The 60,948-nt window shown below is 40.3% G+C and overlaps 2 protein-coding genes across 3 annotated transcripts; one reads left to right on the top strand and one right to left on the bottom strand.

The window, feature by feature from the left end:
* Positions 1-17,365: 17,365 nt before the first annotated feature.
* Positions 17,366-30,224, bottom strand: hdlbpa (high density lipoprotein binding protein a). Of its 2 annotated transcripts, none has more exons than XM_067512872.1 (28): positions 30,077-30,224; positions 28,362-28,433; positions 26,107-26,221; positions 25,857-26,026; positions 25,134-25,349; positions 24,841-25,047; positions 24,526-24,741; positions 24,213-24,419; positions 24,017-24,124; positions 23,822-23,926; positions 23,587-23,665; positions 23,343-23,482; positions 23,156-23,260; positions 22,941-23,054; positions 22,743-22,829; positions 22,510-22,641; positions 22,213-22,431; positions 21,791-22,012; positions 21,482-21,700; positions 21,256-21,394; positions 21,008-21,153; positions 20,811-20,915; positions 20,584-20,718; positions 20,101-20,244; positions 19,603-19,782; positions 19,096-19,212; positions 18,847-18,987; positions 17,366-18,764 (listed from the first exon to the last, which is right to left on the bottom strand). In XM_067512872.1, exons 3-28 carry the CDS (start codon positions 26,180-26,182, stop codon positions 18,675-18,677), a joined length of 3,819 nt encoding a protein of 1,272 aa, XP_067368973.1. In that variant the 5' UTR covers positions 26,183-26,221; positions 28,362-28,433; positions 30,077-30,224; the 3' UTR covers positions 17,366-18,674. The 2 variants fall into 2 exon arrangements, with proteins under 2 accessions (XP_067368973.1, XP_067368972.1); XM_067512871.1 differs by having other exon boundaries at positions 21,008-21,156.
* A 3,599-nt stretch (positions 30,225-33,823) lies between these two features.
* Positions 33,824-60,722, top strand: farp2 (FERM, RhoGEF and pleckstrin domain protein 2). Its single transcript, XM_067512422.1, has 27 exons — positions 33,824-33,980; positions 34,662-34,893; positions 40,782-40,886; positions 41,728-41,770; positions 41,855-41,933; positions 42,309-42,406; positions 43,354-43,468; positions 44,852-44,999; positions 45,103-45,198; positions 45,283-45,446; positions 45,580-45,648; positions 45,783-45,840; positions 45,993-46,257; positions 50,544-50,728; positions 50,863-50,952; positions 54,334-54,467; positions 54,548-54,629; positions 54,709-54,946; positions 55,170-55,300; positions 55,391-55,459; positions 55,567-55,656; positions 56,173-56,255; positions 56,478-56,596; positions 56,763-56,926; positions 58,168-58,275; positions 58,362-58,513; positions 59,164-60,722. The coding sequence occupies exons 2-27, from the start codon at positions 34,693-34,695 to the stop codon at positions 59,255-59,257; spliced, it is 3,180 nt and encodes a 1,059-aa protein (XP_067368523.1). The 5' UTR covers positions 33,824-33,980; positions 34,662-34,692; the 3' UTR covers positions 59,258-60,722.
* Positions 60,723-60,948: the final 226 nt, after the last annotated feature.

The raw sequence follows: 60,948 nt of genomic DNA on the forward strand, positions 1-60,948 counted from the left end.
TAAACATTAAAAGATAGTTTACAACAACCAATCATAATATTTAACCAATATTACAAACACTACAAATCTAACAATTCGAGAATCTTATTTGGTATTGAAAAATGAAGCAATTGAGAATCTGCCAAGTAACTAAAGCTTTCAGTGACTCCCTCTACATTTTAAGAGAGTAAAAGTAACTGGAAATGATCTATTTGATGTTTTCATTACTAGACTGACTAACTGCTGCCTTACTGTGGCAGAGCCAGACCATTTTTCCCAAAGATGGGCCGACATGGGCCAGTACCCAGTGTGGGAGGGGCACCTTCTGCCCCCCTAAGTAAAATAAAGAACCTAAATGTGGGAAGACTGATTTTTTTTACTTTTTATAAAACATTCTTCTTCATTAAAATGGCCACCTCTTGCCAGCCCCTACAACCATTCCTGCTGCCTTTTATTAATTTCTATCACTGATGTGAGTTCTACACATGTAGCACTTTTGCAGGTATTATTACATTCTAGCAGCAAAACCAAGAGTCAGCACGACGAAATCTGCAAAGGAAATAATATGCGTAAAATAAAAATGTACCAGCAGCCTTGATGGTGATAGATACATCCTGAACATAGCTACTAGTTTGATTTTGGAAACTGAGCATCTGTGAGCAAACGTGTAAACCCCAGGTTTATAGGTCTACAGTAAGATCATAACTTAATAATTTAACATAATAAAGGTACAGCTGCTGAATGTTAAAAGGACGCCACTGTTCTAAATTCGGAGAAACACGTGTCAATTCTCTTGCATTTTGACAGTCACAGCAACTTACTGAAGTCCCAGTTGTGTGAGTTCAACTGGATCCTTTCTGCTGAGAGAATGAAGTATTATTATTATGCTATTTAGTTTTACAATAAAATAAGTTTTCCTTTTTTTTAGCTTGAAATTGAACCCTTTGGACACTTTCGGTCATTGTCTCTGTCTCCTCTCTTTCTCCATTTTGCAACCTGCGCCATCAAACACACCGTTTGTGTGGCAGTAATAATCATCCATGCAGAACAGTGAACTACGCATTAAATTAAATAGATTTAATAAAGTTTGCTGCAAAGACTCGGGCTTTGGTGATTTGGGGAAACTGAATTACTGGGAAACATTTTCCAGTTCCCATTCGGAAAGTTCACCTGGAACGCCCCATGAAGTCCAACCGCAAAAATCCAACACGACGGCTCTGTTTATCAGCAGAGCTGTAATCCAGTGTTATCAGCACTTAACTCTTACTTGTATTTCATTAAAACAGTCAAATGCACAGTGCTGTTCAACTTCTTTCTGTGTATATGTTGCTACGGGGTTTTTAATGCACAAAATACTGCGGGGTGCTTTGTTCTAAACTGGTTTTCTTAACCTGAGCAGAACTGGTATTGTACCAAATCCTGTACCAACTGTACCACTCCACCAAAAACAAGGCACAGTGTCACTATTGGCACAGTCACTAACATGCTTCATATCTGCTGCTCTTACCAGCTGCTAAGTCCTGGTGACCGACATCAACAGCTCCAAGCATTCAGGCTGATGCCCATTTGTAGCCAATCACATCTGTCACAGTCACAACATTCTCCCGGGTCAGATCAAGGCCCACTGATATTTCATGTGGCCTATTTCTACAGAGAATATTGCAAATTGCTCCAAATTCGCACCACAAATGCAGTCTGTGGCAGAATTAAAATGGTCATACTTCTTCAATTTTTCATCTCTAATATCGAAATATATTGCACAGCGGTTGCTACGTGCATTCTAAGATGCAGCTCCATACAGAAAATAATGTAGCAGGCAGGCAGTCCCAGAGTGACCCTAAATGTTCAGTTAACTATCCACACAATCCCAGTTCTGCAAAGTAGCCCTTCCTGGGTCAATTCTCACTGTTACGGCAGAAGTAAAAAAATATGGTAATATGCGTATTAACATTAGACTAAGCACCTCCTCAACAAGCTCCAACAATGATCTTAGCCTGACCCTAATGTTTATCGACTCAATTATCCTTCTATCTCCACATTTGGACCATACACTTGGACTACTTATTTGTCCTGTGTAAAAGATGAAAGCAGGTGAAAAGTGTAGTGAGAGAAAAATGACGGATGGGGAGAGAGTCAAAGAGTTTCATTTATAAGAGTAGGGAGGTATTATGAGCACATTTATCCGAAATTGGAAAATAATGAAGAAAGATTAAAGCTCTCCCAGTATTTTAGGTGTTCCAAATGGACAACCAGTCCTGTAGGTGACAATGGACCACAGCGAGCTCCAGACACCATTATGTGCCACAAATGAGAGTGACAATTTGAAAGCCTCTTTGCAAAAGAGAGAGGGACAGAAACTTGAATAAGGTCTACTTGTGAACATCTCTTTTCATACATTTTGTCTTGTGGTGACAAGACAAGAGATCATCGCTCAATGTCTTAAATGAAGTAAAAAGTGTAAAGAGGCTTTCACATCATCTATTTTCCCTGTGATTATACTCCACCTTGGCAAGTGCTGATACTTTACCAAGGCTCATTATGCCAACCCTTTATTCCTCCTTTCCCCCTGCACTATGTACAGCAAACACAAACAAATGCACACGGACCTGCTTGTTGCCCCTGATTTACTTCCAAAACCTGAAAAATATGCTTTATTAGTTCTATTTTCCATTGCAGGTCTTTGAATGAATCAGCTTCTGTGAACTGCAGGTGCAGTTTCGGTGCAGACGGGCTGAGAATTTTGTTCAGCGATGCCAGATGAGAACTACAGCCCCCATCACCTCGACCTAAGCTGAGGAAATACAGACAACCAGGTCACAGAAATTCTGTCACAAGTTATTGGGCACCTAACAGTGTGAGAAATCCTATGGTGCAATATTATTCTCTGTAAATCTCAAACTGTGAATAACACAAGCCAAGCAATTTAAGCAGGAAGGTCATAGCAAAGTAAAGCAGGAAAATTGCCAGGAAAAAAAAATTCAGGCTTTCTGAGAGAGTGAAATAGATGAGAGATGAAGGGAGATGAAAAGTTGACGGGCTACCCAGGCAGGTCTACAAAAAGTAATGAATATCCCTTGGTGTGGAGCGATTTTCAGGAACTGTCATTCTGAATGAAGTGAGATAAAAAATTATATTTTGCCCAGATAAAAAAAAAAACAGCCAATACAAAAGCAGAAAGGACATGTGTCTGCTTGATGCTGCCCTTAATCCAAGACAAGGCCTGACAGCCTGCACCATCAAATGTCAGAGCAACTGAAGCATCAAAACATTGTGATTATACTGCACATACAGCAAAAATATAACCAGTCAAACATTCAGCGGCAAAGTGGAATTTGTGGACACAATGTGAATTAAGTCTTCCAACTTTTGATTATGTTTTTGTTGCCTTTTAACGATAGTGATACAGATGATGAGAAATGGAGATTAAAATGAGCCAGTAGTCCCCCGCATGCAATTTATTATATTCTGTATTTATGAAAAAGGCTTAAAAATACAATACATTTCACATAAAGGTCATAACAAGCACATCTGAGTCGAAAAGTACATGCAAGGTTCTGTATCCTAGTGCCCCCAAATGGACCACGTAGCCGTCCGCTCTGACATTTCACCCTGGTACCCAGCCCGAACACGGGGCCCATCTATGAATCCAGACCAACTTTTTTCCCTCCCCTCTCTCCTTTTTTTATCAATTCTCTTTCTTTTGTGAGCACAGAATGAGTTGAGCAGCCATAGATTTTGCCTTGTGTTATAAAAAAAATAACGTGTCCTTCGCAAAAGAATACCGTCATGCTTCTCATTCCGAAGTGTTAATGCTTTTTTCTTGAATAAATCATCCACATCTATTGAATCCTTTTCATTTCGCAACACAAGCCCACCATTCAGTGTGAAAAGAAAGGAGCCTGAATTACTTCAATCTGGAGAGTTACCTTGCATAGAGAGGAATTAAGGACCATTTGCCAATATTGTGGATCAACTATGCTGAGAATAAAAGCAGCATTCTTGTGTTACCTGGCTGGGGAATATAGCCACAATGGACTTCAAACAAGGACCAGCGCACAATCCACAGATTGATTTTTATTTGAGGGACCTTGGACTTTTCACAACAAACATTTTGCAGCAAAGACAAGCATAAAGGGAAGCATTTGAATAGTTGTTGTATTACCCTTTTGCCCTTTGTCAGAAAGAATGTAGGCTGTTCATTGTACTTCAGCGGATGACCTCAATCTCATAATTTATCATTGTGGTTCTGAAAAGTAAAGAGCTGCCCACTGAAACTGTTGTTGTGCATTGTCCATAAGCTATTTTGTGTGGTTGTGGATAACTTGGGAAGTTTTCTCTCATATTTGTATATTTCACACTTTCACGTGCTCTTTTACTAATACAGAATCACCCAAAACAATGATGAGCAAGAAAATAAATAAGGCCTGTACTTTCTGTAGAGCTGAGAGAAAATTAAACTCAGGGCTTCTGAAACCATTTCCATCGTAAAGCCTCAGAGTCTGATTTGAAATAAATGCTCTAGAGTCAAAGTGAATATGCTGGTGTGAGGCTTCTTTGTCACTACCATAAGCTGGATGACTATCCCTCCTGCTCTTAAAGGTGCCCACACTCCCACCTGAGTGACACTCACTTGAGCTCTGCTCCAGTCTCTAGCCCCTCTAACAGCAAGATAAGACTCTTATCGCCTCCAAGAGTGAAGATTTGGCCTCAATCCAAGAGAACCAACGGAGCAGGAAAACCACTGTCTAGACACTTAAGGTGAACTAAAAGCAACAATGCTCTGTTTGACAGGAAATACTAAAGGGCTGTCGCTGAGGCACAGCACGCTGAGGAGGCTGTAGTTCAGACAATGTCATTGTGCAAAAGTGGCTCACCAAATCCCCTTTCCTGCAGTCATTTTTCATCATCATCTACCATGAACCTTCAGCAAGTCGAGTTCTGGGGCGCACCATCCCAGAACGCAATGAGCACGAATGCTGTTAATTGCTATGATACACATCAGGGTGCTGAGGTGATCTGATGTAGTACTACATCCAGTAAATTAGGATGGTTCCATTTTTTTAATATTTTCCACTGATTGTTTGCTAGTTGGTTTCTTTGCCTTGAGTGGTGCATGTGCTAACCAGGTTATGGTGAAAATGTGTATTTGGTCACAAGTTTGCATCACACAGACTGTACCAAGGAAACAGGGACACGGTGTGGACACAGTGTGTGCTCCGAAAGCACTTGTGGTCTAGAGCTTCACAGGCCACCTTTAATCTTAAAATGTGTAATTTTACCTGTGAGAATAACAAGTAATGTCAGCACTTAAGTAACTGGTTGTAATCTTATTGTGACGGAGATACAGTATAGGAAGGAAATAGGACCAAACTCAACTCTTGTAGTTGAGTGTAGTAATAGATAATGTGTTGGAGGAAAACCCCTAAAAAAGATTTTTGTTTTGTTCTTGTTCATTTCAAACAAGTAGCTGTGAAACACTTGGACATTCAGTTAAGGACAACACATTTGACCAATGGTACAGGATGATTATTGAGAACTATATGTTGATATTTTAATAATTTTAGCTATAGCTGAAAAGTGTATTTACTCTTGCCTTATACAGTAGCTACAATATAAAGTGCTGCCCCTAAACTTATAATAAAATATTTTTTACCTCTTCTCACATAATTATAGTCCCAATGTGATTTATTCTAGATAGATAAAGTGTATATCTTATCAAGACGTTATTGGCCAGTCTCTTCCAAACATATCACAGGGAAAATTAAAACACAATTAACCTTTGCAAAAAGAGGAATGTGTCTGAAAACTCACGAAGACACCGGCTCTCATCCATTTCAGTAACAACTAGACTAACTACTTACTAAAATAACCCAAAGTGTGTGTTGTGATGGTCGGTGAACAACACAAAAACCGAGAAGAAAAGAGGACTTAAACTGTTGGCACAGGTGCTCCTTTAAGTTTAATGGCAAAAGGCAAATGCAATCCAGATGCAACGTTGACGCCATTTCATGTTCATACAGATCGAACATGAGATGAGCGAACCTAATTCTGAGAAAGAAATAGTGGGAGAGAAGGAAGAAGTGTGTGTCTGTTGGCTAATGTGGGGGGTCCTGGGTCACACTGATCCGATTTATAATTTGTAAGGAACATATTGGCACAGACAGGTGTTGTTTTTTTCCATTGTTATTTGTTACATTAGTGGATACAAGAAATGGTGATATTACAGGAAACACTGCACTGTGCAAATTACACATATTTACATCTAATTATTGAACACATATTAAAATATTAAAAGCTTCAATTTAACAAATTGATGCTTGATTTTACTATTAAAAGACTTTGATTAACTAAACGCTATGCAAGAGATAGTATGTACAGAGTAGATGGCAGTAAAAAGAGTAAACTTGCAACAACAGTGCAACATCTGGGAAGATTTTGCAGATTGCAGATGAGCTGTGGTTTTGGCTGTTGTGGCACATGCAGACACTTTTGTAGTATTACTTTTATTAATACCTATTTGGCAAAGTTCCATTAGGAGTCTGACAGACCCCTTAGTGTGACAAGAAAAAGATCCTTGTTTTCATAGAAATATGGCTACACGGAAACTTTTTAAACACATCTATCATGTATCAACAAGGAATGGTGCCCGCATGCCCAATTTTAGTTTAGTGTGGTATTGGTACAGTACTTGATCATTTTCTACAGTTTGGAGTTTAATTTACAAATTGATTCCTTGTGTGTAAGTAATTCATACGTGTGGAAATGACAATAAACCTTAACCTAAACTGCAATGGTCCTTTAAGTCACTGGTGAATTCCATGGCCACACATGACCCCTACTGGTCACTGTAACAGTCCAACCTTTAAAGCCTTTCCTTTTCACACATCTCCCTCCCGTTCACCTCTCATCTTTTTAACTAGAGAAGTGCTGACACAGTCAAATAAATACTTGAGGGCGTGTGGACTGCCCATTCTGTCACTAAAATCTGGGGACACGGTGCTCATGTCCTGTCAACGGATTCAAGAATGCACTGAAATGTGGTTGCTGATTTTCTACTTGACCAAAGCCAAACCCCGATGCAGGACAATTCAGGAGGCAAATTGGATGCTTTTTTTTTCATGGAAGTCTTTAACTTGAGCAAAAATTTCATATACTGTAGTCAAGCCTTTTCTGGGCGGGTGTGTCAGGGACTATTGTATTCACGAGCGTGCGAATGTGTCGCCTCTCATCATTTGATTGAGCCCTGCCAGTCCCAAGCGTGGGGGATTCCACAGTCTGTCTGGGCCATTTACTCCCAGGGACCTAAAATCCAAATTGACCTAGACAGACACATAGATGGGGTCTCTTTGAGCAAATAAAATATGAAAATTTGAGTCTCAAGCCAGAAGACCCTTGTGCATATTTTTTTTGGGTCAAAACTGTGGCAAAAGTTGATTGTCACTGACATAATAGCTATCACCTCATCGATAAATCCGAGCACTAGTAAACTATAACACTCTTTACATCTGCATGATGCTGTTAGGTAATTCAACTACATACAATTTAAATACAACAGGAAAATAGATTATTGCTCTTATTCTGACGCGTCCGAATGTCTTAATGAGACACTCTCTGTTCAGTAAAAAAACTGTATTCTTTGTTGTTTTAACTGAAATATTTCAATGCGCATTTTAAATTAAGAAAAGGGGAAGCACAGAGATTAAAATGGCTACACCAAATAATGATTATAATGTGCAAAAGACTTCCCTCATTTAGCAACTGGCTAGTGGAACAATTGATTTCAGTAAAACACAAGGGCTCTGGATATTCTGGGTACATTTAATATATAAAAGATATATGAGATTTGTTCACACTGAGTAAGTGAGAGTGGAGGATGGTCCTCAAATTCAAGTCTATTGATGCCATCTAGTGGAGGGAGGAATTTTACTACATACTCTGCCACTTGACTTTCTATGGTTCTGAATTTGATTCTTTACAACAGAGCCTCACTGGCCACTTCATTAAGTAAACCTGAACAATCTAATGCAATTGAATACAGTAGGTCTGCCATGAGTTCTTTTTTTTACAAGCTTATAATTTCTCAGTTTCTAAGTTGGAACTTACAGAAAGGTGATAATTCTACTAGGTGTTTATTATTGAGGTGATAGTAGGTGGTAGAGTTGTACTGGAGTGGACATATTAAGAGGTGGATCTAATATTTTGGCCACCCTATTTAAAAATGAATTTGGGGGTCAAAACATTTAAAACACCTCTTAATCTAATCACCTCTCTAAGTGGCCAGTGAGTAGATACAGTTAGTAAAATGTAAATTTATTTTATTAATTACATTATTAATAACTTAAGTGAGTATTGGTAGAACTTAATATGGATTTGGATAGATGGCATTTGCGACACAGTTTCAGTTTATTGCACACTGTGTGCTACAGATTTCATTTAAATTTGACTTTTAGGAGGCAAGTTATTCAGTATACAACAACCAGTAATGAGAAAGCCAAAACATCTTTGTCCCAGAGACCCCTGCCCTGCTTGTTTTCAAACTATCCCTGCCCACTGCCGATTATCTGGATCACAGTTGCTCAGTCAATCGTAAGTTGGGCTACATGAAATATAAAAGTTAGAAATTATTCTGTAAACATTTCACAAGCGTTCCAGCGTTACTGAACAAGTAAGGGACGAGCTCAACAGTAATGTATTTATAAAATGGTTGTTAATCGGTCATAAGTTTTCATTTTATGACTCTCAAACTTTTACAGCACTCAAAGAAGCAACATTTGCCCATGATTTGAATTAATGCAGCATTCAAGACATCCAAGATTTAAATAAAACATTTAGTGTTGCCAAAATACAGTCTGTCCTCACAAAATCTCAAGTCGTGCCTTTTATTTTACTATAAGTCCTTTTCCACTGATTGTTTGCTAGATTGTTTCTTTGCCTTTACTGGTGCATGTGCTTCACATTACTGCCACCGACTCTTGTAAACCACAATAGTGTGGAAATAGCAGCAGACTTTTATTTTGTCACAAATTTGCATCACGTCGACAGTACCGACAAAACAGGGACACATCCATGACCATCACAAGTGCTCCAAAGCATTTGTCTGGGAGGAGAATAGACCTCTTTGTCCCCCTCCCCATGAGGAACACCCTCTCACTGAAGTGTCAGGCACAGCAACACAGCATCTAGCTGCCGCGGCAATGTGAGAGTCATATATTATTATGATTATTATTTATTTTAATTTGACTACAATGCTACAACCGACTACAACCGAAAGAACTGTGCCAACTGAGTGTGAGTTTGTTAGAGTGTTAGAGTGGGAAGCTGAACTGCAACAAAGCAGGGAGAGGGAGGGCTGGATGGTCTTTGTGGTGCTAATCATGTGGATGCAGAACCCTGGGGTCCACTACCTTTGTTTGCCAAGAACAAAACTTTATTTCCAACCCTTAACCCTAACCCAGCAAATCACATACAACACTATGGTCTCGTAGTCTCAGCCATGACCTCATCCAGTTTTTTTTTTTTTTTACTCCACTTGTGTTGCCCACTACCAAACAATACATACAAGTGCTACTAGCTGACATACTAGTTGACCACAAGAGTCTGCTTCCATGTCTGTTTTGCTCTGTTGATCAGACTATTCTCAGTCCCAGAGTTGCCAGTTTGAAACAGTTTAGTGTAAACCCCAAGTGTTTGTTCTTGGCTCTTGACTGAATTGTGTGTTGTGCGCATTTTTGAGGGCTGCGACATACCAAGCCAATGTTAAAAGACTAGCAACGACAAAGACCAACTGCTGCATAAACTCACATCATCTTTTGTCTGAACTGATAAGTAGAACTTAAACAAGATGCAAAGACAACAGCCAACGGGTATGTATCACGCACATGTGAGAGCAAAAGTAAGCAAACTGGTATAGCCTATATAAAAAGTGTGTTGCCAGATGCTTAGCGACATGTACAGGGCATATGCACACACTCCTATTCAGGTGTCTGTTGTGTTTTATTGTCGAACACGAAAAAGTGAAAGAAAAAGAACATGCGTAAGTGCTTCACATAAACAGTGTCAAGGACAATAAAGTAAACATTACATAGCTTCGATATATGAAACGAGTGGCTTGTTTATGTTTTTGGTGCAAGCGCAGTTGGTGTATTATACAAATGTTTGGCATCTATGCTGTTGCCACAGAGAGTCTGTGGCAAAGTCACCTTTAAAAGTTGTTACAGATGCTTCAGATTTTTTAAACCCAAAAAACCTCCAAACTTCAAACACATCTTCTCGCTTGGGCACAAGCTTTTCTGGTGCATATCTGGTTTAGGTAGGGCTCAGTTTACCGATACCACGACTATTCAAGAAGTAAGAAAAAATATTTTCCATAAGGTATGTTTCAATGTTTCACTCCACCAAGTGTTTAAATAAATATTTGTCTATTTTTATTTAGCTTACTCCCTGTTGCATGGCCTTTTCAGCAGCCATCTTGTTCAGGCCCCTGTGGCTCTGCAACACTCACAGTCACGGTCAGCTGGAAAATATAGCAATAATACGAACAATGCCAAATGCTTTATAAAATTATTCTAAAGGCCAAAGATACTAGGAAATCTGTTAATATTACTCCACGCAATTCAGTGCCAGGAGATACAGCCTCCAAAAATGACCAAAACATTCACTCTAGACTTGTTAGACAAACGCTGAATGCTACAAGCTTCATCAATTATTGATCAAGTATTGTAGCTGTTGAATGGGACAACTACTACTACTATTCTAGTTCTATGCTAAGGTAACTTTGTAAAGTAGAAATTGTGGAATTCCACATTTAAAAAGTGGAATTTTATTTTTCACAACACTGCACACTGCACACAAGGTAAAACTGGGAGACTCACACCAAAACTGGCGCAACAAATTTAATGTGAAGGGCTCCTATGAAAATACAATGCTACACACAGCGGCAATGTTCAAATCATCTTACATTTATTCGAGGAATATTAGCTCTGCTATACACTTACTCTGCATACACTTCCTGAGAAAGTCTAACTAGGCATGTTATCTGCTTAATGCTCTCTGGCTTATTTCCCCCTTTTTCACATACACAAAACCATTCACATAACAGCTTATTAACAGCTAGTTGACCCTTCATGAAAGTCATCAGCACTTTAAAAAGCCTATAGATAGATAATAGATTGCTTATACTACTCACCAATGCAAACCCTTAATCACTAATGCTGTTAATCGTTTATGGTTAACACTTGCAGCTCATACACGTCCCACTGTGGTATGCAAACTTAACTTTACATTTTTATCTGCAACCCAAACCACTTATAAATATGTTTAGTGAACATAATAGTACACTTTTATTAGCTTTGGCTACGCTATAAATCGAGAACTCTTTTACAAAATATATATTTCATAAAAATTATTATTCTGTCTCTCTGACTGTTCTACAAAGGCGCAAAAACAGCAGAAAATATTTTTCGTAGTGGGTTTGACTCATTTGTTCGTCTTGAGTCTGCAGCCAGGTCCTGCACCTTTTAATTTAATCAATTAGGTCATATTTGTTAATCTTGAACTGCACAGTAATTGCATTTACGTGTTTAAATATTTTTAAAATGTTGGCTAAATTATCTTCTATATTAATTTCTTTATGTGTGTTTAAAACCATTTGAAATCTGTTTCACAACCTTTTATTATTGAAATATGATGTCAGACCCAAAAAGATAACACTATGTCCAGATTTCTACCTCAACACATAACAGACATCATACACACACAGCATATGCCGAATATTGAGTGCGTCATTTGGATGGCAAGTAAAAGACAGTAACAGGAGACAGACGGAAAGTGAGACAGAGATAACAGACTACTTGGCTCTTTTGAGTCACAAGATGCTAAAGTAGATGGCAGCACAGGCAGGTAATAAGATGACAAATGCCTAGAGACACGAATCCACCACTCAAATGTTTCTTTCATTTTCAGAATCAAAACTGCATTAGCTTTCAGGCAACCTCAGTGGGCAAAGAGATACCTGAGGCCACCTGAATCCCACTCCAAAGAGTCAGCCAAGACAATTTCCCTCAAATCACCTGCTATCTTAATCTGACAGCCAGACTCGATTACAAGGCGTAAAAATTGCTTTTCTCGCCACCAGCAGTCATTGGGAAATTATCTTAATTGTGTCATGATTATGCCTCAAAGCACCAGTGAGAGGTTTACACTGCTTCTTTAGAACACACGGGAGCACTTCATGAGTGTCGAGACTGCTCTCAAGAGCAGGGATGAGACAGAATGAAAGTCATCTCTTCTCCGTCTGGATTTCACAAACATATAAATATCACCCACAAACGGATGAAGAACTCAAACATTTTGCTCAGTCCACAAAGAATTAGAAAGCAGCGCTTTTAATAAAAGTTAGAGTTGCTCTTTCTTTGGATAAAATATCAAAAGCTTAAGTGAACACATTATTGACAGAATAATGGATAAAATAAAAATAAATGAGTAAAGTTTTGACTACTAGATGAAGCAATGGTTGACTTCATGTCTTCTTCACAGTCTTTTACTCCACCGCATGTAACCACTGTAAGTCAGCATCAACGAGAACACGTCAGGGAATTAAATACATTACCCATTTTTCAGCAATGGCGGGATATTTAGGTTACGATTAATAATCAAGAATAATAAAAACAAAGACAGACAGACTCACATTGGATGTTGTTGGGGTCAATTCTGGTTTCTCTCTTGAGGATGAAGAATCCTTGTGATTTCAGGTCCCGCTGCACTCGGTTGACGCAACTTCCCACGTGCACGCTCCACGGATGCTAGCGCTAGCTACAGTTGCAACGCTACTAATCAATACTAACTCCGCAGTTGTCTCGGTGAAATTGTTAGCTAATTGTTTGTTTAAATGCTTTAAAAACTTATTTTTGCTTCATTTTATCCTTTTTGCTGCCGCAGTGACCCTGTCTGACAGTTAGAGTTACATACTTTAATGGTGTCTTTGACCAAACTGTGTCATCCCGTCAAACGATGCCATTGTTTACCACAGTTACCACTGGAAAAGAAAGGGAACAAGTCGGACAATAAATATATATGTTTCTATGCTGTGCTATTTGTCATTATTTCTGTTTTCCTGAATCTTAATCATAGATAATATGTAAAATAGTGCTCCAACAAATATCCACTCCCGAGATCAATGTATGATAACACACTGAACATTTATTGAATTCTATGTTCCACAATTGCACCGATAACAGAGTTTTTCCACAATAAAAGTTGAGATGATAACCAAGAAAATTCCACAAAGCACGGTAAGAAACCATGTACCTCCACAGCTACAAGATCAACTTTCCACCAGTATCTTATTAATCTACCGTTCGTTTGCTATAAAAACTGCCCAAACAAAACATAGTTTCTCATGGTCTTCTTTCTGCTTTCTTCCGGTCAATGCCTCCAAGTCGTTTGGATAATTTGGAAGGTGTAAGTATCGGCCAACTGTTTATGATGGCGTCAGCTTCACAGAGTAATGTCTGCAGACCTTCATCCAAACATAGATCTTTCAGTGTAGTACCAAGTATTTTCATGATGGAACAAATGAAACGTTCCCATGATGCGTTTAATTACACCCCTTCGTAGTGAGAGCCAGATGGTGTCTTTTGGAGCCTTAGCTCAGTTCCAACAAAGTTTGTTCCATTGGATTCTTTGGCCATTTCTAGACTGACTGTGAAGTCAGAAAAGTTAGGGTCCAAATATCACCCAAATTCTTAATGTCTTAATGTATTTTAGTACTGCTGTACTATCAGTCCAATAGTGGTATCAGTCTTCCAGTGGTAGCTTCAACTCCTTCCTTAGCATTCCCTCCACACGTACTCCCGAGGTTGCTGCAGTAAGCTCCAAGCAAGGGATGGGCATTGGCTTCAGGGGAGAAACTCTTGCCTTTCCCAACACAAAGGCACTGTGAACTTGATTATCTGCTGTTTCGGTGGACTAAGTATGTTACTGTCCCCTAGCCCTCCTCTCTAGCGTCTACAAAATGATGCAGTTGAGCGGACGCAGTCTGACCAAAGTTGTGTTGGACCTTTCTTTATTTCTTTCCCCTTCTCTTCTTCTGGAATGGTTGCAAACACCATTCAATTGTTAAAGATCCATTTATTTAACCTGAAGCCACCCATCTGCGGTACAGAGACTCTGCCTTTTTCACAGACTCAACTGATTTTAAGCAGTCATCAACATCAAAAGTATTTAGCCTGCAAGCATCGAACAGATGTGTGTTGATGCTGCAGATCTCCTGAGAGATTGGCTAAGTGATGAGGTTGCCCCAAATAGATGCCCCTCCATCCCGTATTCTACCAATTGGCTTACTGATGTCACCATCTGGCCACCACAAGAATCTGAGTAGGTCAGCATCATCTGGCAGGACCTTTACCTTTTGGAACATTGCTTCCACATCAGCCACTATTGCCACCAAAACCTAGTCAGAACATCAATCGTCATGCTGATAAGACTCGGTCCTTAAAGGAGCTGCTCATTTAATGAGGCACCGTAGTCGAATACCGCGCAAAGTTTATGCTTTTTAGCGCGATATACTCCATAATATATACTCCACCAAACCTTTCCACCACCGCGGCCAAGGTCCTTATCTGGAACTTTCACTGCATATCCCTTGGTAATCATATCATTCACAAAGGCAATATAATCCATTCTAAATGAAGGATTCCTAAGAAACATTCTCTTCAAGGTTGCAACATGTTGTTCTGCCATGACACGATTGTTTGGCAATGTTATGTCCATGTCCTTTAATTGTAAATTAAAACACTAGTTTCCGCTTACTGTTCTGGCAGATTTGTGACACTCTATCCAAAAGCAGATGATCTGCTTTAGACATCTCCTGCTCCTCCTCTTGACCTCCCTCTGGAAAGTCATATTTGTACTGCTGACTCTACAGATCCTCCAGCTTGTCTACAGATATATGATTTGACACAACCTGTGCTACTCCATTTGTGGTTTTTCTTGCAACCACCTTCTTTCAGTGGAACATTCACTGTCCATCCCAGCGTAGTTTTTACTGCATAAGGCCCGTTGTTGATGCCAGGGACGACCTCTTCTGGTTCCATTGTTTTCCCACATGCTTGTGAGGAGGTTAAGAAGGTTAAACTTTTTCCCCATGTAGATTCAGCTCATCGAGAGGTTTATCTGTGCAAAATCTGGCTTTGCTACCAGGATCCAAGAAGCAATTCCTCTGTTGCCTTTTTTTGCCTTTACTCAGACAGGAACTATGGAAAGAATGCTGCCTAGTATCCAAATGCTGATTACGTCTGGTTTTCACAAATCCACTGACTACCTTTCTTTAATAGTTGTGTTTTCCTTGAATTTGATGTGCAGCAATGTGAGGTGGGTCCTTGAGCCTTAATAAGAGAATTCTGGAGATTTTTACACTGTTTCGGACATGCACTGGAATTCAGACATTTTCCAGACTTTCTCTGGGGTGGGTACTGTTGCCCCTGACATTACTCGGATTTTACACAAGTTGGATTATCTCCAACCGAACCCATTAGTGAATAGTGGAGGTCACGCTCCGGAGAATTCACCATGAATGAGTGGGCGTGTTTTGGTGACGTCTATTTCCGGCGACTGCCGCGAAACCGGGCAAAGACAAACATCCGACGGTGAAGAACTCATTCATTCTTACGAACACAACAATTGGAAGGACAACGAAGCTGGCGAACGTCTGTCGGGTATGAGCAGACCTGGAGGTCGTCAAACAAACACAAGGAACAGCGTGAGAGCAGATTACAAAGCAAAACACTGTCACTTGTGCAGCTTTTTCCTTCATATTCTGCCCCCTGCTAGAAGTGCCCAAGCAGCACGCGTTGCCCAAATACACGGAGTATTTCTTCCCAAGTGAGAACGCATCACACACGGACTTTCTCCCGATGTCTGAAAGCGTGATCTTCCTGAAATTCTCGTTCATGTCTGAAACGGGCTTTAGGCGAGGCTTCGATTATACTGGAAGGGCCTTTCTTGCTGGAGTCGGCCACTACGTCCACAGACAGTAGTGAAACTCTTTTTGCTATAAACTGCTTTCCCTGGTTTGATACCTGAAGGAGACTTTATGTGTAACCATGCATCCATTAGGTCTTTAAAGGTAATCGTACCCCCGTTTTTCTCGTGAATCTCATACTTGTATGGAAGCTTAGAAACGATAGCCCACATGTTGGCCACACCATCGAGCTCTTCCACATATTCTAAATCTGCCATTGCATTTCCACAACTGGCCAGAAAGAGACCAAAGAGTTGAGCACTTCACTATCATCAGCTTTTACTGTTTGCCAACTTAAGGCCTTTTCCATGTAGGCTACAGAGATCCTATATTAATTTGCCAAAATGCTCGTTTAAAAGTCTCTTTGCCTTTTTGGAGCCTTGGTTCAGTTCCATGTGAAAACAACTTGGCTCTCTTGGTTGCCCACTTGTATACTGCTTAAACAACAGTCTCTAAGCTGGTTTAGATGTGTTCTAAAATGTGGTATCACTACTTTAAAAATGTAAACGAAAAAAAAAAAATCTAGTAATGGGTCCTTTTGCTTTCCTGCTTATAAATGATATACCTGAAAGTCCTAAGGAGGTTGGCTGGCAAATGTATGCATATGAAATAATCATTTATGTAAGAGCAGAAACTCATCCGGCAGCAGAGTCGTTAACCAGGCAGCTAGTCAGTGTTTCCCAGAGGTTGCATGATGCGTTTCACTTTAATGGAAAGCTGATTAATATTGTTTAAAGAGAAAAGTTCTCCAAACTCAGGGGTGATGCCCTTGTTAGGAAAATGTCAAAGACTAAAATTGTTTTCTTATTCCACCGTGTATTAAAACAGGTCTAATGTACATATTTGCTATAATTTTATCACAAATGTCTGGTGTGATGAACAGCCAGGTTTCTCAGTTATCAAGCCTCTAATGTTATTATACCCACAAACTTCAAAGGGGATAGCTCAAAAATCAAATGAAATGGCATCATTGTCAAATTCTTCAAAAGAAGTTCGCCAAATTTTGATAACTTAAAAGTTCTCATGGCCTTGCCTGGATGTAGTCTCTCAGTTGTTGCAAAAATTTGAAAGTGAAGGTCTTTTATTGTGCACACTTGAGTGTATATTTGTCTGTGTGGAGCTGCATATGCACAACATGTTGCCATGACGGGGGCTGACAGTGTTGACACTATTGTGTGCAATAAACACACAACAGAAATATATCTGTATATGTATTTAAACTTGTTTTATATAGATTTCATTTGCCATCTTTTCATCTACGACCCGGCCAAGGGGGTGTTAGGCAAATGTGGCCCTTTCCTTTGGAAATGATGTATCATAAATAAACGAAGTCCTTTGCTGTTTACAAAAGCCACATTGAGATGCTCAAATATTTTCAATTTTTATTGACTTTTTGGACAATTTCCTTTTCCAGTGTCATCCGTAATCGTTCAACTTCAATGGTTTTGCATAATCTTTCATTCAATGCTAGGAGGATATAAACCAAGGTAGGCTGATGCTAGATGTTGATTCAGCAGCTAGCAAGCTAACTCTACACTCCAAGCAAGACTGAAACTACTTACAGTAACTGGGGTGGGAGTGTTCCAAGCGCTTTCAAAAGGAACACACATACCTTCCAGTTGTCAATTAAAAACACACCTTGACATCATCTCTACCTGGTTTGTATCTTTCTAGTTGTAAGGCTGATAAAAAAGGGCCATTGCTATTTAACAGAACAATCTGCATAGCAACTGGAAGACAAAGGGACTGGACACTGACCCACACGCACAGGATGAACACGGGACATCACTAGACATAATGTTGGCACGAGATGGTCTGCTGTTTAGCTCAAACATGTTTCTTTTGTAGAGTGATTCACTTTTGAATTTAAAAAATAAAATAAGATTCTTTCAACAGTTAGTGTGAACTTTGATAAATTGGAGCTCAAGCCCAGTGTTGTAAGACCATTAGTTCTGGCATGATCTCCAAGCATCTGGCAGTTAGAGTACACGCCAAACTGCAGTGGCTGAAAACCTCCACCAACCTTAAAAGTTTACCCATTCATAAGGCTACAGAGGTACGTAACCATAATCACAGAAGCACAATTAACAAGCAAATGGAAAGATGTGACAGAACAACCACTACATTGTGCTTAAGGGCTAATTGACAAGTTTTACTCAGCTACATGAGTAAAGCAGGACAGTGGTGGGATACTGAAATTGCTGGCTCCAATGCAACATGTCCCAACATGTTACCAGCAGTAATTCAATACCTTTACCCCACCCTGCGAAGGCAACTAAGAAGGGCAGCTCAAAAAAAAAATAAAAATAAATAAAAGAAAAAAATAAAAGGGATGTCTGGCCACCACTGAATTTGGTATAACAGTTCAAACCACGATGAAATATCAGTTTTAATCAACACTAAAAGGTCCGTCTTTTGCAGACTTACCTGCAACATGTTACGTTTTTTTTTTGTTTGTTTGTTTTTATTAAAGCGCAAGCCGTTATTATTTAATGCAGATAGCTTAGAAGTCAATTACAGTATCTGAAAGCACTTTTAGACCAATGAATGCAAGAAACTGGGAAAGGTAGACAAGAGAAGGATGACACTCAAAACTTTTAGGGTCAGCGGTCAGTCCAGGTCAAGAGGGGGACAATGACAAGATTGTGAGGCTTAGGCCCATTGGTAGCAGCACAGCTTAAAAGCGCTTAGGGCCCCAGGGTGAGGTCTTGGTTGCAACTGGTGCTCCAAAGCTGGGGAAATCTTCAGAGCTGGACATATCAGGGGCCTAAATGAAAAGAGGGGAAGACAAACACCATTAAGAAAATGTCACAATTTTTAGTTAAACAGACTTGCAGGAAAATGATTACCTTCTCACTGCCACTGGCCCAGGGGGCCTCCCTCACCACAAAGCCTTTAGATGGGCCACGTTGTTCATCAACGGCAGCAGCACTACCCCCAGAGGGCCTCATGTAAGCCATCTTTGCCTCATTCTCCACAACATCTGCCATCTGAAAACATGAGTGTAGCAGACAAAGCGCATCAAAACAATATTCAAATTAGAGGCATTTATTATAGAACACACACACATATCAGTGGCCATGCATTAGAAGGCTTACATATTCTTCTTCCAGGTTAAGGAGATGGTCAATGGCTTCATCCACAAGCTCAGGATGACCTGTGACTGTTACACGGTTTGGGTCTGCAGCTCCACTCTGGGGAAACCTGAGATCAACCTTAAAAAAAAATAAAAAGTTATTCTCTCATGTTTGCGTCACCTAAATAAAAGACCATTAGAGTTTGGTCCTGATGCGTCCAATGTTGGTTGCTTTTTACATCTTTAGACTAGTTGGAACAAACCTGTAACTAAGATTGTGTTTAGCTTCTGAAGTAAAGATTTAATGTGATTACAAGAATCCAATCTTTAACTAGTGCCAAGCTACACCTGCCAGAGGAGTGGTCAAGTTTAGCCACAAGACCCAGCCCTAACAAACAGTTAGGGTCATCTATGTTGGCAGAATGCAAGTGTGACTGGATGTAATGAAACCTTTTATATTAATAAAAAATGGCGGCTTTTCAATTCTATGTTGTATTTGACTGATTTCACAGACTCCAAGTAGCCTCACCTTAAACTCATCCATGAGCTTTCTGATACCCTTGCCACGGGCTCCAATAATGCGGGCATGGACCCTGCTGTCCAAGGTGATGTCCTCAGAGATCATCTCTTCCAAATCGTCCACGATAGCCTGAATGGCATCCCGTGCAGCTATGGCTTTGTGCTCATACCCTGTAATTGTAATCTGATCCTGTGGGGAAAAAACAAAACAAAACAAAAACAGCAATTTTAAACACCAAGCCTGAAAAAATAAAATGTAAATTTGTATTCTGACAAGGCAATAAATGTAATAATGTAAGTGTAGGGTCAGTTCATTCCCATGCAACTTTAACATGAGTTAACTGGTAATATAGCACTACCAGCCGTGCAGATGAAGTAGTGTGATCATTTTTCTTGCCCATATTTTTTGATTAAAGAGGAAAGGCATCTGGGGAAAAAAGATATCCAGAAAAACAAACAAAAAAAAAACACACACAAAAAAAAAAACAAAAACGCAAAAGTGCTTTACCTGGTTCTCATCATTTTTCTCTGGAAACTGGATGTTTACATCATGCTCAGTACGGATGTTTGTAATAATGGTTCCTTTGCGGCCAATGATTTTGGGGTGATACTTGGGGTCCACAGTGATGGTCAGCTTGAAGCTCCTGAGTGCCTGTTGAGGGGATGGTTAAGGGGGGGGGGGGGGGGGTAGACCCAACACAGTAGGTTAGAAGTGCAACAATTTTGAAACCTGACTTATTTCCACTTCTGCTAGAAACGGTCACCACTTTTCATAGAAAAAGTTAAAGTTGTTTTTTTTTTGTGCCCTTTAGTAAGTCTTAGAGATAAATGTTTTGTCAGACTATGTGAATCAACAACACTACAGAAACATTTCAAATCATCATTCAAAGTAAGTATCCCTTCAGTATACACCAGACATTGATTCTAACTCAATACATAGCCTTTAAATCTCACGTTATGGAAGCATTTGTGCGCTTCACATAGTACCAACCCGATCTTCCTGCTCGGCCTGGAGTTCTTTGACACGCTCCAAGAGGCCCTCTTTGGCACGCTCAAGGTGGCTGGCCAAGCCAGTGATGGAGATTTTATCAGACTGCTGGTCAGGAGCAGGCACTTGAATATTAACCTGTGGGCAGACAGTGATATGAGCCAGAATAATGAGCGAAAAAAACCTAACAAAAACAAAAGGGCACATCACACACACACACACACACACACCTCAAATTCATCCATCATCCTGCGAATTCCAGTTCCTTTCTGTCCAATGATGTACCGATGAAGCTCAAAAGGTGCTTCCACTTCAATAGTGACTGGAACCAAGGCCTAACAAAAAATAAATAAATACATTTTTTTTTGAATAAATAAATAAAAAGACAGCTGTAGGAAGACAACCTATTTCTTTTGATAATACTAACCTTCAGTGCTTCAACGGCAGCCTCGCACCGCTCTTTGCGGCCAGAAATCACAATCACATCACACTTTTTGGGTGCGTTTGAATCAAGCTCCTTCCCGTCACCATTAGTCTCCCCATTCTCCTGAATAGAAACATCTGCAGGATTTGCTGCTGAAAGTGTAAATGAGTTTAAAAATTATGTATTTATATAATATTATTTTTAAGCACATCAAAACAACTCCCAAGTTTTCATACAGTTCATGCTTTTACCTTGTGGGTCCTCACGCTCTGGGAACTTAATCTGTACATTGTGATCTCTAGTGATCTGCTGGATCCTTGAGCCCTTAGGACCCATGATAGAACGGTGGTACTTCTGAGCAATCACACACTCAATGGTCACTTGAGCATCCTGGAAAAGAAAACGTTCAAATGGGAAATATTAACATTAGGTACATTTAAAACACCTTTTTAAGCAAACCAAAAATTATCTACTAACCAAGTCATCAACAATCTCCTGCATTCGCTTTTTGGCTGCCTCCACACATTCTTTGGCTCCTTTGAGGGTGACCTTATCGCTTTGCGAAGCAGTGCGCGGGAAGCTCACCATCACACCACCGTACTCATCCGCAAGATCTCTCAGGACTTGGCCACGGCGAGCCACAAAGTAGCGATGGTGTTTTATATCAACACTCATAGTATCTTCAACAACATTGTCCTTGAACCAAAAAAGTGAATGTTGAAAATGTAGGCATTTTATGGGAACCAATTCTTAAATTAGCTTGTCACAACTCATCTGGATCCTTACCAAACTCTTAATGAGTTCTTCAAGCTCCTTCTGGGCCTCCCGCACGGCTTCTTCGGTGCCAACCACAGTGATGAGCTCTTGGTCTTTATCCTCTGCTGTAGGAAAGATAATCCTGGCCCCGGTGCTGTCACGAACCTTACGGATATTTCCTCCACCTTTTCCAATGAGGAACTTGTGGTACTCTGGTTTTGCACGAAGCTCAGCAGTGTGGTTTTTAGTTTGCTGAGGGGAAAAAAAAACAAAAAAAACCCATCAGCAGTTATTTTAACATAATGGTTGATTCCAAGTTTTAATTGGTTAAACAGGATTTAACCTTTAGTAAGGAAAACCCACAAGACCAGTTTAATTTCTTTAATCAATTTCTGTCACTAGCTGTGTACAACCTTTCATTTATCTTTTTATTTACAGACAGTCACACAAACCTTCTCCTCTGCCAGTCCAAGCAGTTGCTGTTTGGCTTTATCCACCTCCTCTACAGGGCCTCGGATGGTGACCTTATCAATCCCTGAGCCCTCAGTGGGGAAGTGGATGTGTACGCCACCACACTCCTCCATGATGGAGCGCACCAAACGGCCCTTTGACCCAATCAAGGAGTTATGCAACTTGGAGGGAATGGATATTTCGATTTCTACGATGTTTGCCTGCACACAATGAGACTTTATTTAGGCATATGTACTATATGTGAAACCCTCTGCCAAAGGTCTGTGTGGTTTGCTTACTAGCTCCTTCTGAATGGCCAAAATACGATTCCGTGCAGCCTCACAGTTTGCCTTCTTCCCTGTGATGACAATCATCTCAGAGTTGCTGTTCTCAGCAGGCAGATCAATTTTGGTGTTCGTTTCCTCCCGAATCTAGAAATCCGGAAGGATGCAATCATCAACTCCTACTTTGCCAGATTTCCAGCCTGTCCCTTCAATGTACCCCTACTGTAAATATACTGCAATTAAAGTACCTTTTTGATGTTTGAGCCTCCTTTACCAATGATGTTTCTGTGGAATTGCTTGAAGATTGGGACTGAGACAGAATAGCTGTTCTCCACCTGATAGAAAGAATAACTGGTAGTTAACACTCAACTACACTTAAATTTGGCATCCATAAAAAAAAAGGACTTAAAGATTTTACATTAATACAGGGGAAAAAAAAACGTTACCATTTCAGCCACAATTTTCTGCATGAACTTTGAGCATTTCTCCACTTCAGTGCGTGGGCCTCTAAGTTGAACGATGTCACTTTTTTGTGCTGGGTCAGGGAAATTGATGATGACCTGGGATACAGAAATTGGAGTAAAATTTATGAATTTTTGTAAGGAGAAGCCAAACGCATTAGCGAGCATATACCAAACCACATCAACAACTTTTTACTCACCTCTGGGAATTTGTCACGCACTTCTTTTATTTTCTCTCCTTTTTGGCCAATGATGGCTCTGTGAAAACGGTGTTCAATGATCAGGTCCTTTGTACGCTCGTTCTCCTGCAAGAGACAGCATATTTGGTGTTGGCATATAGAGATTTAATTAGTAACATCTTGCCTGTGAACTCAAGATTGTACCGACCATACGTGACGCAAGCTCAAGCAGCTCCTTTTTGGCTTCTTGTACACCCTGGGGATCCCCCTCAATACGTATCAAGTTGCTTTTCTCATTATCAGGGGGGATGCGCACAGTCACCTTGTGCAGCTCTTTGATGCGGTTAACTAATATGAATTTTAAAAAAATAAAATAAATACACGATTGCCAGTTTTCTTTGTACAGTCTACAAAGCAGTGCACCTGCTTTGTAACAGTAGATCTGTACTCACTGTTAACACCTCCTTTTCCAATCAGGTGCCGGTGGAATTTGGGATCCACTGTGATTTCTGTGTAATCCATACGGCTTACCTACGAGTGCAAGAAATGTAACATTTTATTCCTCCATTAAAAAAAAACCAAAACAAAAGACAGTATTATGACATTTATATTACAAGAACTCTTGATTGCCAAAAACCATTCAGGTCTAGGTCCAAGACATAATTCCACAGGTAAGTCAATACTCACCAAATCTGTAACAATTACTTCAATCTGGCCCTGTACTGCCAGCACGTCTTTGGTGGGACCCTCCAGGGTGATTTTATCTTCTCCCTCAGTGAACTCAATGTGCACCTGCATCCAAATTATATGAAAGAAATTATTAAATTAAATCCAGAGGGTTATTTAAAGCAGTGCAGCTAAGAAATATCCTATCATTCAAACCTTGGGCATTTGTTGGGTAATCTTGGCCAAGTTCTGTCCCTTCTTGCCAATAATGAAACGATGAAGCCAAGAAGGAGCTGAGACCGAGGAAACATTGTAGCTGTTTGCCTGCAAAAGAAAACATATTTAGATTAGCCCTTATTCTGCGTAGTTTTAAACCATCATCATTGACTAATCAGCAGCACATGATTTTTACCTTGGCATAAACTTCAGTGAGGGCCTGACCCAGACGGTCAGGTTCCCCACGAAGGATGACAGTTTCTGAGCTGCTGTCAGAAGGTGGGATTTCAACTGACACACCAGTTTTATCCAGGATCTCCTGCAGGGTATTACCCTTGGGGCCAATCACATACTTATGCTGAGACTTCTTCACCTCCACTGCAATGGTGGTGGCATTCTTCTTCTGCAATACAAATAGTAGCTCATCAGGAATTCTGCAATCATTAACCTTAGAAATGCAGTTATGTCATTGCAGTATAATCCAATATCAAATTTCAATTTTATCATACCTTCTCTTCATAAACCTTCTTAATCATAGCCACAGCAAGGGCCACCTGCTCCTTTTCCCCAGTGATGACAATCTCAGTCTTGTTAAGACTTTGAGGGGGGACACTAATGCGTGCACCAGTCTCCTGCATCATCTCCGAGACCAGTTTATTGTAGGCACCGGTGATGAATGGATGATACACCTTGTCAATGTTCACCCTCTCTACAGCACGCTTGTCCTTAAATGTTGTAGCAGGAAAAGGGAAGTCAAATACAGGCTTAAAAAAAAAAACAAATTACATATAAAACGCAACAGCATGTTTGAGGAGCCACGTTACCTGCTCAGCAGAGATCAACAGGATCTCGTGCTTTGCCTTTTCTAGTCCTTCTTTGGTACCAGAGATCTTGATCTGGTTGCTGGGGTCATCAGGTCGTGGAATCTGGATTTTCGTGGCAGTCTTAAGCTCAAGCTCTTGAAGCTTCTCCCCATTTTTGCCAATGACAAAGCGATGGTGCTCCTTGGGGATGGCGACAGTAGCTGAGGCCTGTTAGAGATAAAATGTAGAGTTAGTACTGTTGCCTTTAACCATCCATATTATACATTTTTAGAAATCAAGAAGGGCGTCTTGACCTGAGTCTGCAGTCGGGACACAATCTCCTTACGGGCCTTCATCACAGCATCCAGCTTTCCTGAAACCATGATGGAGAGACCCTGATCTTTTGCCAAGGAGAGTTCCAGGTGGGCTCCGGTCTTATGCATGATGTCCACACAGACCTTTGCTTGATCTCCTTCCCCAAACTGGTTGATGTCCTTGTACTTGCGCTCCTCTAGTGGCACATGGAAAACCTAGTTCATGAAAGGGAGTGCATCCAAAAGAGAAGACCACATAAGATTATTTAATACTAGTAATAGTAGATGAAAGAAATAACTCTGGGCATGAGACAAGAATGTGTTCTGTCCAACACAAACCTTTGAAGTGCATTGATTAAATTAGTTAAAAAGGTCATTGTCAAAAAAAGTTCTTTGGTTGAATTTCAGAAATGGACAAGTTCTAGTCTCTGAAATTAACAATAGTATTCACAAAAAATGGCTTTTTCATAGAGTTCTTGCTATGGCACAAGTTGTCATTCTTAAAAATGACACTCAATGAGGTTTTAATTTTTCTGGTTAAATATAAGCTCAGGACATCGTGGCCAAGGCCGGATTACAACTTTTAGCTGACATGAGGGTATATTTTTAAACCTTTTGCTCTTACTACAACTCTCTTCACCTACAAATATTCACAGAACCTGTAACATCTTTTGAGATCATGATGTTATACCTTTAAAAACCAAACAGTAAATAGATTTATACCTGGGTGATAATGGAGGACTTGAGTGGACGGATCTTGGATGTCCAGGCATTGACAGTTTCCTGGGTCCCCTCAGCTGAGGCCACCTTCTCTGGCAGAGGTGGGAAGGCATCCTTGTAGGTGGGAAGGTCATCCTCATCCTCTACAGTAGCACTAGTTCCTGCCACAGCAGCTGAACACAGACAAAAATGTCCACTGTTGGTTCTGTGTATTTTACAAAACTAACAACCTTTAAAAAGTCAAAATACTAACCACCACTCTGCTCTGGCAAGAGCCCACTGCGGTGTTCATTGAAGCTTTCCTGCGTAAGTACAGCGACTGAGCTCATGGTCAAAATCCCACGTTAACACAGAGTCCGAGTGTGTCACTGTAAGCAAAGTGGACATTTTCAGGAGTTTTAGAAAGACAAAAATAACTACAGCAAAATATCTGAAACGTGTCCTTTCTAAAGTTTAAAGTTTTAGTTGTTTGTGAGATTTAGTGCTAAATATCCAATTCACTGTAATAAAGTCAAACAATGTTTTGTGAAAGTACAATCAATTGCTTAAGGGTCTGATATAGAAGGTACACATTTGATATTCACTATAAATGTTATTATATCCTTATATTTACTGTGTCATTACAAACCTTAGCTACACAAATGTGCTCATTTTTCTGACTTTTCTGACTCTGACTGAGTTACTGTTTGAGCTGTGTATATAAACATCAGCACCACCAGTGCAGAAAAGGAATAAGGTGGGTTCCTTATGTAACTAAGAAACTGTTTTACGTAAATGCGCTCTCACAATAATTCAAACTACTGCAGATAAACAAGGTCCTTGTTTAAATGCTTGAGGAAAAAAAAATACAATAAAAAGCATCCTCAGATTTAACATGGCGCAAGCTTGTCATGGGTGGATTTAATCAACTTCAAATAAAAAAAAAGGCCGGTCTCACAGTATTTAAAACAAACAAACAAAAAAAAAACTCATGTTACACTGTCAGAACTTTAACATACAGGATAGTACTAAGAGTGGTGAGCAGAGATAACAACAAGGAAAGACTGGTTTGGGAAGGACTAGACCTACAGAACATTGTGTTTCTCTAAAATGAAACCAGTTTGTCATTAGCCAGGTGAGTAGGCTCTAAGGTTAAGAGGATTTTACTACACTGGCCCCTCTCTATATCCACACTAGACAGGATTAAAGCAAAAACCCACCAACTGAAACCTTGAATTCCCTGTCTAGGATCATGGAACTAAACATTGTGTTCAGAGAAAGAAATCACAATGACATTTAGTTTTTAAAAGCTTGATTTTTAGGATTTTGCTGTGCAGAATGAGAGCTACATTACACTTCCTATCAGTGCTGAAACTCACTAAATCAGTTACTACACTGCTTTCTGGCTGGCAGACAAAACTAAATTACAGTAAACATGAGAAGAGGAATGAATAGTTTCAGGGTGGATTTACTGCCGAGCATACCTGAAATTCATCTGAAAGCATGAAGAGAAAACTTCCAAATGTCACAAAGAAATCATTGATAGTTTTTCCATGAAATATGCCATTGAAGGAAATACACTTCAATGTTTAACATGGTAAGAGTTAGTTTAGCAGACATGCACTCTTTAGAACACCCCTTCAGTGGCCTCTTCCTTGTCAGACTCCATAAACGTATGGCAGCTCTGCCTAGTACTCCTTACAAACATGGTTGCCAATTTAAGTCGGCAAATCTCTTTCATTTTAATAATGTTATGAACAAGTATCTTCACAAACAGGACATTATCAAAGTGTACGCATTAGACTTTGGTCATTTTTCCCTATTGTCCAGTTTTTAATATGTATTCCTTGTGTTAATTTTAGAGAGAAGGCTTCCTTCACTTTGATCATATTTCTGTAACAAGAAAAAGTTTATAACATGTCAGTCATTTATTAATTTATTTGGGGGTGGGGGGCATCGTTGCTAAACAGATTTATTTAAAATGTCTTTTTTTCACAGAGTTGGGTTTGTTTAAGTATCATTATGTGGAAGCTAGGTCAAGAACTGAAAATATCGAGAGAACGCCAAGCTCCTAAGCTTAGAAACAAATGTTTATGGGAACGGGATGGGGATGGGCTGTTGGGGGTTCAGTGTTCAGTTGCCCAGGAACCGTTCATCTTTTGGGCCACCCCTGACCACATGGTCAGTAGGTGGCCACTCTACCAACTGCGCCACGCCCTCCTAAGCTTGGAAAGAAAATGTTTCTAAAAACCAAAGTTCTGTGGATACAAACACTGTAGGAAAATGTCACCATCACATCACTACTGGTGGCCAAAATTCAAGCCATAGCAGGACAGACTATTCTGCATGTACGTAAAAGCACTGATTGGTACTATGTGTTGGGGAGAAAATGTTTGTCTAGTAAATCGGTTGTAGTTGGGCTAGAAAAAAAATGCTCAATGGTAGAAGATTTGATCAGTGTCAGTGGGCACAGGGTTATTAAAAAGTGTAAAACCAAAAAAAAACAACAAAAAAAACACAACAACTTACCAGCTAAATGGTCAGTTACCAGATAATCCGTCCTGTAAAGATGCAAGTTCCCGTCAGCCTGCCAGCTTTTGCCTGAAGACCACAAATAAAAAGAATTACTTGTAAAGAAAAGAAAAACAACCGTCTAGATAGAGACCTCTTAATTACAAAGACATGAAATATTTGAGCAGCCTCCCTCCAAGAACCAAACTGTGAAAACTCTCTACAATACTGCCAAAACAGTGCCAACACAGACACCTGAAACTGTCTGGGAATTAAAAAAGTGTCCAGATAATGTTGATGACAAATAGCACATCACAGTATAGGTGCCATTAGAGTTTGTCCTTCTCCACCAGCACCTGGGTCCGATCATTAGGACACTGCTTTGTCATACAAAAGAACAGAGGCCGTAATAAATAAAGCATCTCTGGGTGGACCATTTAAATAAGGTGTCATGTTCTTATACAAGAGCCAACAAAATTACGAAGTGAGTCTAGTAAACGCTTGTTACTTTGGACAGGAAAGTTGGATTTCCACCACTAGTTTACAACTTGTGTCCCAAATTTCCTTTTAGTGCAGCATTCTCATATTGGTCTAACTGTTAAACTATTTAAAAAGGTGTACAAAATCCACCATAAACGTAATAACACCTAAACAGCCACCTGAGTTGGTATTGGCATATACTGATCTATTCCCTTTGCCTACATTAAGCGTTTATAAATGAGGCACTAAATTGATCGAGTCTAACGAATCGATATTATTCGGTAGGTATTTGGTAGCAAGGGCTCTCAACATCGTATAGCGTCAACGTTAGCACTTTTTCCTTGTTACCCACATTTGGTGATCCAACGTTAACGTACCGCCTCCTCTAGCTACTTTACATTTTTAAGTTAGATGCAGTATGACAACCTTCGAGCCTATGTAACATTATAGCCAAATCCCAGATTAAAGGATGTTGTTAAGTAGCCGGTTAGTGTGGGAGCTAGCTAACACGATATCAAGTTAACTAGCAGACAGTGACCAGCGACATATTGCAGTTAATGCTAACTCCCGTCCTGTTAGCTAACGTGGCCAGCCATAAAATGTACTGATGCCGAGATGCCCTCAGATAACGTTGTGTGATGAGCACATTTGTGTGCCTACTAGCAAAGGTGGGCTCATCTCTAGTCAAATCGCTGTACTGTGGGTTACTAGCTCCAACCCCTTAGCTAGTTAGCAAACTTGCTAAAAACTTTGACTGTAGTGTGTACGAGAGTGACACGTAGCTCCTCGGCTAGTAGGTAGCTTGGCTTCTTTAAACAGAACCCAACAGCTAAACAGAACTTCAAGGCTGTGCCTTCGCCAGCTAATGGCGTTAAGCTAACAGTGTACTGAAAACTAAAACCTTCAAATACTTCCACGATAAAGTTACTCACACACTACGGCCGTGTAAGTTTGTAACGTTATCGTTTAACCCAAACACGCTCGCATAAAATAGAAAGTGAACAGCACCCTTAGCTAGCGAGCTAACGCTAGCTAACATCTCAGTTTGTTCTACTAGCTTGCTAAGTCCACGTAGGCATACAGCTGAGCAGGGGAGGAATGACACGGAGTCAGGCCAGAACACCAAGAAACGTTAGAGGTTCAACCACAAACTGCCTTCGTAACAAGTCTCTCTACGTGATCTATACGAAGACGAAGAAGCCGTGTGTTATGCGAATACGGTCGTGCTCATTAGAATGCTGAAAAGTACTTACTTGTTTTGTGTTCTCGTCTGCCCTGAAGGTGCAGGAGCTGAGATGAAATTCTACTGGCGAGAAAGTGGGATTGAAGCCTGACCGATATATACCAGTGCCGCCCACCAATCATATCCTCCAACGTCACGTCAAAGAGTCCGATTACAAATAACTTTTCTTTTTCAACTATGCCAGACGCTTGTGTAACTTCTGAACTTTGGTTGCATGTACGATAGAATAGGATTAATGTTGTATTCCTTGGACGTTGTAAACTTGGCCCAAAGTATGTACGCGTTGCAATGCCGTCTAGAGTACGGCATTCAAACGGAGAGGAGGTGGCAAGAGTAGGCCTACGTTCCAGTCCCCTATTACTCGCATACTCCAGTAGAAGTATATTCCTCATTGTCCCTATAAGATCATATAATGGATGAGCCGTGCCAGTCTGTTTTTGGGTTATGAATCCAAGCCAGGCACACATTGTTATTATTGTGAATCTGCAATGTGTAACAATCATGCCGTTTTCTTCCAGGACAAAGTAGACGAAACAACATCAGAGAGGTTACAGTCTCAGTGCCTAGTCATTACCTTTTAGTTATGGACGCACAAGCGCACCACATTTGCGTACTGTGTTCACAGTTTACTGTTAAGAATGCAAAAAAAGTAAAGTCAATTTGGTGAAAATAGATTTGTCTCTAAATGTGTGACTTTGGTAGGCAGCTTCCGAACAGGATAAAATGCTGATTCTTTTGAGATGGGAGTGCACACTGGTAGGTCAGCAGTGATGAAGGCAGCTTTGGGAACATTGTGTATGGTTGCAGGGCCGCCGCTGAGTCTACTGTGAATGAAATGTGTCAATAATATAAACCAAGTCAAACAAAACATTTATTTTAGTTCCCTTTATTTCAAACATACACTCTGAAGTTTTGAACCACATTTAACAGGTTGCAGCTTTGGATGTCCACTGATCAGGGTGATTGGGATCATGAGTCCGCTACAGCTGCAAAGAGCAAAAAAGACAATGAATAAGACAAATCTCTCCAGGTATCCATGCTGATTTCAGATTATTAGCTGATTTTACAAATGCCAAAGGTGCCCTATTGTGACCTCATCTATGGGTTTGGTCTTGACCAATCCCTGTACGACACATTGAAAGTTGCAGTTGCCAACGAAGCATGAAGTATCGTTGGCTATTTAGCTCCCAGTGAAACATGTTGTGCTTTGCATAGTTCTACTGAATCTAGCAGTTTCTCGAAACCTTCCACATCTGCAAAGGTTCCTGTTGCCTATTGAAAAGCACCTCAAATATTGTTTTGGTGCTTCTCTCGTCTCCCATTAGGAGATAGTGTGTTTTGTCTGATTTAATCAGAGTATATAGGCCACATCTGGACAGAAGATATGCAGACATCAAGAAAAACCTCAACAGCAGCCTTACAATCTCTCTTCTCACTTTGTTAATCATCACTTTTTTAAACGGAGAAAGAGTAGGCTACTTATTCATTCTATGTGTATTATAATGCAGTCGTAATTCAATTCATTCGAGTAACATTACAATTGTGTTGAAAAATAAAAAAGTCACCTGACACCACACTTTTTAGCAAAAAAAACAGTTCCTTAAAATATTTGTGTACAACACTATTACGTTGCATGTTAGAACATTTTATGTGCTCATCCAAAAACACCACTAGTGTCACAACTGAAGCGCACATCTGTCGGGCTAATTGTATTATTTCTAGGCACTGTAAGGAATCCCAGGCCACTTTGAAGAGAATGAACACAGATCAAAAGCCAGCATGGGAACACTAATGTTAAGCAGCCCAGACTCCATGGTTCTTCTTTATTTTGGGAGCATTTTACATTTTTTTTTACATCAACAGAACTAAAAACAAAAAGGAGAAAAACTGAATATAGTAATTAAAACAAATAAAAAACACCCTGACGTGAGAACAATAAACTTAATAAATACGTAACTAAGACTAAGAAAAGAACAATTGAGAAGTACATCATATGATCATTAGTGAAGACAAGAAGACAAGTTTGTTTGGGGGTGGATGAATGATGGTCATTAGTACAGACATTCCACAGATAAGCATCACTGTAAATGAACCAGTGACCATAGTGTCTTACTTGGGCAGACTTGGCTTTATGGCTCTGACACTTTTTGTTATGTTGCACTACAAAGTTGGTGCTTTGTATCAATATAGATTTAAATAACATTAATGTACATATATTAAACTTCTAACCATCGAGTCAGCCAGTTTCTTAATATTGTATGTATGAAAGCCTTCATTTTAATGTCCAAATTATGACAATTTGTGTGTGTGTGTGTGACAGAGTGTGTGTGTGTGTGTGTGTGTGTGTGTGTGTTTTGCTCCTATCTTTGTGTATTAGCAAACCCATGATTGGATAATAAGATCATTTAATTTTAAAACATTTTGAAAAGCAAACTAAAATTTCTCTTTCCCACATGATACACATGATACATTTTGTACTTGTTATTTTTGGGTAAGATATAAACATATTCCTATAATACTTAATCTTCCATGTAATCAACATTTTTATATTCAATATATGGAAACAAACTGCACAATATATTCAACTGAAATATATTATGTATCCCTACATGGACATTATTTAAAATTTCTGCTACATGTTAGCACATATAGGCCTAATGTTAATGTTTGTGATAAACTAATTATTAAAAACAATATAAGTACTTGATATAAAGTGTAGTAAATGAAGTTGAAATGAAGTCGAACTAAAGAATTCCTCACCCAAGTTGGAGTATAACTACGTGCAAATACCCTTTTAAGCACTGTATTGAATCTGCTGATTACATACCAAGTTTATCCCAGATTTGTCTGAGAAACCTTCAAAGGTGAAGAATATGGCAAACAAAGAAAGATTTTTAATAATTAATAAAAAACAAAGGGCAAAGATCTCTGTTGATAAATAAAATTAAATCCAGGAGCAGAACAAAAGGCGCAGTTGATAAAGACAGATAACCACTTTGTGTGCTTACCAACAGCTGGTTCATTCATAATCACATTTCATAATTTATTAACAGATTACTTTTTTTATTAAGACTCATCATCTGTTAAAGTCAGCAAAGCTGGCAAATGAATGTAATAAATGAAGCCAAATTGTGTTATTGGACAGTATAACATAAAATATAATTACTCTTGTAAAATACAACTACTTACTTATTTAATATCTATCTATCTTTCTAAGTATGTAACGTTGTTCTTTATTATAAAGAAAACAGTAGGGGGAGCCCCATTACTGCAGACGTGGACTCTTCCCTTACTCGTGCTGTTGTTCAGTCCGACTCTTATCATTAAAGGGCTGTAACTGAACAAAGACCCCAAGCGTGATCTGTCCGTCAGATCTATCATGACTGACGTGATCAAGCTGTGAACTGTTCCCAGACCGCGGCGTGCACTCACACATACCTGACGTTAATTGAAAGTTGCGTTACTAAATGTATTAATTCAACATTTTTTCTCCTATAATCTACGGGCCAAACTTCAGCATCAAGGCTGTTCAGATGATATCAACCCAAAATGCCTTAATTAGAACCACAAACCACTATTTGATTTCTTCTGGTGGTTCACAGCCAGGCAGATGCCGATGTCGGTCGATCGGAAACGCGCAGCTGTATGAAAAATCCCACGCTACCTTATTAGAAAGCCACAGCCTGGAAGTTTAATCCTCCATCCCTGACAGCTATTTTAAGCCAAGGTAGGTAAACGTCGGCTGCTCAGCCCGCAGCCCCACGTCCACCAATCGCAGCACGAAGGCACCGCAGCAGCCAATGACCAAGTAGAGTGAGTGCGCACTCCTTCGGTCGACGTCGACCATGGACTGGAGTAGTGACCTGTTCGCTGTTACAAACTTTTAGCGTTTAGTTTCCACAAACGGCAAAACGGTAAGTGTAATATTATTTTACGAACGCTTAAATATTATGGAGTGACGGCTTCGTCGGAAGGGGGGGAAACGTGGTTAAGGGCGTTCGTACGTCGACTTATTTGCTCCCCGCCTTTGTAAAGCTTGTGTCCACTGAGCTGCCTTGCTTCAGAAAAGAATCCTTACTTTGGACGTTTTTTTGCGTTTACTTTTTGTTCGTGAATGTTGTTGTTTTTTTTCGTTTGTTTTGCTCGCTTTAAACTCTTGGCAAGTCCTGCTGACCCAGTTAGGCCCGCATGCAGCGGACGCCAATAATAACTAACTGCAAAGTCGGTACGCCGTCGTCCCTTTTCATATTTTTAGCTCGTCTCCTTTAGTCTTTGCTACCGTTGAATGCCCCATATAGTTTTGGTGAATATATTAGCTGTTGACGTCTCAGATATGTGCACTTTTTTTGTGTTAGGCGTTATATGAATGAACCTCACATGGTCATAAACAGCCTCGATTTGAAATGAAACGTGCAGAGACTCGTTCAACCGGTCATCGCGCGGAGTCAAGCCTTCGAAGTTTCGTGGCAGCTTCATTCGCCTCCCACAAAATGGAGAAAATCCATATGTTTAGTCACAAGTGTTCAGTCATGTTTGGCTGTTTGTCCCTGCTTTGTTGATCATTTCTGCCGTCTTCCCCCCCCCCTTGTTCGCAGGCGTGAAATAGAGGAGCCAATCTGTGCGGTAATGGGGGAGCTCGAGGGTTCATACCGGGTCCTGCAGACCCCTGGCACAAGACTGGGAGCCCAGTTTAATGCTGGTATCAGCACGTTGGAGCCCGGCCAGAGCCTCAGTGGCAACATGGTCAGCGGGAGCAAAAGCCATGGGCGAGGACTGCAAATCCGTGTTCAGGGGTTGGACGACTCCCAGGAGTTCTTTGATATAGATGTGAGTTTCCCCTCTGCTGTTGCACAGCCTCATTGTTTCCTACAATCAGCTTGTATTTACAGTGTGATAAGATGGCAGTTTGTTACACCGCAGGTTATTCCTAAGTTACCCCTTGCTTTGGGTGGTGACAGCTGGCAGATGGCTTTGGCACTGAAATCCCTTCCTCCTTTTAGGCTCCTTATTCAGGCAACTTCGTGTAGCTCACCAAGGCAGTTTTGAGTTTCTTGGCTGTGATTTCTGTTTAAGACCCAAGAAGTGGTGGTGGCGGTGGCGGTGGTAGTAGTAGTTTCTTTTCTATTCCAAAGCAACATAACACTGTGCAGGATTCAAGTTTGAATGTGTTTACATTCACAATTTACCAGGGTGGTTATCAAATCTGTTTGATTGATGCACTGCTAAATTATCATCCTGTCCTAGCATCCATTGGTATTTTTTATCTCTAATTTGCACACATTTATATACATGAAATATGATAACAGAATTACTCTGACTTGAGAAAATATCTATTTTATTTACATTGTAAACATTTTTTTTTATAAGAACAGCTGTTTCGAACAAACATTTATGTCTACATTGTGTGCTGGCCTATGTTGCCAAGTTGCTGCTGGAGTCTTTCAGTAGGCAAATGGGAAGCAATAAGGAAGCTGCTATATCAGAGCAAGTTTCCTGTCTTTTCTGTGGTGAGATGATCACAGGGGAGGCTTCCTCAATAAGTAAAAAAGTGAATGATCCATTAATGGGGAGGTTTTACTTTTCTGTAGAATACAATTGGACTTAGCAATTTTTGGAAATAGTTTGCTGTATTTAGCTTGTAACAGCTCTATTTTAAATCCTTGAGTAGCCCCAACTTTAACTGTTCTTGCAGATGTAGTTTTTTTTGGGGGGGGGTCACTGGTGAGACAGGCATTTCATAATCCTATGCACCGTATGTTCTCTCGAAGTCTTAAGCTAGTCAAACTTGCTGGTCTTAAGCAAGTTTAAGTTGTCTGGAAAATAGACTGTAGAGAGAAAAGTAACTTCCAAGTTCGTTTTTGTCAGATGTAGGAAGTTATTCTACTCTACACATTGAAGCCCAGCTTAAGTTGGCCTGGAGTGTTCAAAGTAAGCTCTGGACATACTGTGTTTATGGGAGGTTTTTTTTGGGGAATGACAACAATACTGGTGTCAAGGAGACTGCACTTTGACAGGAACAAGATGGCCTCTGAGAGACTGTTGTTCACCACTGCTCAGCATCGCTTAATATTTCTGTTTATTCAGTCTGAGTAGTTGTGGGCTGGCGGGAGTCAGTATTTGTGTGTATTGAATGTCTGCAGAATTGTACTCCTGTTAGAGAACGTATCTAAATGAAAAAGTCTTTCTGACCACACTTGGTGGTAAGTACAAATGAAAGAAGCAGCATAGCGTTTTCCAAATTGTAACTGTAGTTTTTCCTCATGTATACTGTATGCAAAAATAGATACAAAATTGCAGTGTTGAATGGTTGAAATGGTTGTGGCCTTCAAGCAAAAGCCTCCTCTCAGTGTGGTAGTGTGGTTGCTCAGCTGCCCAAATATCTTGTACGTTTATACGCACTTTATCACCTGCTGTTTCATTCCACTGTCACTGTACATAGAGACGTGAAAAATGAATACGCTCACTTTAAAAGTGTTAATGTTGTGCTCTCACACGATACAGTTGTCTTGTCTTTCTAGTACCATTTTCTGTCTGTGCAGAGTTATGAAAATAGCTGGCTTTACAAACAGACGGTTTGATAGAACACATAGATTTGTGGCCATATATTGTCTTTAGCCTGGAACTACTACAGACACTTTAAATGAGATCACACATGCTTGGATCTGTTGGCCTTCATCAGCTGCAGGTACCTAGCATGGTTGTCATCAGCAGACATTTGTTTGCGTGGCTCACGTCCACAGACCCCTCCCACAGCCAGCACAGGAGAAAGCTCGGCCTTGTGGTTTCTGGACAGGGAGGCAGGGCCAGGAGGGCAGGGAAACACAGGCTTCTTTTATCCAGCTCAGCCGGCCCCTTTGCTGGCCTTAACTACCAGTTCAAAACTCGGGAAAAGACTTAAGAGTGGGATGTGAAACCTAGCTGTGTGAAAAATGCAGTATGGTCAAAGCAATGGTAGGAGGGAATCTGGGCAGTCCTTGCTTTTAGTGTTAGCAAACAAGCACATAAATAGCAAGGTTGACAACCAAGTGTGCTGAGGGGGAGAGGGAGGGCCAGCCTCTGGTGTTAAAAGAGCAGTTCAGAGGGAGCACTCATGGCCAGTACAAAGTTTGAGCAGGGGTTGGTGGGGGGAGGGGGCATACTCAGGAGTGAAGCTCCTCTGAAAGTTTGGCTATGGAATCCCATTCAACCTAGAGGCCTGCAGAAGAAATATCATTTTAGTTTTGCTAGAACCATATACAACAATACTGTGTTGCTGTTACCTTTGTCTGTTCCTACTAAGCTGGATTATGATGTGACATAGACTGTCTGTCTGAAAATCAACTACTTCTTGTTGAGCATCCTGCTATATTAGATTAGCTTAGTTTTGTACTGTACGAAAGCATGATTGACTGCGTAATGGATGGAATTGTTAAGCATGTGTTTCATGGGCATGGTCAAAAAAGGAGTGCTCTGGCTCTTCATTAGAGCCACTAGAGCTGAGCACTCATCTCTACAAAGTGCTCACTTTACCCAGTTGTGTACTCTAATCTGATGGCTGCACCTGGAAAGACTTGTTTAACTTCTAGCTCTCTTCTCTGCACTTTATGGATCTGTTCCATAATGTTGTTCCTTTTTTAAAATTTTATTTTGGTCAAGTATATGTTTGCCACAGAAGGCGGTTTTCTTTGTGTTTTTAAAGCCAAGTTGAAGGCGGCAAATATCGCACAGGTGACATGGGCAGAAGGCCCACTGAATAGCCTGATCCTACTTACCACAGTGCAATGTTTATGCCAACAAATGGCCCCAGCCAGTATGTTCTGATGCTAGGTGGGGAAAAAATAAATAAAATAAATCAGCAGTGGTCATGTAGAATTACAGCTGCTTTTGCTTTAAAGGTGTCAAAGAACCTATTAAAATTTGAGATTTCTCCTCGCAGACTCATGAATGTGGCCACTGGTGTGCAATGCTTTAAAATGTAAGCAGGAAAGCTCCTGCAAAACCTACACAATGTACATCCCACTGTGCCAAATACAAGCCCCAACACACCCCTGCTGTCAGTAGACAGTTGTACTCATGCTCACTACCAGTCACTGATACCTGGGGAGAGATCTGGTGTTTAGTAAACTAAGCTGAACCTGTCGTGCAAGGTCCACCCAAGCCCTGGATTTGAATTAAGCTGAAAAATACTGGGTTACACCTGTGGTTTTTATGTTTTATTCTTTATACTCACACTTGCATGCACACCCATACACACAAAGATGTGTGTCCCAGAGAGACATCTGTTTGTCATAATCCAAGAACAGCTTTTGGAGCTTGATTGTGTGACCCACTGACCTGCCTTAAAGCTGAGCTCTGAAATGAGACTGCAGTCCAAATCACACATAGGGTGTGAACACACTAAATGTGGTCTCACTGCCCCATCGCAGATGTGCTTGACCTTAAAATGCCAGACAGGCTCTAGGTGGCAGCGCAACTATTTGTAATATGCATAAATACCAAAACAGTTCTTAAATATCATGGCAATTTTTAGCATATTTTGGGGGTGACTGTGCATTCAGAAGATACTAACGTTGAGAAATAATAGTAGTGATTTGAATTATTCAGATTTTATTTTGTAATTGTTCTGTGTATCTCTTATTGTTAGAAATATTCCAATTTGCAACAATAAGAAACAGGAATGTAGCAAATAATCAGCTGGAACGAGGAATGTCTGGCATATTTTTTGATGGTTATAAAAAAACTGAATAGACAGCGCTCGTTCATTACAATTTAAATATTTAATGTAGCGAATAAAGAGATTTTAGCCAATAGCCCTTTCTCCAGACAATTGAAATCACAAATCATTTCATAGCACCCAAATATCTGCAAAAGGCAGTGTTCTGAAGTATAATCTACAGTTATGAAAATAGAATAAAAGAATAGGGTCAGAATTGTTTATGTACTAGCAACCTTTAAAACAGGTACAAAAAAAGCATATGGATAATTGAATACTGCAGCACTGATGCTATGTCCAAATATCTATCAATGCTTCAGAGTATGATGCTGTAATGCTTCATTAGCATTTATGATTTCCATAATATGAGCATTTATGATGCTTTCATTTTCTCTCTTTTTTTTTTAATGAGTTCTTAAATTCAGTAAAGAGTGGTGCAACTACTGTACCCATACAGTATCGGAGGACACACACACATCCTCACTTGGTCAGCACTATGAGGAAGTAATTGGAAGGGAGATTATCTGCACACGTCTATATTGTGATGCAATTACATTGAAATTATGCGCAACATTTTCTACTTCTTCACGCAGGAGGAGGAGGTGAGTGTGATCTGCAGTAGTGTACCTTGTCCTTTTGTCTTCCTAGAAGATAAGCTGAATGGCTCAGTGGAGGATTTTATTCTCGCGTGATAGCAGAGTGCAGTTTTACATTCCTGCAGAGGGTTAATGAGTAACAAAGGAGGGGCTCCTGAAAGCACAGCACTCAGTGCAGAGTAGGTTGCTCTTGACTAATACAGTGGAGAAAATTGTTATCTTATTTTTTATTGTAATTAGCCTTAGGTTTCTGACTCTCTCCTCAAACCACAGCTATTGCTATTTATGCTTTAAATATGCAAATTAAACACTGGTTAACCTGAATTTAGCCTGGCTTTATTATGTATAACTAAATGTGTTTACGCAATATACCGGGGGAAGAAATGGTTTATACAGTTATATTTATCCACAGGGGAGATTTGTTTTTTGTCTAATAACTTTGTTAACAAAACATTTCAGAAACAGTTTTCATTCTGCTTATTGCAAAAGCATATGGTTGTAACAACTTTGCTACTTATGGGCCTGTCTGTATAGTATGTCTGGCCTGTACTCAAGAACAACCCAGACAAAACGTTTTAGCACACCAGTTTTTGCTTACTGGTCGAGATCAGCTGTAATTAGACACTGTACATGCCTGGAAAATTTGCATTTTTGACAACAGATTCCTGAATTTATTGATGGGTTTTTAGTAGGTTTCACCTGCAGTTTATAGATTTTGTGAATGCACAACATATGATTGCATCAAAGTAATGACTTAACTACAGTAACTCTGGTACTCTTTAGGTTTCAATGCTGTCCTTTAGCCAATGCAAAGAAGTTCCTTTTTATAAGGCTTTAAAAATACTATTTTACATTACAACCAGATGTTTCAGGCTATAATTTTCTCAAAGTCACAGGCTAAGATTCTAAACCTCAAGTGCGGTGTGTCTTTAGTACATAGTAATTAGTTCTTCATTTAGTGAAAACAATCCCAGAGCCCTGAGAAGGTAAATCTGGGCAGATTTCCTGCTTGTGACTTTGCTACATTATCCAGGGCCACTGTCCAGGCCACATTTTCAGTAGGACATGTACATTATACAGTTTACTAGTTCATCCAAGGAAATGATATGAATTGACAGATGGAACATAAAACGCACAATGAAGTGGCTCATTTACAGATGCCAAATACTTTCGGCACCACACAGCCAGCCCTCATTTTAGAGACCATGTAACCCCCCACATAAACCTGGTAAAATTGTATTCTTCTTATTCATCTTTGGTCATCTTTCATGTTGTTTGATAAGTTACATTTAGTCTGTATTTTGTGAAAACTTTTTTTTAAAATTATTTCTCAAACTATAACCGTTTAATTATACTATCTGTGTACTGTGGATCTTTGTGTTGACATGGTGACAAAAATATATTTTTTTCTTTTTTTTTTCTTTCAGCCAAAAGCTCTTGGACAGGCTCTCCTCTCTGAGGTTTTCCACAGAGGCAACCTCATAGAGAGTGATTACTTTGGCCTTGAGTTTCAGAATATGCAGATGAACTGGGTACGTGCACTAACAACTGTTTCCTGTTTGAAGCACACACATTAAATATCCAGAAACTGACATAATTTGATTACATATGTCAGCTTAGTACTGAAGAGCGGACGAAAGCAGTATTTAAAGGTCAAAGGTGACTACAACAAGGCTTGAATCCATGAACAATCAAGTTATTTTTCAATTTCTTAGTTGCTCTGTAGCTTTTGTGCGTACAGTGAAGTTGTGTTGTTTTTATTGGAACTGTCAAGCATGTAATGTAGGAATTTTTAAACTTTTCTGGTATATACAAAAATCATACTTTCTAGTGTTGCTCCAGAAAAATGCACTTCTAAAACCACCAAAAACCAAAAGAAGAGATAGGAAAGTCTTCTTAAAAAAGAGTTAAGGTGCTGTTTGTTTTATAAGACCCATCTGACCGACCATTGAAGCCGATACTGAATATATACAGTGTCTTCGATGCTCTGCAGTTTGGGATTAAAGAAGCATTTTTTACAATCTATTCAGTGCAGTTAACCCAGGCATCAAAATATCTGATCAATAGAACAACTTACTGGCTGTAATATTTTACTCATGAAAGGACAAGTATCTGTACTTTCCTGCAGGTATTCTGATGCTCCACATGTGAATGTGGGCTAATAATTAGCTAATACCAACATCTCAATATATCCGCCGGAATCTTGCATTCCACCCTGAAGCACGTTTTAAAACCAGTGTTTGCCCACAGCTTTTGGCAAAATGCTGCCTTGACTCTACAGTCATAAAGGTGTAAACATTTAATATAGTAAGTGAAACATTTCAGGTAGAGATTTTATCCAATTGTAAGTGAAAATAGCTCCATTTCTTTTAGGTTTGGCTGGAACCCACAAAGCCCATTGTGAAACAAGTCAGAAGTGAGTAAGCTCAAACATTAACTCATATTCTGCTCAATGAAAAATAATGTCTCTGTGCTGATGATGTGCTTTGATGTTTGTCAGGACCAGCAAATGTGCTTTTTAGGCTGTCAGTGAAATTCTTTCCTCCAGACCCCGGTCAGCTGCAGGAGGAGTACACAAGGTCAGTGACTGTAATTTCCTACTGGATATTACTTTTTCTCATGCCTGTGTAGATAGGCTCTAGACAGATTTATTTTTTTAACAGATTTTTTTTTTTCTATGTTTCTCTCCTTTTCAGAAGCTAGTTATGGTTTCCAGGATATTACAGTATTTGTCTTTCCAAATTAAAATTCTTTCAATTCCTAGTTGAAACCACTAATACATTTTGTCTGTGCATCACAAACATTTTACTGCAAGGTTTTCATTGAGGTGAAATCTGGCCTTGTGTATTCTGACATTAATGCACATTCACACGTCTCAAGTTATTTTTAAGTGTTATTATGTCTAAGCTGGATGGATGGATGGATGCTAAGCCTCTGTGCTTTTTTTTCTTTAGATATTTATTTTCACTACAGATGAAAAGAGATCTGATGGAGGGCAGGTTGGTCTGCACAGAGAATACTGGAGCCCTGTTGGTCTCTCATCTTGTCCAGTGTAAGTTGAAGCTGGTATACAGTATTTGGTTATTCTTTTTAATGAATGTGAGTTCATTGGTTGTTCATTTAATACAGACAATGAACTATAATCATATTAGGCAAGCTCTTAATGCCATGAGTACATTTCAGTGTAAAGTTTAATTATATCAAAAAGCTTTATTCATAATGATTAATAATGATACAAAAGTTAAAAATGCCAGTTTCTTGCAGTTTTATTATTATTGGTACATGCAGATTTTGCATATTCAAGTTTCTCAAACACCTCCACTTATAACTTTGTTACACAAATGCTAGGGAAATACTATTTGTCCTGGCATTATTAAAACTGTGGTCTCTTCTAATGCACTGTTTCACTGAGATGAACAGCCAATGACAGTAGGCTTCCTTATCGACAGGAGCAACAACATGATTAATCAGCTGAACAATTGCCAGAAGTGCAGCACACAAAACGAAAACTAGGCTCCACAGAGTGACTTATTTTGTTATTTCCAAAATGTTGATCTGAGTTGTTGGAATTCCACCCTAAATGTCACGCATGCACAGTTGACCTGCCACAGGTAGGAAACTGAATCAGTGCATTTGGGAAAACCTTTGTTAAAATGGAAAGATCTCCTCTGTCTGGAATGATAAAATGTCAACCTGTGGAGCAGTGTGTTTGATGTTGTTTATATAGTTTGGACAACGATGGAGGAATATGAACAAGCTAATTCAGGCTACAGGCTGACAGCTAACCAAGCATGAGTAGAGAATATTCAGTGTTGGTGTCTGTATGGTGATTGAGAGCAATATGATTAGTTTAGAAAAAGACTGAAGATACATTTTTAAAGCAAATGTTTGCATACTGAAAAACATAGTTAATTGACTTCTGTTCATAGACATTTTTCTTGTCTTGTTTGTACAAAGAAAAAAAAAACTGATATTTTGCCTTTCCTCCATAAACCACAGCGGAGATTGGTGACTATGAAGATATGGCAGACAGTGACTTTCTGAGGATGAACAAGCTGTTGCCTTACCAAGACAAGGTGCAGGAGAGAATCATGGAGCTCCACCGCAGGCACCTGTAAGTTTTATGAGATGTTATCTTCATTTTTCGTCTTCAGTGTTTGCTACATGGTTTTGCTGGTTGGGTTTTTGGCTGTAGCTGTTTTCACGTTTAAATCATAGAATATTTAAATGTGGTGTGTTAATATGTGGACCACTTTCCCCTACCTAAGACCAGCTGAGTGACAAGCTGCCAGCAGAATGTTCTGGAACAGTAGCTGAAAAGGCTCTCGTGTGTACGATTTCTCACAATTTTTACTTTTTCTCTCTTAACAGATGTTACATGAAATATAGCAAAGTGTAATATACAGTCATAAAAAGTAAAAGTATAACTACAGCATAACCTAACCTGCTGTATATTGAGGTTACGTTATCAACCACTAGAGAAACAGGAGCACTTCTACTTTGTAGTCCTGACCACATTAGGTCACTTTACTGTGATGTCTTCACAGCTCTGCTGTCACCCCCAACTTTTTCCAGGTTGGACTATTATTGATTAGTGTAGTGTATTGCAAGGGTGTTTACTGGTGGGAGGACAAAACATTTCAGTTAGATTTTGAATGCGTATCATAAAATATAATTATTTTTGGCATTTTATACCCACTGTTGTATGTACATGTACAAAGTTTCCCTCTTTTGGTGGCTTTAAACAGCCATTATGAGGGAGTTTTTCCTATTTCAGGGTTCAGAGTCTTACTACTGCACTTTTCCCACCACCAGAAGCCCCCCTACCACCACCACCACAACCTTTTTTTTTGTTTGTTTGTTTTTTAAGCTCAGTACTATCCTATGGCCAAAATGAACTCTTTTCAACTTAATGTATTTAGGTGGCTATGAAGACCATTGCTAATCTCTTCCTTTGGTTTCCAGCCTGGAAGTACAAGCTGTGAGTTCTCTGGCCTAATCCTCTGCTCTAGCCAGTCTATTAGCCATAAGGCCAGTGGGGCAGGGGAGGGACCTAAGGAGATTTCGCTGCTTAACGGATGAACAAAATTAGAATGTGGTGATGATTGGATGGATATGTCTTCCTAACATGCTGTTTGGCTGTAATCACATGGTTTTAGATAATGCTTCTCAAATCCTGGAAGTTACAGGAGATTTAAAGTCACACTACTTGACATGGATGTGTTACAATCTTCTTTTAAACCTATGTCACACACAAATGGTATAAATATTCAGCAGGATATAGGTCCTTGCATTTGGATACTTCGTTTTCGTATGAGAAAAGTTAGTTTCTGTGTTGAAACAAGTGGAGGATGATGCTGATTAGCTTCTTTTTTAATAGTAATAATTTTTCAGTCCTGTAAACCACAGTAATGAAAACCAATAAGACTGACTAAAATATATGAAGAGGATATGTTATTTTCCAACATTGATCTTTTTGCTTCATTTCCGTCTTCAGCGGCCAGACACCTGCTGAATCAGATTTCCAAATCCTGGAGATTGCTCGTAAACTGGAGATGTATGGTGTCCGCTTCCACCCAGCAGCTGACCGTGAAGGTACCAAGATCAATCTGGCTGTTGCTCACATGGGCCTTCAGGTTTTCCAGGTGATTTCTTCTCTCATACCACATATCTCTCTAGGTGTTTCCCTAGTCTCTAATAAAAGTTGGGTAATTAAAGTTATTATTTATTTTTTTTTCTTTGTAACAGGGCCACACAAAAATTAATACCTTCAATTGGTCCAAGATTCGCAAACTTAGCTTCAAAAGAAAACGGTTCCTCATCAAACTCCACCCAGAGGTCCATGTAGGTATCACTGAAAAACGTATCTGCTCTGTTCTCATCAGTGTATTGTGTGAATTCAATACCAGTCTTGATGTTTGTTTTTAGGGCCCTCATCAAGATACTCTGGAGTTCATGATGGCCAGTCGTGACCAATGTAAAATCTTTTGGAAGATCTGTGTGGAATACCACTCTTTTTTTCGTCTTTTAGACCAGCCCCAACCCAAATCTAAAACTGTTCTCTTCACTAGAGGCTCTTCCTTCAGATATAGGTACTGAACACTGACATAGAAACAATGGCTTATGTTTAATTTAATGTTCTTTTTATTGGGTTTCTGCAGTGTCTAGATTAATCAAACTAAAGTTTAATTATTCACTGTTTTAATTGAAAATTCTTTCTGTCAGTGGAAGGACACAGAAGCAACTTGTGGAGTATGTCAGGGAAAATGGAGCAAAGAGAACACCTTACCAAAGGTATTTGAATGTACAGAAAAAAAAACACTCTCTGTCATAACAACAGAAATTTGTTTACCCTTTAATTCTTTGCTTTGAAGTATTCCACACTGTGCTGATCACAAAAGTTCTGATGTAGGGTTCTTTCTTGCTAGGAGGAACAGTAAAGTACGACTGTCTACAAGGTCCCTAGCAGCAGATGTTTCAAAACAGGTAAGTACAGCTACAATGGTGATATACTAGAAAATACTAATCAGTCAAAAAACTTCAACATATATTGCACCATAGAGGGTAAAATAATACAGTTATATTCTTCCTTATTGCCTTTCTCCCCCATTAATCTGTTTGGCATTACACTGTTTTAGAGTTTGTCATTCAGTGACAGTCTCAAGGCCCCAGGATCCCCCTCCTCTGCTACTGTGTCCTTCCAACCAGCCCACATCTCTGGCATCCTCCCACGATCAGAACTTCAACCTCAACCCCAGCCTTTGACCATGCTGAACCAGTCTCCAGCACCTCTACAGCAGCAACATCAGCAGCTTCAGTCCCCCCTGCAAGCTGCCCATCCCCCAAGTCCTCTGAAGGAAGAACCTGTCAAGGCTGCTTCCCCATCTCACTTCGCGTTTCAAGGTGCCCCTAGTAATCAGGCAGCAGGACACTGCAGCCCCTTGTTTGTGTGTGTAGAGAGTGGCACTGGCCAGTCACATCCCTCCAAAAATGGCAATGAGGATAATGAGCTTGGTGCACGAAGGGGGATTGGGTGCTTGGTGGGAGGTGGTGGAGGGACTAGGCAAGGGGTGCTTACACCTGAGGCCTTTGAGGCAGAGCTTTTGCGTACAAAACAGAATCCCATGTTCTCAATGCCCAACTCCCCACTGCATGTTACTGAGGAGTTTATAGATGATGATCCCACAGAAATATCCTTTTATGGCGGAGGTGCTGAGGCCTACTCATATGGCCTTGATGATAAAATAGATGAGTTTGATTATGCGGAAAACATTGATCTCAGCAAAAATCGGATCTTTAGTGTGGGAATAGAGGACCTGAATGGGAATAGCAACCTTTTCCCTGACGGCATTGTTGGTCACTCTGAGACCAGCTCTTTGGTTAATAACCGTTCTGAGTGTAGCTCCATGGACAACCTGGGGCTCAGCTCTGCAGGTGAGTCCATGTCAGTGGGTTATGGAGGTGCTGACTCCTCCTCCCTTCGTCTACCAGGGTCTGACATTCAGTCTGAGGCCAGCTCAATGGTCAACTTTCCAGCATACTCTGTGCGTTCTGAGAGCAGCTCTGCTGTGCAGTTTAGTGACCTGGTAGAGCAGCTAGAGCAGCTCAGTTACCCACCCACGACCACTGAGGGTTCTGGGAACGGCAGCTCAGATTCGGACTCTGACTGGGGCTCCGACAGCGTACTTCCCCCTGAGCAGAACCTGTTTTACAGTAATCCCCTGACGGGGAGCAATGGAATAGAAGGTTTTCTTCTTCAGTGTCACAACCTGCAGGCCCTGGCATTCTCAGACCCCTCTGCAAAAATATAAAGCACATATTTGTATAGCACTTCAGCTTCAGTCCGGGGCTGTCCAAATTATGGAAACAATTATTTACATTTTAATTATTAATAAGGTATTTCACAAATAATACAGATAACAAATGGTTACACCATTTGAAACTGTAGTTTCACATGCATGCAGTTGATTGATTTTATGGCTTATGTCAAGAAAATTTCCAGCATCGTACACTCCTATCAATGTTAATGTGTATCTATGTAACTGTACACTTGTTCACAGTCACGGACTTAAATTTTTAATTCTCTCTTTTGCCTGGTGTTCTTGGTACTCCTGCCATAGTCAAGTTATGGGGCTATTTTGTAATCTTTCCTGCCTTCCCATCTAGTTGTTTTATCTTTGCCTGATTGGTGGGACTGTTGGATAGGCTCAACATGTATAATCATCAAGCATTGTATCCTAAATGCTAGTTTTACACCCTTTTTATAAGGTTAGTTGCCTTCTATCTGCTGAATACATAGGAATTTAACTCAGGTTGTTAGAAAGCTAGTGTTCTGCACCCATCTTTTAATTTGATTACCTGACTTAATAGTTTCACTTTAATGAAACTAAAGAATAAAGAAATGTTATAATCATAGTTCTTATTACAAATTCACAAAGCAAGCTTAAAAAGATGGTATAAATATTTACCATGTAATTAATATACCCAATAACTATTAATATGAGCGGTACTAATCACCGTTGCCTTAATGTTTTTTCTTAGATGGTACTTCTTGTGCAACCTTTTCCAGTAGATGGTAATCATTAATCTGTCTCTAATCTCAGGGTACAAATGAAGCCAACAGTTGTCCAGGGTTAATAATCCTTACAGGCCTCCTAATTAAAAAAAAAAAAAAGACATGCCATGGAGCCACTTTTCCATTTGCACTTGTGTGCCTCACTGACATCTGCTGGCTAAAATAGTTTTAACATCAGTCTTGTCCACAGCATGCAGTAGTTGTCATTCACTTAAGTTTGTATTAAGTTCATGATATCTGAAGGATTTAAAAAAAAACAAACACCAAAATCGACATCAACTAACACATTTGCTTTAGTTGAGGAATGTAAGCAGTGTACAAATGAGCCACTAAGTACACTGTTAACACCACTTTTCTGCAAAATGAATGTATCATCTTACATGTATGTAAGGCTTTAGTAAACAGAACAGTGTTTGATAGAGTAGTACTTCCTAGACATTAACTTACAATGTGGAGCATCTCGATGTAGTGGAAGGAAACCTAGACCTTTGCATGGCGACCATGACTTGCAGTAATAGTAACTTGTTGGCGTTTAAATTAAATTAATTTTTTTTTTAAAGCATTATAAAGGAACGATTATTTGTGATATCGTGGTCAGTCACTAACACACGAGAATGTACAAAGCTTTTTTTTTTTTTTTTTGTGAATAATTTTTATAAAACCTCCAGGTCTCTGAGGCTATAGTCTGTTTTTTTTAATTCTGAAGATTTTTCACTCGTGCCATAGAACATAAAATGCCAATACTGTGTTGGCCTCAAATTAATCAATAGTAGTTTATTATTATTTCCTTTTGATTTGAGCTTGCTTATCTACCTGATGGTACCTTTTTAACTTTGCTTTTGCAAAGTTTTTAAAGCACTTATTTTCACTCCTCATACAATACTGTTTCGCGCTTATCTCAGGTGTAAGTCCCTGTTTACTTGTCAGTAGGTTAGCGATGGTTCCGCTAAACTTGTAAATGGAAATATGGATTTCTACATTGAGTGTTCTGTCTTTATTAATCAGAAGACTCGTGGTAAACACTCACCTGTTTCATTGTCATTTTAAAGGACAGTTCATAGCCATTTATTTACCATATGAATATACTTTGATGAAAATCTGTGTTAACCATTGTTTCTGTATCACATTGGAGAGGACCATTTTGTTTCACATGCTATCGACCTTAATTTTTCTAACATATGATACTACCGACATCTTAACTAGAGATTTATTTACCGAGGGGCTGACAATGATAACCAGCTAAGCTAACTGCACTTAGGCATCGAGTAATCATCACTTAATCCTGAACTTGTATATTTACTAATTATAAACAATCTGTACTTAATGTATGTATGTTTTACTCTCAAGAATAAAGTAATCACTTTTGGGTACCTTGAATGTCAGACTTAACATTCTTTTTGGTTATGCAAAGAACCCAGGCTGAAATTATTGTGTGTGTGCGTGTGCGTGTGCGTGTGCGTGTGTATAGGTGTGCTCTTGTATCCTGATATTTTAAGTATTTTGAAAACTGCAAGATCAACCCCCTACATAAATTCATTAAAAGATGGGTTCAAATGCAGAACTAGAAATGTGAAAATAGTTTCTGACTCATTAGTACACCTAAACGTTAAGTTAATTATTTAGCTAGTAAAACATTAGAAAAAGAAGCCTGTATGGTCTTGCAGTAAGTCTGTACACACACTTGTTTTCCTTGTAACAGACTTGCTTGCTGTTGGGGTTGGGGGGGGGGAGGTTGGGTGAAACTCATACACAAGATTCTTCAACTTGATTCCAGCTGAGCGTGTGTGCTCCCTGTTTGGACAGGCTCTGTGCCAAGTCATTCCACAGCAAACCCCCATCCTCCCGCTGTGGAGACTGAGATTTGCTCTTTTCCCCTAATGTCGTTCCCTGTCGGGCATTGCAGATAAACTACAAGCAACTATTTGTCCCCAGACAAGCCACATTCCTCAAAAGTCTTTGCATGAGCAATTATTTCCGGGTCGAGTATGTTTTGTTTGTTTTTTTTTCTGGGTTATGTTGTTGTTGTTCTGTCTCCTGATGATTGTTGTGTAGCTTACATGCAGAACAAAAGCAGCAGAGTCAGTGGTCTGAAATGGAATCAAGCTTGTATAAGTTGGCAATGAAACCTTTTACTCGTCCTGCGGAGTGCTCTGAAAACAATTGTGGATAAATGTGGGAACTATTACTGGCCCTAGTCTGGTGTCTTTCCTTTCGTTTGCGGCCAGTGTGTGTGATAAACCATTTCACTTGTGTTGAAAGAGCAGCCGTTTTATTTCTCTGAGGAGACTAAAGGTCGTTAAGGCGGGAAAAATGGTCATATGCCTGTGTGCAACTTTAATATATGATGCTTGTAGCACTAATGCAAATATGCTATTGTGCTAAGTTCCAATTTATATGTGTTGACTTAAACTCCACCCATTTCAAAAGATCATGTTGGGCCTGTTTTGTGTAGAGTCTTTTTTTAACCCTTGTGATTCCTTTTTTATTTAATATTTTTCTTACACTCTCCACTATAATCTTTGTTTTAAGAGGAAATTTATTTCACTGAAACACTAATTCCATTCAGATCTTAAATTCATCTACTTTTTTTTTTTTTTTCCCCCATCCTCCACAGATTCCATTGTGGACAGCCCTCAGCTCTCACCCTTCAACTCAAAGGGCCCTCTCTGCCTGTCACCCTCCTTCCAGATGTCAACCCTCAGCCTCCCAGGCCAGGCTCCATCACCCCTGCAAAGCCCTATCCTGAGTGAGGTGGGCAGCTATGCCAAGCTAGAGGAGGAGGAGGAGGGCAGAAGGAAGGTACACTGTTTACATGCCACCCTTCCACCCCCCCTGCCTAACAATTATTTTTAAAGAGTAGAAATCACAGAAGCCTGCAGTGTATTTCTTAATGGGGATATAGATTTTTATGGTTTTATGGTTTTATCTTTCAGCGATATCCCACAGATAAGGCCTACTTTATTGCCAAAGAGATTCTGACCACAGAGCGAACGTACCTTAAAGACCTTGAGGTCATCACTGTGGTGAGTTGTCCTTTTTCAATTTTCTTTTATTTTTTTATTTTGTTTTGAAATTGCAATGCAGTCTCTTTGGGTTCCTTGACCACCAAATTGCTGCAGGTGGTCAAGGGCGTATCCTGCATGATGGGTGTCATTGGTCTATATGAACAGCAATGTTTTAGATATGAGTGCATTTTTAAATAGTGCCCTTTACATTGTAAATTGAAGGAAGACAATAAGAAGGAAAGGGGGGGGCGGATGTGCCCTTATGTTAAGACTTTAGCCTTTATTTATTCGAATATTGTAGTGGTTCTGTCTTCAGTTATTCATTGAAGGGTTTGGTGAAAATGGTAAACAATAGTAACTGTGTGGAACAAAAAACATAAAAACAAGGATTTTATGAAAACCCTGAATTAAAATAATTGCTTACCAACACACTGTTGCTAAATGACACTAAAATATAAGGCTCTGGGTGATAATAAATTAGGAGCCATTTGGGAGCTGTAAGAGCCGAGCCAAAAGAGCCTAGTCTTTGAAATAAGCTAGACCTCCCATTACTACTACGGTAAACTCCAATGACACCACGTTTGTCAGTGACACACTGATCAAGCTCCGCCCTCTTATTATCAGGGCTCCTAACTCATTCTTGCTTTTTTCTTGTGGGCTATTATATGTTCCCTGTATGAGGTGTGTATGCGAGCTGCATGCAAATTAGGGGCAGAGCTGGACCTGTACGATGGTAAGAGGCTTCCACAAGCCCAGCTGCCAGCTAAGCAACTTTTACCGGCAGTCCCAACCTGCATGAAAGAGATGAGCCGTCCTGGTCTAGTCCTATCAAAAGTAAACTCTACCAATGGTTATTCAAAACTTTAAATTCTGGGGATGAATGAGCTGGGGTTAACTGAGTCCCAAGTGGTGGAGATTTCAGTGGCCTATCACCTTCATCCCAATTTACAATCATTTGCTGCAGTAGCAGCTAGGAACCAGCTTCTACTGTTCAGAGTTTTTCAGATGTCCTCTTTCAGTCTCCCTCTCATCAGTTTCCTAGAGGGAAGAATCAGGAACACACACCACAGTGTCACAAAGTGTTTTAAAATGCATCCCCAGTGTTACCAAGCACCCTCAACTGTTCTGAGTTTCACAAAAGACATAAAAGGTGCATTTCTGCAGCCAGGCACAGAGCCAAGGGCAGAGTTAGTACCCTTAAGTAGGAAGACTTAAACCTCAGTAGAACAGTGGAGTCCATCCTTGGGTGTTGTCCACCATCTCTCAAGGCTACAGACATCAATTTACTGTGAATCCACTAATCCAGTAGTGTGCTGGTTTCAATAGAACGTGGGGACTCAGCCCAAGTCTTAGAAGACGAAATCACATCCCTATTAAACGGGCGATCCGAACTGTTCCAAGCGAGGAAGCTCATCTGCGTTTTTACTCCGGATACATCCTCGTTCCAAAGAAATGTGGCTCTTCTCTTTGCCCCATTCTAGATCTTCGTGTATTAAACAAACACCTAAGAAAATTCACGTTCAGACTGTTAACACACAAAGTGCTTTGTCGCTCGATTTGCCCGATCGATTGGTTTGTACCAATCGACCTCTGACGCGTATTTTCACATCTCCTTTTACCCCGCACAGACCAGATCTGAGGTTTGCTAGCTTACGAATATCAGACCAGGCCATTCGGCTTGTTACTAGCCCTTAGGGTGTCCAGGAAGTGTGTGGAGGCAGCTCTGCACCACACAGTTATTATTGAGCAGGATCTCAACCACACAGTGACTCAGCCTTGCATCACGGCTCTCCAACCATAGAAAGATCCTACGGTCTTAGGTGCTAACCGGCTGCGTCGTTGACAGATTGGGGCACGACTCTGATGGGCAGGGCAGTGAATGGTGTACGGTCCCAGAGGATGGCTGCTGCTCAAATAAACATGTTGGAACTGGATGCTGTACTTTTGACCCCGAAGCATTTTCTGAGTTTTCTTCAGGGACATCATGTGTTGGTGAGAACAGACAACTCTACAGTTGTGGCTTATATCAACTCGAGGGGGAACTCAATCTGTGGAGCTACACAGACTGGTCAAGAAAATAATTTTGTGGAGCAGCCACATATTTATTTCCCTGTGTGCCCAACACGTGCCAGTTATTTTGAATCTGATCTCTGGGGGCTTCAACCACAGGTGGCGGAACAGATTTGGCAGAGAGTTGGACGGGCATCCGTAGATCTCATTGCCTCATAAGAAAACACAGAGTATGCCGAGCGTCCTACTGTATGCTTTGCCACCTCTCAGCTTGATTCCCCTGACACTAGCCAGAGTGAGGGAGCAGGGCCCGTCACTAATATTAATAGCTCCTCATTGGCCATCCAAGCACTGGATAGCAGAGAATTATGCTGCTAGCAGATGAACCATGGCCCCTTCCTGTATGAAGGGACCTCCTATCCCAGGCTCAAGGGGAAGGATCAACCAACCTCACACAGAACGGATGACTCTCTGGGCCTGACACGTGAAAGGTGGAACCTGAATGCAGCAGGCCTGCCTCCTGGGGTCATATTCAAAATGCCTGGGCTGCCTCCACCCGATCCCTTCACAGTGGTAAAAGGCAGGTTTTTGAAGAGTGGTGTGGTGCCAGGAACACCAATCCTTTTGAGTGTTCAGTGGTGGATGTGGTGAGCTTCCTTAATGAGTTGTTGGATAAGGGCAAGGCTTTCTCCACAAGTAAAGTTTATTTGGCAGAAATCTCTGCTTGTCATGTGGGTTTTTGTGACAAACCAGCTGGGCAGCATCCCCTTGTTTGTCATTTTATGAAAGGTACTCGCCACAAGCTTCCAGTTTCTAGACCTCTTGTTCTGCTGTTGGACTTGACAGATGTTTTGGACGCCCTCTGTCACCACCCTTTTGAGCCCATAAGCAGTGTGTGTCTGAAATTTCTCTCTATTAAAACCGCACTGCTCTTAGCACTGAGCACAGCTAAGCAAGTGAGTGATTTACAAACCTGGTTATCCTCCCTTTTATGTCTAAAGTGGGCCCCAGGACAGGCTAAGGTGTGTCTATGGCTCAAATCCTGAAAAAGAACGTTGGGTTACTTAATGTAATCCCTGGTTCTTTGATAACAGAGGCAGGTGTTTCACCAATTTTCCCCTCCTTGCATGGAGGGAAAACTGCCTAGAATGAGTTAGGAGGAGGGTGGAGCCCGAAGCACAGCTTGATCTGTCTGTCACTGACAGATGTGGTGTCATTGGAGCTTCCGTAGTTGGTCACACTGAGATGAAACACCTCACTTTTATAAATTAGCCAGGAATTACGTTAAGTAACCCAACGCTTGTTACTCTTTACTGTCCTATGTTGGCATAACCGTTTGTGTGTTCTAAACATTTTGCATCACTATCCATGCGATCCTTCTGCTCCCAGTGGTTCCGCAGTGCTGTGATCAAAGACAACGCCATGCCAGAAGGCCTGATGACCCTCCTTTTCTCCAATATTGACCCCATCTATGAGTTCCACCGAGGCTTCCTCAAGGAGTTGGACCAGAGGCTGGCTCTCTGGTAGGCGCTTATTCTGTGTTGTGTCTTCGATGAGATGTATGAAAACCTCTGATCATATAATAATAAATCGATTTCCCCAGGGAGGGACGCTCTAACGCTCATGCCAAAGGGGACTACCAGAGGATCGGGGATGTGATGCTGAGGAACATGTGTGCTCTGAAGGTGAGAATCCTTTACAATACCTTGACATCATTTCTGTTTAAATGTTTTCACATGTCCTGTATTTTATGATGATCCTCAGGAGTTCACCAGCTACCTACAGAAGCATGATGAGGTGTTAACTGAGCTGGAGAAAGCTACCAAGAGGCTGAAGAAGCTGGAGACAGTCTACAAAGAGTTTGAGCTGCAGAAGGTCTGCTACCTGCCCCTCAACACATTTCTACTCAAACCCATCCAGCGCCTCATGCACTACAAACTCATCTTGGAGAGACTATGCAAGCATTATTCCCCTGCACACCATGACTATGACGACTGCAAGGGTAGGCTGTCTAAATCTAAATAGTTTTTCAACCTAATACCATGGGCACCATTTTAGTTTTTACTATTTATTAATTTTTAGTACTCAGTTTGTTTTTCATAAATAACTTTGTCCAAATTGTCAATATGAGCAACAAGACTGACTTTTTAAAAACTGTTTTCTCATCTATGGTGATAACAAGACGGAGATGTAACTTATCTATACTGTAATCATTTTCCCTACAGAGGCTCTAAAGGAGGTGGCAGAGATAGCTACTCAGTTGCAGAGCAGTCTGATCCGGCTGGAGAACTTCCAGAAGCTTACAGAGCTTCAGAGAGACCTGATCGGTATAGACAACCTAATAGCACCTGGAAGGGTGAGAGCAACAGCACAGAGGGTAGAGGGCGCTGGAAAACAGGGTTGGAAGTTTAATGTACAGAGTGTGATGGGTTTCTTGTGTTTTTAGGAGTTCATTCGGGAGGGTTGTCTGTACAAGCTCACCAAGAAAGGACTGCAGCAAAGAATGTTTTTTCTGGTAAGTGTTAAAAAAAAGAAATAGCTTGAATTACTTAAACTCTAATTCAGGCTTTAATCGTTTTTAATCTACTTTTTATTGTTTCTGTTCTGTTGTTTCTTTTTTAGTTCTCAGACATGCTCCTCTACACAAGTAAAGGTGTCACAGCAACTAATCAGTTCAGAGTCCATGGACAGCTGCCCCTTCATGGCATGATAGTGAGTACACTAACTGTTTGTGTCCCTCATTAACCTGCATCAGTCCTAAAAGAGCCTCACAATAGCTCGGGGGTACGGCAACAGCAGAATAGTGAATGTAGGATGTTAACACGTAAGGTTTTCTCAGTCTGACTGAGTGTGGCAGTGTGTTGATGAAGGAGGGCCTGGGTCTCCTAACTTTGCATGTTTCTGCTCTACTCCTGGCTGCAGCTCATAGTGCTGGATGCACCGGTAAGTACTCTGAGCTCTGCCAGTGTGGATGCCCAAACCCCCTTCCCTTCTTCTTCCGTGCTTCTGTAGACAAGTCAGAGATGTATAGTATACAGAGATGTATAGTATACAGAGATGCTCCAGTAGAGGCTCTTTGGCGGGTCTCTCTCTCGGACTTCAGTCACATTGTTACATGTTTTCCTCACTCTTTCTATTCCTTATTTTAAATCCTGTGCTGTGAGGTCACAGGCTGTGACTGATTTCTTCACTTGGCTGAATAGGTCTGACTTTCTCTTTGGTCTCTAGGTTGAGGAAAGTGAAAATGAGTGGTCCGTTCCCCACTGCTTCACCATTTACTCTGCTCAGAGAACCATTGTTGTGGCTGCCAGGTAAGAGGTAGAAAGAAACGTGAACATTTTGTACATGACCAGGCATGTAATTAGATCAAATGAAGCTGTGGGAAGTGTTGCTTCTGTTATTCCCAAGTGCTCATAAACTAAAATGAATGTTTAGAAATAGTCAGGCGATGCAGACATAAATCAACATTAAGTAGGACAGAAGAAATGTGAGGACTATAAATTCATAACTTATTATACTGGCTGCATTTTCAGCTCTAAAGTCGAAATGGGGAAGTGGATTGAGGATCTGAACATTGCTATTGACCTGGCCAAGAAGTCTCAAGATAAATCCAGCATCTTCCTCGATGCTGAACTTGGTGACCGCTCCAACCGTAAGAGCTTCATTTTACTAATGTTAAAACGTGCAATCACTTCAGTGAGTGAAATATTAGCCGTATGGTCTTGTTTTGTATTTTCCTTGGGACACTAGTGATTCAAATGTCTAGCTTATCCCTTTCCTCCACACAACTTCCTGTCCCACCTCCCTCCCTCCTTCAGGATCATCTGATGAGGTTTCTCTGGAGCAAGAGTCAGAGGATGACATGAACTCTTCCCGTACTTCACTGGATAGACAGACACATCATCGTGCCAACACAACCATGCATGTGTGCTGGCACCGCAACACCAGTGTGTCTATGTCTGATCACAGCCTGGCTGTGGAGGTACTCCTCCTCCTCCTCCTCCTCCTCCTCCTCCTTTACTCACAGCGACACAAATATACATCCACTGACACACCCATGTTATATCATCACACTGGTGGATTTAAGCAAAGCAGCTGTCATCGCTCTAGGCTCCAATTTGGCGTTTGGCCTTTTCTTTCTAACTCCTCAGTTTCCTTCTTATGTCCCTTTTTCCCTGTGACTGTTAATATCCTGTACTTTTACTGTCTCTGCTGTTTCATTGAAGTGCTCAGCTTTGTTGAGTCCTTATGCAAGTGATAGCATTATAATCGTGTGAATGCGAGAACATTCCTGTGATCATTTCACTGACGGTAACCTTTTCACTCCGCAGACCTGGAGGATTTCCTGGTTCTGGTTCTTCTCTTCTCTGTGTTCTTCTCGAAGTTAACAGTTTAACACTTTCTCTGCACCCTGTCTTGCTTTTTCTCTCTTCACCCCCTTAGTCTTTGGCTCTCCAGCCATCTCACCAGAGCTTCCTCCTCGCTATCTCCTTGGTCAGGGCCAAAGACCGAACACCATCACACATGTTTGCTGGTATCGAAACCAGAACCTCTCTCTCACTGATTACCTGCGCATGAACCAGGTACTGGAATTGTGGGCCACAAATGTTAACAAGAATAGTACAGGGTTAATGGCAATTAGGCTATTGTTATTTCAACCTTTGCACGTCCAAAGACACCTAATCCAAAAAACAATCTGGAAACTGGTTTCAAACAAACCATCCTTTTTTCCAGATTAGCTGTCAGTTTATTTGGAAGTCATCAGGAATCCATTATTGCACAGGAAAGCTTTAAGTGTGCCAACTACAGCAGTAGATCACAGTTGAACAAGGGCTGTCAGGCTGTAAACTGTGATGTCAGTTTACAACAGACTAGCTAGTTTAGCACTTGTGTTTTATTTGTCTTACAAATTCATGTGACTTACTGTACTTGGTAGTGTGTTTTTTAGACTGCATGATTGTCTTGCCTGCTCAGCCTTATCAGCATGTTTCATTATTTCCTTTTGTGGGTGCAGTGTTCTCAACTGATGAAACCAATGGCAAGAGACACATAAACACAACTAACAAACCATAGTTTTCCCAACCAATAATTATTTAGTGAGATATACCACATACACTTGCATAGAACCACAACTCACTGACTTAATGTATAAACATCAGTTACACGTATTAATCATTTGCATAATTTGTCTAAACTTAAAATTTTCTCCCTGCACCTGTGTAGAACCAGCTCTCAGGTTACCTTCTGAGGAAGTTCAAGAACAGTAATGGGTGGCAGAAACTGTGGGTGGTTTTCACCAACTTCTGCTTGTTCTTCTACAAGACTCATCAGGTTTGGCTTCACAGCCCATGGTTTATTATTTCTGCTTATGTACAAACACACAACTGAGGTAAGAGGGTCTGTTTCTGTTTTTGCAGGATGACTTCCCATTGGCTAGTCTTCCCCTGCTTGGCTACACAGTGAGCACCCCCGAGGAGTCGGACAGCATTCACAAGGAGTATGTCTTCAAACTGCAGTTCAAGTCCCACGTTTACTTCTTCAGAGCAGAGAGCGAGTACACCTTTGAAAGGTATGAGCATGTTTATCATTTATTCGGTGACTTCCGGAATACTTTTTTTTTTTTTTTTTTTTTTTTTTTTTTGGAAAGCTGATTTCTTAAATGTCATGTAAATGAAAGAGCTGGTTTCCGGTGTGTGTGTGTGTGTGTGTGTGTGTGTGTGTGTGTGTGTGCATAACGACCTTTCTCCAACTGCGCATGTGCGTTAATAAAAGGCTGCAGACAGGAACACGCAGCTGAGTGAAGGAATTAATGAAAGGAGAGATCATTAACGGGCGATGCGGCCTCATTTTTAAAAAAAACTCTGCCTAAAGTCAGACAGAAAATGTAATTAGCACAAAGTGCCTCGTAGGGGTCTAAACAAGTCCCTTTCCCCTGTTAGTGGATCAGCTGCAAGTGTCTTTCCTTTCTCTCCCCCTGTGATGTCACTCTGCTGCTACACCAACAAACAAGCAGAGAGACAGAAAAAGTCAGAAAACAGTATTCTCTGTCACTATACCAGTAAAATCTGCGGGCCAGGCTTCCAAAATAAGTCAGTTTACTTTGCTGCTGCACGTATTAAAGGATTTCCCAGAGTTTCCCAGGTTACTGAAGTGCGTGTAAACGCACTGTCGCTGTGACCAATGAGATCATGTTGTAAAACTCTTGTCTTGTCTTCACAGATGGATGGAGGTGATCAAGAGTGCAGCAAACACCACAGGGCGGATGACCCTGCTCTTACCTAAAGGAAGTCCCATGGAGATAAACGGAAACTGAATCAAGCATTATGTGTCTAGAGGCTGGGCCTCTGGGAAGACAAAGGACTCTTTAACTTGTCTTGTTTCATTTATGTGAATCAAAGCATTGGACAATAACACCTGGAAAGGAAACATACTGCCAGTTTAAGTGTTAACATTTCTCTGCTTAATTCAAATGCTCGTTGCATTTTTCATGATTAATGATGTAAATGATAACATTTGTCACAGTGTATTGGACGTAATGAAAGGGAGAGCTGTATATTGTGCTGCATGTGTAATGCTCAGTTTAGCACAGACCGATACTAAAGGAAATACTGTTTTTACTATTTTATTTCTTGGGGACCAAAACTAAAACAAAGGGCTTCAATTTAGGCTTTTGAGGGACTTTTGTCTTTACTGCATTATGACTGAAGTTGTGTTGTTTTTTTTGGTGTTTCTTTTTTTGCTGTGTTATGAAGAAGGGCACAGATGATATACAGCATGTGGAAAATGAAGGTTCATAAGAGCATGTGCTCTCTTCGTTGTACTTTGAAAGAGCCAGAGGTGTTTGTGTGTGTATGTGAGTGAGATGATGGTGAAGGTTCATGGTATGTTGCAAAGAGTTTGACACATCATTGAAGCTTGGGAGATGCATTGGAAGTTTTGAGGAATACGTGCTGCTGTTCGGCAAAGAGGCATTTTGTAGGATTTAAAGCAACAACCTGCAGAAAGTGTTTGTATTTGCAGTATTTATTTCTAAAACTCTAAACCTAAGGCTTTATTTGTTTAGTGAAGGATGCAAAGCTTTTTTTTGTTTTCCCAATGCTCATAAAAGAGCAGCTCTGTTTAATGCTTAGTTAGACAGTGTTATGGCCAGTTTGGTGCTACATTTCTCTCTTTTAATATCAAGTGTAATCTTTTGTCTTTTTTTGCATAGGGATAACAACTTGAGAAAATGCTGTGCAGTGGTTACTTTAGTCTTTACTCTGTGTAAAAGTTGCAGATTTTCTTTCTCGAAACAGAAGAAAATATTTTGAAGTAATGTACCTAATTATGTCTTGCTGTTTGTGATTGGTTTAGACATATGGGAGCTGACATATGGGAGACATCAGTAAATGTCAGTTGATCAGTGCATGATGTAATTTGATATAAGTTTTGTATGAAAACTGGAATCTATAGTGTGTGTGTGTGTGTGTGTGTGTGTGCGAGCGTGCGTGCACCAATGCCAATGGGAAGTCCTACCTACACCTCCTCAGCCTCTGGAGCTGTGACAGAAGGTGATGATAGAGGTCTGCCTCAAACCATCTGACAAAGTGTGAGTGTGTGAGAGCCAAAGACAGAGAGACTGACTCTGTTACACAGTTAACATCTAGTATGTTCCTCCTATTTATTCTCATCAGGACCCTGCTCCTGAATGCCCCCATGTGTAGTCTTTGTTATTGCAATGAAAACCTAACCAATAAAGAATAATTCCAATCACTTGGCCTTTGTGCTGACAATTCGAAGCTGCTTTTGTGTTGTTTTTGTTTTTTTTAACCTTTTCTATTTGGGCACCAAAACATATTTTATGCTAATCATATATTATATTACATGTTGCATTAGGAAAAAAAATTGAAATGAAGCTGTAATAGTTTTTTTTTTTTCTTAATCTTTTTTCTTATTTGCTCAATGGTTGGTTTAAAAACCCGAGTTAAAAATGCTGCAGAAGACAATGTGCTTTACTCTTTCTGA

The sequence above is a fragment of the Channa argus genome, chromosome 8 (genome assembly GCF_033026475.1).
Source record: "Channa argus isolate prfri chromosome 8, Channa argus male v1.0, whole genome shotgun sequence".
NCBI classification, from domain to species: Eukaryota; Metazoa; Chordata; class Actinopteri; order Anabantiformes; family Channidae; genus Channa; species Channa argus.

Bases quoted from the DNA above. Each gene is read 5' to 3' on its own strand.
- farp2 (XM_067512422.1), top strand. From the start codon at position 34,693: ATGGGGGAGCTCGAGGGTTCATACCGGGTCCTGCAGACCCCTGGCACA. The intron at 45,841-45,992 runs GTAAGTACAGCT...ACACTGTTTTAG, and splicing joins CAGCAGATGTTTCAAAACAG to AGTTTGTCATTCAGTGACAG. The intron at 54,468-54,547 runs GTAGGCGCTTAT...CGATTTCCCCAG, and splicing joins GACCAGAGGCTGGCTCTCTG to GGAGGGACGCTCTAACGCTC.
- hdlbpa (XM_067512871.1), bottom strand. From the start codon at position 26,182: ATGAGCTCAGTCGCTGTACTTACGCAGGAAAGCTTCAATGAACACCGC. The intron at 25,048-25,133 runs GTCAAGACGCCC...TATCTCTAACAG, and splicing joins TGTCCCGACTGCAGACTCAG to GCCTCAGCTACTGTCGCCAT. The intron at 22,830-22,940 runs GTAACGTTTTTT...TCTTTCTATCAG, and splicing joins AGAAAATTGTGGCTGAAATG to GTGGAGAACAGCTATTCTGT.